Source organism: Oryzias latipes, chromosome 16, assembly GCF_053564925.1.
Source record: "Oryzias latipes strain Hd-rR chromosome 16, Olatipes_Hd-rR_3.1".
In the NCBI taxonomy this organism is placed as follows: domain Eukaryota; kingdom Metazoa; phylum Chordata; class Actinopteri; order Beloniformes; family Adrianichthyidae; genus Oryzias; species Oryzias latipes.
In genome coordinates, this window is record NC_136252.1 from 15,010,799 (window position 1) to 15,082,887 (window position 72,089).

At 37.9% G+C, this 72,089-nt stretch overlaps 1 protein-coding gene across 2 annotated transcripts; it reads right to left on the reverse strand.

Moving 5' to 3' along the window:
• Positions 1-29,900: 29,900 nt before the first annotated feature.
• Positions 29,901-34,932, reverse strand: irx2a (iroquois homeobox 2a). 2 transcript variants are annotated; one of them, XM_011485025.4, is made up of 3 exons: positions 34,352-34,932; positions 32,931-33,336; positions 29,901-32,359 (listed from the first exon to the last, which is right to left on the reverse strand). In XM_011485025.4, exons 1-3 carry the CDS (start codon positions 34,589-34,591, stop codon positions 31,497-31,499), a joined length of 1,509 nt encoding a protein of 502 aa, XP_011483327.2. In that variant the 5' UTR covers positions 34,592-34,932; the 3' UTR covers positions 29,901-31,496. The 2 variants fall into 2 exon arrangements, with proteins under 2 accessions (XP_011483327.2, XP_020565686.1); XM_020710027.3 differs by having other exon boundaries at positions 34,271-34,885.
• Between the last annotated feature and the right edge of the window lie 37,157 nt (positions 34,933-72,089).

Below are 72,089 nucleotides of genomic sequence, written 5' to 3' on the forward strand. Positions count from 1 at the left end.
ATCGTGAATATGTTAACATGGCTAATATCGCTGTCGGACTGTTTTATTTTTACGTGTTACTTATGCTGCATTTACACCAGTCGCGATCTGCACTTCATATTTGCGCCTGACCCCTCTCTTTTGATGCATGTCAAATTTACTGTTCGATGTCTGTCCAGAAATGAGCGGTGTCTGTGTATATCTCATGGAAGGCATGGAGGATGTTTAAAGATCAGATTTATTGTCTTTAATAAGCTCTCCAAATCATCTGTAATCATGTTTCCATGTTGGGGGAATGACATCATTCAGAGTCTTGTCAATGCGGTGTACTTCCTGAGGCTGCGCCTGAATGACTTCCGTTTGAAACTTTGCTTCCGTCTCTCTGTGGCCCAGATTAAAGAACGCATTGAAAAGTAAAAGTAAAACTTTTTATAATTTAAGCGATCACACGCGCGAATCGCGTCCGGCGTGAATGTAGTTTAGCAATGTTTGGAGTAAGTGTAACCTAATGTGAAGTTTTTGTTTTAATGACACAAAATGTTGTTTCTCCCCATAAGTCTCTTTCCCCTCTGTTCGGTGTTGGGCTTGTAGCCCCTCCTCAAGTTTTTCTTCTTCTTGGGTTCCCCCTTTAAATGTTTGGTGCTTGCTTTCCCTCTCTTCCACTTGTGTCATTGTCATTTTCATTGGTGGGGGAGGTGGATGTCCTGTAACATTAACAATATATTATCTCAGTTACGCCCAATTTCCTGTTAAGGTTTTCTATGTAGAAAAAAAATTATCAAGATTTTTTATTTTAATTCAGGGATTATCTCTCTCTTTATTTGTTATCTTTAGACAGGAGCTGGAACGGATAGCCAACACTATGATATCTGTTTCTTTTTCTTTTCAGAAAATTGCCAGATCTGCAAAAAATGCAGGTGGTCTCTAAAGGTGGTGCTGTGTAATTTTCATAAAGAAAAACGCAGACGCAAACCAATTACACTAGTACAGTCTCAATAATGTTTAATTTAACAACAGTCTGTTTTTTAACGTGTTGCAAACAAGGTTGGGCGTTACAGTTCTAGAAAATTCAGTAATGCTTTACCAGACTACTAAATCTTCCTTCATAAAAAAAAAAATAAGAATTAACAAATCAAAGATGATCATATCTCCAGATATTCCTTTGGTTCATCCCCTGTAACAGTTTTTATCTTTCCTATTTCAAATAGAAAGCATTAGAGACAAAGTGCAAAGCCTTTTTCCATCTTCCCAAAAAGGGCCCCCTACCAGGTAATGACCCATAAACAAAAACACTTCACATTAAACTGCTTTCCACTTCCTGACCTGTCACCCTCCTTTGCAAAAGGGCATCTCAAGAGCCAGGACAATGTGCCTCAACAGCAATGACAAAGGCTATTCCACAGCCATGACCTGTTTGTTAATACGTGTGTCAGTGCATGTGTGTGTGTGCGTCCTGCTGGTTTTATCCACCTCGTCACACTACACTTGGCTTCTGGTGTTGCTAGTAATCAATACAAGTCTACAATCACCTACCTGCCTTCCATATTGCCTGTTTTGTCCCTTAATTAATAATGAATTAGATCCCCTTTCAAAAGCTCTGTTGGCTCTTTGTGAAACCTTTAATGACACCCATAAGCCTTCTTAAACTGTAGATGTCCAGCTTTTCATAAATAGATCAAGTTGAAGTGACGCACTTTACATTAGCATTCCTAAATGTTTCATGCATTTCAAAATGTCTACTTTAAAAAAACCTTGCCACACAATGAGTAAGTGATGAAAAGGCGCACCACTCTGCCAGCCAACATCAAGGCTAACATTTCTATTGCACTGGTTAATCATTGATCAATAATTCATAGCCTCCATCTAATCTTGAAGGGTTTCTGGCTTCCTGAAACATATGGCAGCTGCATGTGTGTCTTTTGTGTGAGGGCACTGTCTGACATCTTGTTTTTTTTATTTTTCATCTATTGTTTAGATCGTCCTTATCACTGAGGCTCATGTGGCGTCAACCAGAAAAAGGAAAGAACAGTTGAAGTTGTTTTTCAGGACTTGATTTTGTTTTCCCTCTTCTTCTCTGAGCTGCGTTACACGTGTGGATGCCCCGTCCCCAGCCGGTTATAGCAGCCAGCCAGTAATTTGCAGCGTAAGGCGACACGATGGTTATCTCTGTACAGGGCAGCTTTCATTTCCTTCTTACCACGCTTAGCGTCAACTCTTGCCATCGTTATCTTTTGCTCCGGGTCTTCCAGTAATTTGTCCAGCAGGTTTAGACTCACTAAAGGTCTCCTTCATCACCTTCATCAACTCAATTCTGGTTAAAAGATCCTTCTACATTTTACTATAATTTTCTATCCCAAAAGTCCAATTCTTGTCTTTCTTTTGATGATTGCTTTGTCTGTTTACCTAACTTCTGTTATTGGGTTAAAAAGGGCTCATTAGTTGCAAAAAGAAATAAATGAACAACTAATAAAAGAAAATAAAAATAGAAAAAGAAATACAAAAAAAAACAGTAATAGCTACAAATTCCAATTCAACCCTGTCTTTTTGAAAGTTTACTCAACTCCGAAGTACTTCGCTCATGCTGGATCCATGATGAAAAGGAAAAGCTGGTATCAGGGGGGTTAACGGGGTATTTGAATGTGACCCTCCTGCTCTGCTGTGCTTCTGAAGGGGCAGAGTTTGTCCTTACAAATGACACCCAACAATGTGCAACAAACTTTTCATGAGAAGCAACAAGGGAGCAGCAGATTGAAATGAGAAGAAGGAACACAGATGTCTTCATTCTCGACATTTTGAACTCACGATCAGTCGGGAAATTTGAGCGGAGAATTTTTCAATGAAGGATTATGAACCTTCTGTTGATCTCACAGCCTAAAACCACTGCAGGAAAGACGAGTAGGACAGACAGAAGGAGTGGGAAATGTGTAGATTATATATTAGATTCCATCCTTTATTTATAATTGTTTTCCTCACTTTGTTTCTCCCTGACTTCTTTAAGTAACTAATTAAGAGGTCTCAAATGACTCCATTTAGCAAGAAGTTAATTGGTTTGCTGCTACACAGCTGAACTTCCTGCTGAAAATGTCCCATGCTTCCAGTCAGATTTCAACACAGCAGAAGGAAGTACAGAAAAAAAAGGAAACACAAAATGAGGTACATAAATAATGATAATATTAATAGTAAACAAAACATTGAAACATAAGGGAAGAAAGTTAAAGTGGACCAGAGAGAAAGAGAGGAAGCGACAAACACAGACATGTGTAAGGGGCTGGGGGCGCTCATATCAGACCCGTCACCCCGTTAGCTCACGACTGTAATTAGATTTGGCAGCCACCCCATAATGATAAATGCCGGGATGATGAATGGAAATGCAAATGTGTGTGAAGTAGCCCCAGCCATAAAGGGGGGGAATATCATTAACACTGTCCTCTTGTCAAATTCATCATTGTCAGTGGTGCCTCCATGCATCCACCATGTCCCACCAGCTTTGGAGGTGAAGGGGGGGCTCAGAGACAAGAAAGAGTCAGTTGTTAAAAAAAACATATATATACATATATATATATATATGTATATATATATATATATATATATATATATATATATATATATATATATATATATATATATATATATATATATATATATATATATATATATATATATATATATATATATATATATCGAGATGGATGGAATAACTATAATAATTAGTGGTTTCTAATAATGATTAAAACCTTACAGTTTTGGGTTAAACATTGATAAAAAGGAGTGGACAAAAAGTGGTTACTAGAGAAAATAAAGTTCAGATCATTTTGCATCAGAAAGACGTTAAAGTAAATTTAAAAGAAAACTTCTTGCTTTTGACATTTCTTTTTAGAGCTCAAGTAAAGAACTTGCAATGTAGCAACTGTAAACTGTTTTAAAATTCAGTTGAGTTTCATTTTTTCGCTGCTTCTTGGGGAAAAAAAGTTTTTGAAACCAGTTCAAGCTAAAAACGTACTAAAAGTCAGCTCAGAGTTAAGAATTTTTTATTTTTAATATGAAAACTTAAAAAAGAAGTAAAACAAGTGATAGACCACACACACACACCTATGTATATATATATATATTTTTTTTTTTAATTGAATTTTTTAGCTCAATTCATGGACTCACTTTGATCATCTTTTAAGCTTTTTAAAAGCATGTAAAGTAGTATTTTAATATTTCTTAGGCTGCTTTTAGCCAAAATAAGTGAGTGTGTGGAACTGTTGGCGCAATGCAGCCCCACTGCCCCTTCCCATCACCCAGAAGGGAGAATTCTGTTTTTACACTTTCTCTCTCGCTAGCTTACAGCCCCTCACAACCCCAACCTAACATTACCACTGCAACAAAAATGTGAGCAGTATTGGAGCTATCCAGCTGTGCAGTTTTGAAGCAGATGCCAGCTCAGTCGAGGAAACCCAAGACGTTTACGGATCTATTTGTCTTCAAGTGGATGCATCAGAACGGAGTGAAGCAGAGAGTTTATGGCCCGCCCCGAGTATTTTCTACTTCCTAAATATGATTCACACCTATTTAAACAAAGAAAAACTCAGAAATTTAATATGAAGCTTCATTTTTTTTCATATACTATGTCCTCCATCATCAGAAAAATTCCACAAGAATGTTAAAAACATTAAAAAATGAATCAATGAATATCTCCAAGGATAGAAAGTTTTTCAAACTCTAAGTAATCCTATAATTTAAAAATGTGTAATAACATCATCAAGTAGGTTGCTTTGATTAAATAAATTTACATTTATTTTACAACAAATGAATGGAATGCTTCAGGTGGGCAAGTTGTATATAAGTCTTTTGTTAGTTTTGATGAATTGTAACTTTAAATGAGAAACACAAATGAATCAATAAATAACATCAGAAAAACTATACAAAGACAAAACTATAGCATGAAATTGATGGGAAGTTGATAAATCTGTCAAATTATCTGACTATATTATTCAGTTTAGTCTGATTTTGCAAATGCCTCAGAATAAAAGACTTTAAAGCTATAAAGTCCAAATGTCAAGCTAGCTTGATTGCTGTCTTGACCACTACTGTCATGCAATCACTTCCAAATTCTGGTACAAATGTTTGATTGAGACAAGAAGGTGGAGGTGAAAATGTAAATCACTGGAGCAAACAGAAGTGTCCTTTACATGTGCTGCATGAGCCAGAGCAGCTTTGTCTGACACCTTAAAATTAATTATTAAGTAAAGGGAGAAAGAAGCAAAGAGGGGGACACTACAACATTTCTATTATTTGTTTAAGGTGCTGCAAACTCTATATCTAAACACATGTTTGTGAAGACATAGCAGTGCTCTGAGCATTGTGAACTTACCTTTTGTGGAATTAATAAGGTTAAATTCTTATTTTAAAAAAAAATGGAAGCTCTGCCAAAAACGTCAGGTTTTTGGGTAAAAATCAGAGGTTTTTATACATAACAAAACAATTGTCCAAGTTCTATTTTGGTATTTCTAGAAAAGGTATGGATCATATTCCAAATTGATGCTTTTCAAAGCATTAACACTTATTTATTGCTGTTCATTCTATTATTTAAAATTAACATGACAGCACCCCATTACCATGAGCACTTGGAAAAATCAAGAATGAGCTTGTTGCACTTTGAGATGCTGTAAAAGTACAGCTTACTGTCAGTCATTATAGTATCCATTTTCTTCTTTGACTCAGACACTGATCTCATCAGCAGTAAAAAGGGACCTCTTGGTCCTAATCAAATCGCTCATTAACTATTTAGCTTACCAAAAGTTTGGTCGGCCATCGATGCCTCATCAAGTTCATCTTTAACAGCTGAGAGGCATGAATTAAACACTAAGCCAATTGTGCAAATACCATCTTGCTCAAGAAAACTCATGTAGCTTGGAGCCAGAGACGCACATAAAGTATGTCCTCTCACACACACACACATAGTCTCCGATGGAGCCAAATTGGAGTACAAGCGTGGGCTGGACGGACAGTGAGCTGCTTATAAATAATTTGGTGTTCAGGCGACTCCACTTACAGCCATCTGTCAACAACTGAAAGGTCATCCGGGCAACCTGCATCAGGGCAGGTCTCCAAAATACAAGCTGAACCTTCACCTGAAAATGGAACTTAATTGTTGTCTACTCTGAAATATTTTCAAATACTACATTAAATTTGACGATTCTGTAAATACCACATGTACACAAATATATATATATAAATGTGTTTTTTTAAGTATCGAAACCTGTAATACTAAAATATCGTCAGGATTGTTATTTTAATTGCACCTGTCCATTTCAAAAATAAAAGCTGGCTAAAAACAAATAAAGCCATGTCCTTCACTGCCTCCGCTAGAGTGTAACGAATTGTCTCTGGACACTGGGCTGTATGTATCTCACTGTCAGGTATAATATGAACCAAACTGACAGGGACCAAAGTACAGTCCCTCACTCACCTGTCGAGTTTAATGCGTGTTTGTGGTGCGTTTCTGCATGTCCCAAGTGCAAGGTGAAACATTTCTGACACAGCAGAGGTTTAAGAAAACATTTGCACACTCTGTTCTTTCTATCCTAGTCCCCCCCCCCCAAAATAAAATAAAAAATCTTCCAAGACAGGACATCTTGGGAAGAGTTTCTGATGGAACTATACTCTGTTTAAATCTTTTATGGACAGACGTCCACTGAGGTTTGATGCACTGTGTCCTTAGGACATAGCCTGCAGCTAAACACTCTCTTACTGTCGGTGGCCAGAGCTGCATTACAATGCTTTTTCTTGTTAGTCCACCCCATCAGCCCCAGAAGAATGTCCTGTAATGGAAAGGACTCACACCTGAAAGGCTCCAGAGCAAAAGTGAACAAGCATCAAAGGAAGTTAAGAAGACATGAAAGACCATTTGTCATTTCCAGTAACAGACCATGTAGCAACAACAATGACTAGTGTTTTTTTGTCTTTACTCATCTATTATTCAAAGGTGTTGCTATGTGCTTCTGACCCTTTAAGGAAATTTTACCTAAGCCTTCCGAACGTTCTAAGGCACATAATCGATGTATTAAAACCCCCTTAAACGGGACAGCTAACATCATCTGGCCAAATCTAAAACTCTATTATTTAATTTTAACAGATTTGTTTTTATAGTAGCACTATTTTATATTGAAGTCTTCTATTTTAAATTGAGTTGCACCGGAACAATAAAATGCATTTCCACAGTACTTGTTACATGCGTTCATTATCTCCATAAGAAAGTATATTGTTTTGACCTTTCGATGCCTAGTGATGCAAATCAAACCACTTCTGCTCAAAATGTAATTTAGGTTAGCATCTACTTGAAAGCAAAAACATAAAGTTTTTTTTTTCATAGTTGTGAATAAATTCAAGTGTCACCATCACTCCAGGGAGACTTTTTTTGACTTTTGTCAACTATCATGTCGATTCTCTAATTCCGTTTACACAAACACCCAGTTTCTGATTGTCATCTAATTTCTCAAATTGTACATTATTAAAGTAACACGTAGACAGGGTAATCCTTTACTTACCAGCCATCCAGTAATGAGATATCCACTTTATATCTCCCTTAAAAGCCGACAATTCCCCACTATGTCTCCATCTTTATTTGAAATATTTGTAGTTTTACATCTGCACATGTGTAAACAAAGCAAGACACAAACAAGTATTGTCAAAACAAAAATGCCGCTAGTCAGATCCTGGATGAGCCCCCAAATATGTCACAGCCCACCAGTCTTGGTCTAAGGGGTTGTAACAGATGTTAAATGAACACCTGAAGAATGAGGAATGTAGCTTATTGAAAAATGAGAAGTTGGGGTCCTGTAAAGCAAAAGGAAATATTTAGTGTGCTGGTTTAAACATAAACAATAATTGTCTTACACACGGCAGGTGAACAGATTGATAGAGGGCAGGAAAGGGGTGCTGCACAACAGAAAGACATACAGTAACAGACCCCAAACAACAATATATATATATATATATATATATATATATATATATATATATATATATATATATATATATATATATATATATATATATATATATATATATATATATATATATATATAAATATATATATATATATATATATTTTTTTTAAGTATTGCTTTAAAAAAAATTAAAAAGATTACCCTTAATAGAATTTTTACTGTTACTGGCTGTAGATAACTTGTACCATTAAAAAATAATAATAAAAGTCAAAGTCAGGTTTATTTGTCAGTTTCTTCACATGTGCTTGACATACAAAGGAATCGAAATTAGGTTTCTCACTGTCCCGTGCGTAGACATAAACAACAGTACAGTGCAGATGCACTACAAAGAAACACGCCTAATCTCTAAGTAATGCTAAATAATAAAATGTGAAAACAATAAATATGTGAAAAAAAGGTGCAGGTTGTTTAATAATAATAATAATGAAAATATATATATACATTTTTTTACATATGTGGAGCTTAGCTGTGAAATGACCCATTCCATATGACCCAGTCCAAATGACCCAGTCCAAAGAACAATAGAAACAAAACAATCAGTAGAAGGACAGATGTATGATTAAAAAAATCATGTTAGCTTTCAAATAAGAATATCAGGTTGGTTGGACTTTCTTCAAATACATTAGTAACACAAAAATTAAAAAATTTCCTATGACGAATCAAAGGTGTCTGGGTGGAATTTTTCGGGTAAATGTTTTGCTTAATTAGAGGCCTTACGCACAGATCAATGCTCATATTGATTCATTGACAATTCAGCGTTAAGCCAAAGCCAAGGAAAAGTTATTTCTACCTAAACAAAAGCACGCTGATCCTCTTTTTTTAAAATGTGTAATACCACATGGACTAAAACTGGAGGTCTACCACAATCCAAACCAAAAGCAACAGCAGCTGTTGGTGCTAAATTATCCTAACATGCCACGTTTTTATGAATATGAGATGATCATCATCGTACAACCGTGCAAGCAGCTCCCAATGCCTCCAATGAAAATATTTAACTTGGCACCTTTTCTTCAGTCTGCCTCTTTGCTTTATTTGCATATTAGTTGGAAAGTAGTTGAGAAAGAAAACATCTGACAAGATTTAAGGCAGCTCAGGTACATTAGGTGATCAATCGAACTGTCGGAGCGGGAATAAACAGAGACTGCAAATGTGGCAGACTGCTTCAGAGTGCAGGTGTTTCTCCGCCTGATCCTTATCACTTTAATTTGTCACAGCTTTCTTATTCCTCCTTTTCACCTTCGTGCATCTCTTTCATGTTTGTGTCTTGCTGCCTGTCATATATGCTGTTTGAAACAGAACTCAGGGACACGTTCACTCTCAAGTTAGACAGCAAGTTGAAAGACTATAAATTGATTACTTCATCTTTTACAAAAAGGTGTTTTGATCAAAAATCAACAGATGCCAGTTGATAATTTTTTTTTATACTTTTGCATTATGAGCCAAAGAAATTAAATAAAGTGGATATGTATTGTAATCGTTAGTCTCTACAGACAAGACGATGACTTATAAGGTAATAAACAGCTCATGGATGCATAAAAAAAAAAAAAAAATTGCAACATGTTAATACCGTACTTAAAAAATTGCAGTTTATTTAATATACATAAAGGGTTTTTGATTGTGCAACTAACCAATCACACTTCTTTTATTTATCATTCCTTTAACCGTTACATAATGAATATTCCAAAAAAGTGAGACAAAAGAAAGATTTTATTTCTCTTTTCATGGTTAAAAGTGTCAAAGGCAGGTAAACAAACACTCACCAGCCTTTCACCTTTGCGTTTTCACGCTCCAGTAAGTTTCCTGCATAGGTCATTGCAAAGGCAGAGCCACTCACTCTGCACAGTGTTCTGACTGCAGGGAGCATCGCTGCATATGTGTGCGTGAGGAGGATGCTTGGAAGGAAGGAAGGAAGAAAAGAAAAAGGTTGCGAATGCACATACATTTGGTGTGTCTGAGGTGTGTGTGAGAGAGCGCGCCTTCCCCCGCACCACACTCAGTTGGGCTGGCTGACTGCTGGGAGTCTCATAAAGCTCTCAGTTTGATGACCAACTGAGCAGTAAATTAATTAATCATCATTTTATGCCTCATCAAGCGCTTTGCCCGCACTTCGCCACAGGAACCAGTCCCAATTAGCCAACAGTGGAGCCAATTGTTTTGTTAGGCTTATTGTAGATGGAAGTGGGAAAAGACATGGGGATACAGATAAAAAAGAAAACGCTAGTATCAGTGAATAAAGAGTAACCGCTGCACCGATGAGCAGAAAATCGGTCACGCCTTTCACCTGTGCATGCGCACACATTTGCGTGCAGAAAGAGACAGAGCCTGTGTTTGTGTGTGGAAGAGAGTGGGAGGGAGGCGATCTGACAACCTAATAAATATGTCATCTGTCTGTGTCAGGAGACTGCAGGCCCACTGAGTGGTGAGCACCAAAGATCGGCTGGTCCAGACACCTAAAGAGCGGGAGCAAGAGGAAATGTGCTTCTGCAGCAACATCCTCAGTGACCTACCCCCTACATGACAGAAGTTTCTTTACAAACCAGGACTGTGTATGTAAAAAAAAAATAAATAAATAAAAAAGATTGTCACTACACATTTCAGTAAAGGGTGACAGAGAGCAGACAAGATGACATTGTGGCAGCGCAGCCAGAAGCAAGCCAACAGCCACGCCAGGGGCAGGGACAGAGGGACGGATAAGCAGATGTTGTTCATCACCCGGGGATGGTGGGGGTGAGATGTGTGTGGGCTTGCATGGACGAAGCGTTGGAGTGTATGCGTGAACTGGCGTGCAGCCACGTGTTTGTGCACACGTGATCCGCGTGCATCCCGATCCTGTATATGTATTCGCACGCGCATCTGTGTTTGAGCGCCCACAAAGTGCTGGAGGGGGGAAGCACCTACAAAAGGCATCTGGCAAGGAGAGCCAAAACAACAAAGGTAACCTTGCCTCTAGTGATGTAGGGAGTATACAGCTATTGTAGTGGTGATAAGTACATCGCCCTGTGTGCAGATGTGAGAGTTTTGAGGGTGGTACAGTAGATTCTTTCTCGCCCTTTGTTTGTCTGCAGCTCATAAAATGATGCACAGATGTATAGATAAAGATGAAAGCTACTGCATTCATTTAACATGTTCATGTGCAAATTCCCATATGGCACTGCTGCTCGGGTCAAAGAAGGTTCAATTTCTGATTGTTTTGTTGCCTTGTTTGTTACATATTTTAAGTTAAGGAGCCATGTAAATGGAAAAATTGCATATACTTATAAAGTGCTTTACTATCTTCCTTGAATGACCAAGGCCTTCACAACACGCATTCACATAATGATTGCTGGACACTGGCGCCAACTTGTATCCACCAGAAGCAATGTGAGGTTCAGTGTCTTGCCCAAGGATGCTTCTGCACATGGTCAAAGCGGGAAAATAGATGGGTCCAGAGCATCTTTCTTCTCTCTGATTCCTTCTGTAACAAATGTAAAGTGGATGTTTAACAAAGTACTGGTAAACATACGACTTCCATTGCATGAAGAGAAGTCACAAAGCACATCTGACCCAGATCTGTGTTTTGGAACCAATGGGATGCAAAAAAAAAAAAAAAAGTTCCACAGTTTTCAAATAAAAAATTGCTAAGAAATAAAAATAAACAAATTACTTGATCAGACTGATCAAATTAAGGGAAGTAAATCCTGTCATGTGAGGTTAACAAAACCTGTGCGTTGAGTTTAGTCCTTGTGTTTTTATGTTCTTTGGCTCTAATTCAAATAGACACTTAGCTGATTTTGGCCTGATGATCATGAAAATGAATCATTCATTGATTTGGCAGCCTTTGAATTGATAGTTCAACATCTAAGAGGAGCCAATTTTTCTGTGTTTTTTTTTTATGTGATCAACACTTAACAAGAAAATGTTACACTTTTTTTAATGAGCCCAGTGACAAAACATGTGTGTGTATGTGAAAAAATGGATGACTGGAAGATTACTTGTAACTAATTTGAACAACTTTGAATGGCATTTATGACAGATGATGGGGGATATGGGATTGTTTCAAAAGAAATAGCAGTTCTTTACTTTTTGAGCTGGCAAAGTCATAAAAAAAGGAAAAACTTTAAAGGTTCTTTACTTACATGCAGTGCTACACACACCTAAAATTGTAATGGAAAAAAAAAACTGAATAATCAATCTGTCAGTTTATGATTATGACTCATCTTCCACCTAAAGCAGTTTCTAAATTTTTTGCTTGTCTTTTCCTGTATGTTCCAGTGGCAGAAGGATGGAGATAAATCTCCACCATCTGAGCATGTCTTTTCAAATATCCTGAAGGAGGAGAGCTTGTGTTTACAGTATATGCAGGTTAAGAGGTTATCAAAATGTTCCCATGTGGCGGAGTCTGATACAGACTACTCTGATGCCCTCTATAGTGATTTGTCCAACTGAACTGGGGTTAGGAATCTTGTTAACAACTTCAAAGGTAGGAAAGAAGTCAACGAGGTGTCTCTGCTCTTTTTTCTCCTCCTTTCGGATGTTTCACATCAGTTGTTTTCCCTGGCCTGTGAGCAAAGTGTGAAAACTTGGAGCCAGTTTAAAATGAAGCTTTCATCTATAGCCTCAGTCATTGTTATTCATATCAGAACTATGCGCTACTCTTTGCTTTTCAGCTCTTTAGCCTGTTAAACACCTTTTAAATTTATTCAGTCCATAAACCACATCTGTCCCACTGGTTTCCTCTTCCCTTGCTTCTGTGTCTCTCTTTTCTACAGTCACTAGACTTCTGTAGAGATTTTAAAACACCCATCATTGAAATGTATTGAAATTTGTTCCCTCACAGGCAAAAAAAAAAGCCATCTCAGCTGTGGGGCTTTGATAAATCGCTGTCCAGGTGCTGCTCCAATTTGTCTTCATCATTAATTTTTACTGGGCTGTAACCTATCTGTCATTGAGCAGAACCCCTAAGCAGAGGTTTTGATGTGTTCACATATCTGAATACTCAAACAGCTTGGACTTGCTTAAACCCTTCATTAATGGAAAAGGCCCGGGGCAGTAGGAAGAAAAGTGAACTAAAAACACTTTATTTTTCCATTTAACTTCCCTTTGTGAGCAATTTTGGTGTTAATCATTGAGGCTTACACCTGTACAACAGGATTTAGTCACCTTGAGTCCTGTCATTTTCAGAGGACAACGGAGGAAAGCCTCAGTGCTTTTATGGTCAGGTTTGATCATCTGTAAAGACATTTATCAGAGTTGATTTTCTTGAATAAAGAATCTTTGGCAGATTTGTTTGTGTGTGTGTGTCTTTTTCAAATTTAACTTGTCACTTTGGTTATTTTAAATCATAGTGAAGCTGGACTCAAGTCAACTGTATTTTGTATTGTGCTACATGCGTTCAAAAAGAGGTTTTGTACGAAAAGTATAACTATACCAGAATATTAAGTTATTGTAAATTATTTATGTTTGCAGGCACCTGAAGAAAAATATTAAATGTACTGTATATTAACTGGCAAAGTAACTGAAATAGTTACCTTGCTAAGTAACTACCTTTGTTTAAGATTCAGTAATTAGTTGCTAACTAAATTACTTTTTGGACAATGTAACTAGTAACTGGTAAACATGTGGTTGAACTGTAAAATACAGTTGGTGGTTGTGTTTAGAACAAAGTTAAAGACTCACTCTAACTTTAGATGTTAAAAAAGCATTGCCAGTGGTCTTTTGATGATGATCATCCCGTATTTAGCCAAAATTAAGAAAACCTGTATCCTAATCTAAATTAGAACCTAGTTTCTGCAGAGCGGCAGTAGTTCATTTGAAATTTGGGAACATCAGAAGGACCAATACTGTCCCCTCTTGTCCTCCCCGTTGCTGAGATTTTTCTGTTTAGTTACATATTTTCCCACTAGCTTACATTCCCATCACACCCCCCTACCTAACATTAGCAGTGCAACAAAAATGGCGAGCAACGTTGGAGCTATCCAGCTGTACTGGTTAGGATGGCCAGATGCCAGGTCAGACGAGGAAGATGAAGACGTACATGCATCTAGTCTTCTAAAGTGGAGGCATTTGAATGGAGTGGAGCTGGCAGGCTTGTAGCTCTTATATCACAGCTACAACCTTTTTCAAACTGCATTTTGTTCCCAATTCACAACAATTGGAAGTAAAGAAATACTCAAAAATGCAAATTTCAGCTTATATTTCTTTAAATGTGTCCTCCATCATCAGAAAAATGCCAACAGAACATGTAAAAACATCATTTTTATTGGAGTGGGTCTTTAATTAGTGCTGCATTGTCAACTGCTTAAACCATTAGGTTTAAGGAGCTGTCGGGAAATCTTAGTCATTCAAAAGCTTTAAAAGATAACAAGAAGGTAAAAACTGAGAAGCACAATAGGATGGTAAACAATTAATATCTTTTTTTCGAAGCACACACACACACAGCTCTGCATAAAGGCATTTACTCCACTTAATCCGTGCCTGCAGACACACTTCTGGTTAGCTGGGACTCTGTGTTATCTGCCCCAGACTGAAGATTCTTAGAAAAACATAATTCTCTGGCTTGCAAATCATCGCACTCGCATGAATGTGTGTGCGTGCATGCTCATTTGTGCCAAGCAAAGAGCAGGAGGATTTGCGGAACATCCTGCTCCATCTGCACGGCAAAAGCACATAGTAAATAACCTTAGGAAACAGCAGGCGAAAAAAAGGGTTGGAAGGGAACAGGAATGCTCTTTTGAGTACACAATAGATGCGTCATTGTTTAAGCCTTTACATCTTTACATTACCAATGAACTTACTATTTCTCTCTGCTCTCCTGCAGACTAACCATCAGGCAGAAGGAGGAGTACACTCTGAGAAAGGCTTCCAGCCATCACAATTTTTACATGCTGAAACATGCTTTTTAGGGATTTCAGAGAGACATCACGCTGTATAAAAGAGAAGAGCATTAGTCTTTTGCAGACCTTTAAAGTCCAGATCTGATCTTCTTTGGATCTATTTGGAAAGCCTCCCCAGTGGTCTTTCGATTATGATTATACAGATTTTATCCAAAATTTTAAAAACCCGTCATTTTCTACAACAAATTTTCTACAGGACATTAGTAATTCACCTCTGAGTTGTGGGCAGGACTGTTGGTGCGGAGTAAGCATGTCCTAAACTCCCATCATCCCTTTGTTTATACGCTCTCCTGCTAGCTTACAGCCCCTCACTCCCCCCAACCCAACGTTATAACAAAATTGTCCAACAATATTGGAGCGATCCAGCCGTACAGTTTTGAGCCAGATACCAGCTTGGGTGAGGAAAGCAAAGATGTTTATGGATCTGTTTGTCTGCAAGTCGATGCATTGCAATGAGCTGATTGTAGCACCTCCAAGCTTTTTTCCAACAGCATTTTTTCGGCTGCTCCTGATTTACAGCGATTTGAACATAGAAATACCCAGAAATTCAATTTTAAGCTTAATTTTCTTTATAGATGTCTTTCATCATCAGAATAATGCCCAGGAACATATTAAAAACACCCAAAACACAATTTTCATTGGTATGGATCTTTAACTTCCTAGATGTGTCTTAATTTTTGTAAACTAAACACATTTGAAAGGAAACGCACAACAACGCAGAGAACATCGATGATCAAAGCTGAATCCAGAAGGCAAATGCGAACCACTTCTATGTATTATACATGCAAACATTATCATAGAAGATACCTCATAATGTATAATGAACTTAAACAAAAGCGTTCTTCCACCATTCTGTTAATCACTCCTGACAGTTAATGAAGTTTTAATTTCGAACTAATCAGATCTTGTAAGGCATGCCCAGTTGCCTGGGACTGCACTGGGAGATACAGGAGCCAAAACACCGACTCCTCAGAGAATAGCACTCCACTCTCATTAATGTTTAGAGATCCCTGGTCCTGGTTGTTGGCATGAAGAATTTTGAGACGTATGCTCTGGGCAAGTCAGCGTGTATTATCTTTTTGTCAGATGGTCTTTGTTAGATGGTTAATAAATGAGTTTGATGCACTAAATTAGGAAAAGAGACATCATCCCCCCCAACTGAAAGTCCAATAAAACTAGAGGATGTTGCACAATCAACTTTTCCAATTCAAATCGCTGCATTTGAATAAAAAGTTTGTAAAATCGGAAAATAGTTTAAGAAAAATGTGCATCAACTAACTGGCAACAGACTGTCTGCAACAACTTTGAAACAATTAAAATCTTCTGAGTTTGGAATTGGAAATGATTTATTTCAAGCAATCAAAGCAGAAATTATACAAAAATCTAAATAAATTAGAATCTAAACAAAGATACATCAAATATAGGATAATTAGTCATAAATTGATATTTTTGAATATGGATATCAACTGAACTTTTATAATGCTACTTGTGTTAACTTATCTATATTTAAATACTTTTTGGAATATATTTTTGTAAATAAGAATAAACATTGTCCTGTGGTGTTTTACAGCAATTAACCATACATTCTCATGTCAATTTTAAAAACATTTTCTCTCAGAGGCCTTTTTGCTTACTTAAAATGTTGCATTGTAAAGGGCAACTTTCTTTTCTGCCACCAACAAAGACTTGTTTTCATTTCAAACCCCTAGTAGTTCTTCCGAACTGTCAAACTGGCATCCTAAAAACAAAGACTGAGTGAGAAGACTGATGTCAAATGCAGTTATTTTACTTCAGGGTTAAGCTTTTAATTAAAGTTTCTGCAACATATCTGTGTTCCAAAAGCCCTTCAGGTGAGAGAAACCATTGAAACTCAAATGCAAAGTTTGCACTAAACGTCTAAAAGGGAGTAGCTGCCCTAGGGTTTTTCATGTTTTAAAAAATACATTTGAAAGTAAAGATTTACTTTTTTTTTTAAACCAAACTTTTACTTTTAGTTCTATTTTTAAGTGAATATTTGTTTACAAAATATTGGTTTTCTAAAAAAAAGAACAGAATTTCTAAAATGGAGAATAAGAGACATTAGATTCAGAGATTTTAAAACCTGTAATGAAAATCTGTAATGAAAAAGTGTTGCTTGTGTTTGCTGTATTCACATGTGTGAATAAATCTGTTTCTCTGAGTTTGGCCTGGACAGAGAATTGTGGATCATGCTTCTGATTTAATGAGTCATTCTGCATTGCTAAACAAGAAGCTTCAGAAAACACAGATGGATTACTCCACATCTGTCTGGATTATTGACTACCTGACAGAAAGGCCACAGATGGCGAGGCTGTGTTTCTGAGCAGGTGGTCAGCACCAGAGGAACGCTGCGGGGAGTAATACTTTCACTGTTTATCTTTTAAGACAACTCGTGATTCTACAGTTGTGAGAGGAGATTGAGCACATGGGACAGGGGAAAACTGTTTGTCACATGATATGGGAACAGTCACCATGAATCGCATGCAAACAAGACGAGAAAGAAAGCACAGATCGAATTTCTTTGTCTACTAATACAACAAACTGTTTTTGTTTGCTTTTTCTTTCTTTTCCATCAAATTAATTTGGGTGTCTGTGTCAATGCCTTTGCTTCTGCCACAGGTGATAATTGCATACCATTAAATGAAGCATTTAACTTTTGCCGTCACATTGATCCAAACAAAAACAAAGTGTGATCCTTCAACTAACCTTTCCTATGAAGCACCAGCGCACAACCACGATCAGCTAAAGACACTAGCGCACAACCACGATCAGCTAAAGACACTAGCAAGGTGCGATTCCCAAGAAGCTGCAGCCTCAGTCAACTCTGAACTGTATGTGTGTATTTGTTGCATGTCTGATTTTGTTTCGGGTTGTACTGAAACACATTCTGTATGTCAGTGTAAAAGCTGTACATATGACAGTAAAAGGATTCTGATTCTGCTTCTGACACAACACAAAAAGTAAAAAAAAGAAAAAAAACACCAATCTAAGATGGATTCATTACAACTGATCTTGACATATTTGATTTTTTTTAATGTAGTGTTTTTCTAGACATTGTTTTGTCAGTGACAATGTAATCAAGCTGTTATTGAAATAAGCACTAGTGAGAACCAAGAATGATTTTTTTATGTTTATTCATTGATTGTAAGTGGACTGAGTGAATGTGACATGACCCATAGAAAATGACTTACTTTTAGTTCCAACAAAATAAAGTCACTTCATTTGCCATTTTTTAGCAATATGGCCGTCGCCATGTTGGACACCATTAGTAAGCAGTGATTGGTCTAAATTGGTCTGGGGCAACATTTCTATGGCAACCACTCTTGCCAATCAGAAGTGAGCTTGTTGGAAGACCAAGCCCTTTCTACTGAAAGCAGGCTCAGGAGAATTTGTCAATCAAACACTTAAAATATTCTACATGAGGGATCAACCGATTGGCCAGTTTACAGCAAAAATATAGACAAAAAAAAAGAATTATCAAGAACATGTTAAAAAAAAGGTAGCAAAGAAAGAATGGCTATTCTGACAAATAAAATAACTGAGAAATAGGTGTTTATTTCTCAATAAAAGTCTGTTGGATCTCAGCTTTTTTAGGTACTTCCAATTTGGAGCGATAGAGGGGCGGGGTTAACCGGTCCAGTTCTCTTATACAGTCAATGTGTTTAACTAACAGGTCAAGTTGGAACCTTTTACAGTATTTCTATAAAGTTTGATTATCTGACAAACATAAATCTCAATGTTGGAGGGTAAACCTTTGAAAGCATGAAGAATAAGAGTTTACCCTTTTGGCCCTTAGCCATAGTGTAATAGAAAAAAATGTGCTGCTTAAAGGAAAATGTGACAAAGTGGAGCACCATTGAGTTTAGCATAAGCTCCAGATCAGTCAAGTACAGTTATGCTCTCTCTCTGTTTGTGTGACTCTTTTTTTTTTTTCTCTCTCGGCTTTCTCTCAATTTCTGCTCATTCAAACAGAAGTAACAGCAAGTGCCAGCAACACATTTTGACATCTGCTGTTGGTGGCAGTATTTCATGACAAATATCCCCACTGCCTGTCTACATCCGCGTTTAACACAAACGCGTAGCCGTCATCACTGCTTCCACAAAACAGATGCAGGTCTGTAAGCCGCAAATCCTATTTTTTGACCACAGTCGATAATTCTCGTAAAAACCAGAGTGTCAATATTTTATCACAGGGGAAGAGCAAACACATGCAGATGCTTTGTTGGGATGTTTTCTCCTTAAATATTGATTTCAAAGCCACTCTGCAGCCATCTGGTTTGTGGGACATTTTCTGTGAAAAACAAAAAAAAAAAAAACACACAGATCCTCGTTCACTTTTTTTGAGAAGCCCTCTTCCACACAAAACCCTCAGTTGTGTGTCCATGATGCACAGTATATCTTCAAATTTGTCCTTGCATGGGGTGAAATGGCTTTGGTCCACAAATTAGCAATGCAAAAGGACAAAAAAAAATGTTTTTTTCTCCTAAACCCCAAATGCAATTCATATTTATGCTCTCACTCGCACCGCTAGAATAGCCTTGTTCCACTCATTTTTCTCTTCCTCTATGAAATTAATTTGGACAGTATCAAGCAGTCCAATGCTGCTCCAGCACCTCCTTTCGTCTTATACAAACATTGTATCCGTCAGCGTAATTGTATTAGAATGCACCTTCCAATCCTGTGTAACCGAAAGATGTAAGCTGCTTCGCTTGCTTGCGGAGGGATCAACCGTCTGTCCTTTGAAAGGCCTGCAAAGCCGCGTGTGTCTGCAAATGCATGTGTGTGCATATACGCAGTTGTACAGATATATCTGCACCTTGCATGCACGTAGTTATACGGCATAAGCAGAACCGCCTCTGTGTGGTTTGATTAGGTATAGCTGTCGCCGAATTGTGCTGAGCACAGCCAGGGCATTGCTGAGGATTGGGTTGCCATGTCTCCACAGACAGAGCAAGAACACACACAGACACACACACTCAGATTCTGTCTGTCTCCACCTTGTCTTTAGCCAGTTGCCAGGAAGCAGCTGGCCAGAATATCTGAGTGCCTTTAATGAATTGAAATCTTCAGGGTGCGAGAATTTGGTGATTAAATGCGATAAGACTAATATTCCTGGGTGAGTTGGGAGTCAAAGGAGGATTGCCCTTTGAGATCCAGAAAGATGGAGGAAAGCAGAAAGACCTGTGTGTTTGGCAAAGTGCAGACCTCCCACCAACCCTATCCAACCATACCTCACCTCATGGGGAATAAAAACCCTATTTAGAAAAGAGGAGGAGAAGAGGCTGAGTTTTTTCAGAGGGGAGGGAAGTAGGAAGAGCTGCTGGGGGGCATTAATGCATATGACTTGGATATTTGGTTTCATGTAGATCTCAACGGAGACTCTGTCAATTTTGAAAAAAAAAGGATGTAAGAAACTGTAACACTGGAAATCCTTTTTTTCTATAACACCTGGCTTTACACGAAGATTATTTATTAAAAATAATTGCAAATTTTTAAAATTCACAGGAACGAAATGTAAACAGATATTAAACGTGGACATTGCTTTAAAAAAGGAAACCTTTCAATTGTCAGATCATCATTTACTAGTATTGATTGCCAGGTAATTAAAATAAGACATTCACAGGAAACCAGAATGATTGTCTGGATTGCACCAGTCATGGAAAAATAAAAGGTCACTGGAAGATGTCAGACTTAAAGACTTTTATGTAGTTTAAGCTTATGTAAAACAAAAATTTACAATAAAAAAATTTCATGATGACTACAAACCTCTTGAATCTTGAAATGAAAAAATCCATTCTGACTCTAGCTTCAGAGGCCCCATTCTTCCTAAATGCAGATACTTGGCAAGATTCATTTACTGTATTTTTTAGCATTGCTGATGCACAGTCTAAATGATCCAAAAAAAGCAAAATCAATACACTCTGCTACAACAGGCCCCCTTAAAAAAGTTTAAAGGTCTTAACATTGGTAAGATTTTGATTAAATAAGTAAAAAAATTATATATCTGCCCGTGCGGTTAGAAAAATGGCCTTACTAAGACTTCTTGTAAAGGAAGTAAGACATAGCTGCATGGGTGTTCCTATAGAACAGTGTTCCCCAACCTTTTTTCATGCCACGGACCAGTATAATGTCAGACAATAGTTTCACAGACTGAAAGGTGCGTCCAATTTTTATTTTTGTATTTTTTTGTTTAACCTCTAGTTTCCCTTAACTTTTGAGGGTAACGTTTATCTACATTCTCTGTAAAATATCTGCAGCTGGTTTAAACTTTATTTGTACACTAGATTGTGTGTAGGAACAATTATGTCCCCAAACTGTCAACATAGAAGCTAGAAAATTGGACGCCAGCGTCAGCCTTGTCCAACTTTTGCAGCTTTCTTTTATTTCAAAGTCAAAAGCTCTTCTTCTGTTTCCTCACTAACTCATTTCTGTGAAAAAAAAAAAAAAAAACTTTCCAAATATTTTTACTTTTTGCCAATTTTGCTCGCTTGGGGATTTCAATTTAGCCGTCGTGCAGCCGCTGTAAGAAAGAAACAAATTTATTTTAAACATGTGCATCAAGAATGAGTTAGATGTGGTGGAGAAATTCCCGTAGTTTTTCAAAATAAAAGGTCCTTCAGAGTTATATTATAAATAAAACCGGAAGAATGAAAATGTAGGTCATGTTTTTTTGTTATTTTTTCCTTGTGGCCCAATTCCAACTGTCCCACAGGGCCCTGGTACTGGTCCGGGCCCTGGGGATGGGGACCACTGCTATAGAGGATGAACCCAAAGGGTGAGGTTTGTAGTGTGGAAGCAATTTCAAAGCCAGATAACTCTGCTGAAATGTTCAGACTTGTTGTCCACTGTGGTGAAGACAAACTGGGTCGAAGCAAATTTCTGGATTCAAAATTGATGCAGGTTTTGTGGTAGAGATTGTGTAGGAGGGACGTCACAAGAAACCCTTGTTTCTCTAAAGATAACACGAGAACACAGCTGAAGTTTGCAAAACTATATTTGAACTGCCGCAAGAGACTTCTACAACTATGCATTTTGGATAGACAAGAATAAAGTGGTGATGAGTGGCTGCATGGCACGGTGCCACATTTAGCACAATCCTAATGCAGCACATCAGCAAAGGCACCTCTTACAACTTCACTGTGGCGGAGAGGTGATGACTGGAGCTTGTTCTGTAGCTTCTCGCGCTTCGTGCAGCACTAAAATAAAGTCGCCTGAATTACATTGCTGTAAAGTCAAACCATAAAGCTAAAGAACAGACGAAACAGGTTCGTGGAACAGAACATGATAATGATTCCAAGCATGGGAGCAAATTTCACACAGAAAGGAGAAAAAAGGTGATGCAATGATCTTGTCAAAGTACAAACTTCAATCTGACTGAAATGCTGAGGCAAGGCCTTGGGAGTACTGTGCAGAGCAAATGACTCAAAGTGTCAATCATTTAAAAAGTAGATGAATTTTTAAAAATGTTTTAAAATAGTAAGAATAAAAAAGTAAGCCATGAAGGGTTCTTCTGAGAGTCGGTTTTTGCTTTCATAATTGTCCACACAGGCCTATACATCCGGATAGAATCTGTTGGTCATGAAATACAGAAGAGACAATTTGGAAAAATCTTAAAGTAATGACTTCAAAACGACCAGGAATGTTTGAAATGAAACAGATCATAGTTATAAATTATTTTGTTCAATTAAATGTTTATTTTTTGAAAATTTCTGTATGCTGTAGAACCTTGAAAAAACTTGGATTATCTGCTTCATATGCGAGCAAATTAAAATTATGGCCAAAAATGTTCTAAAAAGACAAATGTTTGTCAAACAGAAAACAAATGCTTTCTATTGCTCAGTGAAGTTACAAACATTGGAAAGTTTTGATCACATTTATACGTTAGCCCTAACCTTATTTTTATTAAAAGGACACAGATATTTTGATCTGTTGTTTTATTTGGATGATAGATTTTAAGATTTTTTCTTCTTGTGCTGACACTGAACAACTTACAGTCAAATCAGGACACGACTGTTCAAATGACATTTTTTTTTACCTAGTTTCCTATGTGGAATAATTTTGCCACTTCTATTAAGTTTTAGTCAATAACATTTTGATTTTTGTTTTCTGAGCAATGTTAGGAGTTTCCTGATTTACATTTTCCCAGTCAACAAGGAGAGTGGGCACTGAGGTGTGAAATGCACTGCAGTGTATTTAGCTCGCTTCTGTACAACTGGATGCTCTTTTATCAACATATGTTCAATATTTGGAATTCTTTCTTATCTGTGCAGTAGAAACTGACAGTGCCGCTATATGACTGGTCATCAGTAGCCCCATTTAAAAATTAAAACACCATTTGGATGTTAAATCAGATAACAATGCACATTTTTATATCCTACAGTAGTTTTTCTGTAGCCATCAGAAAGTATACATTTGATTGAAGTATAGGAAAGTGTACTTTTTCTTTGTCAAATATCCTATTGTTAGCTCTTAAGTCTTTGATTGTGTTTTTTTTCTTTTCTTAGTTTTTTCTTTTGGCAAATACTATGCCTGTTTTCTAAAGGTAAGAAACCTGGTTTGGAATTGCTTTCTATTCCCAAGTACTTGGAGCTTCCAGGGATCTTTTAGTTACGATTATGCTGATTTGAATACAGAGAAACTCAGAAATGCAATTTGAAGCTTAACATTCTTTATTTATGTCCTTTATCATCAGAAAAATGCCACAAGAATAAGTTAAAAACACCAAATACACAGTTTTCATCGATTGGAAACACATGAGAAGACAGGATTTTGTGTTTACCACAAGAAAAGTTGTTTAAAAATACATCATTTAACAGACTTTTAGTTCTTCTGGTTTAATTATACAGTGACACTACATAATTTTGAGTGATGCAACAGGCTTACAACACATTCTTTAAATGAGCCTTTTTGGCAGCCAGGAATTTTTCCCTCAAGTTATGCCTTAAGGCATGTCTTCAAGATTACACCAAAAGTGCTGGTCTCTGTTTTTCTACAGTATGTTTATATTTAATACTCATTTTCATCCACGCTTTGAAAGACATTGAGACTAATGTCTTAAGTCAAAGTCAGAAGAGCAGAGCACATTTTTAAGAACAGGTTTTTGTTCAATTTACCCAGCTGACATTTAGACTTTACAATATAACACGAATCCTTTCACTGTTGAATATTTGATAGGAATCAAAAAAAGATTTAGCACAAACACACTGACCTCATTTATTAAACACTTGAACAGGAAAGAGGAAGAAAAGCATCTGTTCTCCTGTGTACCTCATCACTATGTTGGATTCACTGGTTTTAAAAGCTCACATTTGGAAATCCAGCCTGAAGATGTAACCGAGAATTAAAAACACATCCATTATTAAGGTATTTGCACAGCCTCCATGCTCAAAGCACATAGAAACACAAACACACAAGTGATGATTAAAAGTTGTAAACCACACATGAGGTATTACTGGGGTTATAATGTAGTTATTCCTTTTTTCTGCTTTGTTGTGATGTTTTAAGGCAACTATTTATGTTCAAATTAATGTCATGTTTCCTTTCCCGTGCTAGTATTAAAAATGTCTTCTTGAGTTTTTGTACATTTGATATCTGTGTTTAACATGCATGCTTAACACACCTAATAGTAAAAATGATGAGCCTGAAACAAAAAACAAAGGATTGAAGTGAAACTGTCAAAGCAAAACATTTCTTGTTATATGTCAGGATTTACCGTGTTTTCCTCACTAAGACGCATCAGATTGTAAATCACACTGTCAAGGAATGGTCTATTTTTTAAATGTCAAGTAAGAAGCATTAAACGAGACAAAGGTGATAAGTCCGTCAGTCAGAGTTTATTAACTGTGTTCATGGTAACTTAGGTAACGTTATGAGCGTTTGCCGCGTTAGGAGCAAGTTTAGGAAGCTCATAATTCACGATTTATTGATGGGTGGCTTTCAGGATCTCTGCAACCCGTTGATGAAGCCGTCGGTATCCCTGCAGCTGTCCACTTCAATCCATTCTTCCACCTCAAAAGACAAGATCTCTAAGTCTGTGTGACGCTTTTGTCTGAGGAGGAGCACTTTTTTGTATTTTCAACGTTCTATAATATAACAGACTATTTTCATTCATCTTTGTTGTTATGTGTTTAAATGAGATGATTCATTCGGAGGAGGGGGCGTATGTAACACGGTTTACCTTCCGCTTTAGTGTTCTGTACATGACAGGTTAATGACGTAAGGTGACAAATGGACTTCTGGGTATGAGAATGAAAAGAAAAATAGAGTTGCGGTCTGATTTTGAGTTACCAAAAAGTTCCGAATTTCTTTTTGTTTTTGAAACCTATCCGGACATAAAGCTTCACAAAATGCTCCACATCTCTCAACTTCAAGCAAGGTTCCTACAAACAGACAACTTTGGTGTTTTTCTTTGTTAATCCTAACGATTTTTCTTAAAATTACGACTTAAAATCTCGTAATTTAACAGTTGTGACTTTTTTTGTCGTAAATTTACGACTTAAAAGTTGTAATTTAGAAAAAATAGCTCTTAAACTCCGTGCACAGCTGACAATAGAAATATTGGTATTTTCCTAAAGTAGGTAATAGAAAATGAGCAAAGATGTTAACTTAAACATGACAATAAACTGAAAACGTTTCAGGATTTGTAGTGGTTTGTAGTGAGCCCTAATGTTGTTAAACTTCTGGAAAAAGTTTTAAGCCATAAATTGATGTTTGATTTAAGGCAGGATTACAAAAGGAAGTACAGTAGGGGTGTTAGTTAAGTAGTGAGCAATGAACGGAAATCACTGTAATACCTTCATAAGGGATTGCTAAGATGACTGTGTGTGTCTGTGTGTCATTGTGGTAAAGTGTGAGCTTTGCAAACTACCACAAAGGAGGCTTTGAGTTCTGCGGCAGGTGTTAGTATGTCTGTCTGTGGACAGATTTTGTCAGTATGATGGCGTCACAGCTGTCCTGGATACACTCACACTTCTTCACAGATGTACAGTTGAGGTCAAAGCAAAGGCTGAGGTCAAAAAAGAGTGTGATCAATCCCATGAGTAGGAGAGTATGCAGACATGCTCTCATGTAGTAAAGACTACTGCGCACTCAGGGGTATGAAGTTCAACAAACAGGCTGGCAGGAGCGAGGCTGTTAAGTCACTACGGTGTTCTGTTGAATGTGTTAATTGTGGAGCGTGTGAAGTTCTATAGCATCATAAAATTACAGTGGCCCTAAAGTGCAACACACCAACAAATCAAAATGTATGACAAATCACGACAATAAGATTTTTTTTTTTTTTTTTTAAACTGAAAAGTTAGGTAATCTGTACTAATCATAAAACTTTTAGAATTATGTGGACATTGAAGACAATTTGAAAACACTTAAATGTCAAAAACCAAACATCCTCATCCAATCCGTGATGCCCTAGTACCTAACTTAATGTTTTTTTAACATTTTATTTTGGTTTATGGAAATTACTTTTCTTTTACCCAAACGTTTTGTTTTAATTATTTTCAATTTATTAGAATTTAGTTCTGGTTTCAGGAACTTTGTTTTGATTACCAAAATGTTTATTTATTTATTTTTTTGTCTTGCTTTTTTAACTGTGGTTGGGATCTTTAATATGTTTCTGTATTGAGTGAGTTGTTGGTGTGATTTGGACTTCAGAGCCACTGCATGAAGTACTTAGAATACTGAAAGATCTTAACAAACTAAAGCAAATCCTAAACATTTGGACATGTTGCGTTGTTTTTCTTTAATGTCCCATCTAATGGACAGCCCAAACCTGGGATACTGTACTAAGTTTTTACTCACCACAGGCAATAGACTTAACTGTCAATTAGAAGTGGAAGTTGGTGCTCCTAATGGCCTTGCTCAGACTCCTGCATGGGCACGTATTAGCGTCTCACAGTCTGAGATTGTGTACACACTCAGTGTGGTATACGGAGTGACACGTGTGCGAGGAAGAGCACGGCCATGTGTGTGCATGTGCGCACTAAAACCCTGCTCGGCTTAGCCCCCTTGATCATCTGGAGTAGTGAACATTTCACCTGACACCTTTACGAGAGGACGGGACCCCGTACTCGTTTTTAACGTCTCCTATCCACTTTGATGTGTTTTATTAAACACAACTGTACCTGATTTGTAACCTCTTTGGTCTCCACATCACCCCCTGAAAATCAGTTCTGTTTATGGTAAAAGTCTGCTGTTCAGCAGTATTTACGATCAAGCTCTTAATAGGTAGTTTTTTTTTTAATGAAAGATAGAAAAAAGCGTGATTGATGGCTGATGCTGCTTTCTGATGTTTTTTTGGCCATATTTCAACAGAATTGTGAAATGTGAGGAAATTATGAAATTCGTGGTTCAACGTTTAAAGAAAGTCTAATCAAGTTACGTCTAAGCTTCATAAATGCACAAAACATGTTCTTGAACATATGTTTCTCCCATGGTGTTCACACTGGATAAGCAGGGAGGGGCTTCTTTTTCTACTGTTTACCAACATATGTCCATCACCTACAGTTGGAAGAGGCCTGGTGCAAAATTTTCACAAATTTTGCTCCAGGCTTTTTCTTTATTTCAATATATAAAATACTTATTGTCATATAATTAATTTCCCCTTCCTGATCAATGATTGGCATTGTTCAGTGACCACGCGCTTAAAAATTGTCTTGAAAGTGTGCATAGCTGGGCATGAATGCGGGAGATTTGATCGCAGAAACCTGAAACGCGCATTTACATTGACTTTTCATCGGAAGTCGTCACTTAAATGCATGTTGCAGAGGATCAGGTATTTTGTTTGACAAAAGAATCCAGAAAACCCGGTTTTTCATGAGCGTAAATAATGTTTTAAACATTCTGGTTTGCCACTAACAGAACACACAGACTGTTGCCCACAAACATTTTGTCCGTCTTAGCAATGTCTTAATTTGTGGTATTTCATCTCATCATCTTTCCTCACCTAACACGTTTTAACCTTTCCTAAATTAACCACTGAAACTAATGATTGAAAGCCACCACAAAACCTTTATTTTTCTGATAAAAATCAGGCTCCTGCATGTGTGCAGCAGAGATTAACGTCTGAAGTATTTTTGGAGGAGAGCATGTTGATGGATGGATAAAAGATACAAAGAGCTCGTGCATTATCTGCATACACTCCATGCTTATTTGATCAGTGATAAGGTGATCCAGTCCACTTGTTTTCTAGTCTGTGCCCCATTGAAGCTTATGATCACAGTGATACCATCAGTTTAGTTGTCAATGACAGCTCATGCTTATTGGAAGCCTGTTAGATAAGTTATAGGATTAAACTGATATGTTGAATTTCTTAATTGTCTAAAACACCGTTTTGATTACAGAAATAGGACTGTCTGTGGCTCTGTTTCTCCTTTGAGGATCAATATCCAGGTCATGCCAAGGGCACCCAGGTTTGGTCTGCAAGTCATTTAATGAACATGAGCCAGAGAGAAGGTTCTTCCAAAGGAAAGGAAATTCCCAATTGTGACTAATTGTGCCATAAATTCACAAATGTTTTGCAACAAGCTTCACAGCTTGAGGTTTATCATGTGCAATCGCCACCTTGTTCTTATTTTCACCTCTGTTGCTCTCAATCAAACCAAGACGTGAGGTGGAAGTTTCTTTTCATGTCTTCAAAGGTGACCGGTTACAGAGCATTTTATTTCCTTTTCTGTGTTTTTCTTTTTTGTGGACTAGAAACAATTACTCTTTTTATTGAGAACAAATGTTGACATTTGGATGGAGCAGCAGCAGGTGAGCGAATGAGAAACTGAAAGAGAGGCCGGCCCTGCTGTGTGCTTCGGAGACTGCCTCTGGTGCTATTTGACAACAGTGCCAAGTCCCTGAGGGAGCCCACCTGAGAATAAAGCCAGCATTTCAATAAATCAGCGTCTAATGAAAGCACTTGGAATGAGGAAGAAGCTTGCCAGGGGCTATAACGTCCACGAGACTTCCAAAGACAGCAGATTGGTGTCTGACAGGTGATAGTAGGGATCATATTAAGGAAAATAACACACCACTCCAATAGTCATATGTGCTTTATGGTCCTTTTTTTTTCCTTCACTGCGTTTATTCCAGTTAAACTAAGTGCAGCTCTTTGGGATATAAAAGTGGGGTTTTCTGCCACAGAGTCTTATGACAGCCTAAGAGAGGGGTGAGCTGAGTTTACTCCTCTGTGTTTCCCTGGTGGAGGCTAAATATTGCGTCCTTGAAGTGGGTGGAGGTCCCATGACATTTGGACAACACTCAAGCTCAAATTCAACTGGAAAATGAAGGATTTAGCTTTTAGTCTGGCTGCAAGCTACAGCAGTAGTAGGGGGAGAAGGTGTGTGAGGGGAATCTCTGAATAATATGTATTTCATCACAACAATAATGAAAACAATAATACTAATAAAGCTGTGTGTAAATGTGCCTGATTGGCGCTGTTGCGCAGTACCTGCATGCACCACCACGAGAATCATGGGGAAGTCTGTCCAGTTAGGGCCCATCACACAGGCCATTGGAGCTGGCAGATGCTTAGATAGACTTTTATGGATCGCTCGATGCCGCGCCGTAATGAAGCAGGCAGGGCTGACCCATCTTGAACCAGGCTAAAAAAGCTCCAGGGACGGCCCCGCTGGGAGCCCATAATGCCCCGTGCGTCTCCCGGTTGGATTAATCACACTGAAGAAATAAATAAATAAATAAATAAATAAATGTGCGGCAGGGAGAGAGGAGAGAAGAGAAGGGGGGGGGGGAAGGGGAGGGGGGGGGGTGCAATAAGTGTGTCGTTTATCCCCATCAAGGTCGTGAATGTGCGACCGAGGGAGATTCCCCTAACCAGAATGAGGCTCTAAAGGAAAATGATTGTCCATTTAGAAAGAATGGATCGTGCAATCTGTGAAAACTCATAATGGTTATGAATAGTGAGATTCATAAAGCATTCCCCATCTGCGCTTTGTAGGCAAAATAAAAGAACAATGAACTGAGAGTGTCAAAAAAAGAAAGAAATCTCCCATGTTAACTACAAATCTGTTCTGAATGAAATAAGGAGGATCCAAGATTTATGTCATAGTAGGTAAAACAGTTTAATATTTTCTCATTTGAATAATGGATATAATACTCCACCAGTATATCAATACCAGTGTGTTTCCTTTTATGTACATTCAAAGATATAAATTACTAAAAGTACTCCTGATAACAAGATTGTGTAACTTTTTTTTCAAATGCAAATAAAAACTGTCTGTAATATATATGTCAGATATTTACAAAACAAACAGAAAATGTCAGTTTTACTTTTTTTCTTCCTTTTTTTGCAATACAACTTGCATAAATCATAGGCATCCTTCAGCCGTCGTTTAAAAAAATAAATATCAAATGTAGGCTATTCCACTTCGAAGTCCTCAAGTTCACTCCACTTCAGCTTGCTCCATGCGCGTCCCAGAAAAAAAGTCTTTTTTTTTTTTTTTAAAGAGGCCAGATGTTTTCCACACCAAGATGTTTTGCAAAAGATTACACCGTGGCAAATAAGCAAACAACCTGAGAAATAACATGTACATCACATATCATGGGAGTCCTAAAAATCAGCTCATAAAATCATCATAAATTAGGGGAAACAGCGGAGAGAAGACACACAAGTTAGACTAACTCGGTGTGTTGAGGAGGTGGTGTAGCAGCTTTATTCCCGGCAATATGGTGGCACTGGATGCGGTTTGGAGTAAAGGTTATAAGGGTTAAAACGTGAGGCTAAAAGGTTGAGTCCTTCCTCGTTTTGTAGTCAAAGCAATTGTGACACCTACCTGCAGAGCGGGGGAAAAAAATCCATACGCACCATGATGAATTCCATCCCCAACCCCGCAAACCACAGAAGGTTGTCAGACCGGCTCCAACTAACTAAACTGCAAGTGCTCATTAAAATCCCTGCTGCTTAACTGCAGCTGAAAACGTCTCCAGGCCATCTAGCGCGCAGGGAAAGATTTTAATGCGCCACCTAGAAGTGACATTTCAAGATGTGGAGTTGCAAGATTGCGCACAGCAAACTAATTTGTTTGCTTTTGGCTGACCCCGTGTAATTATAATTATCCTAAGCTGGAATATAAGGTCTGGTGCCCACTGTGCGCGCTCGCTTACGCACGCACTTAACACAAAAGGGGGACATGAAAGACCGGAATCCTGCTCAAAGCTATGGCAACATTTCTCTGGATTCTCAAGCTGTCACCTTGCGCGTGCGTTAGTAAGCTCCAGTTCTTGCCTTCATAGTTTTCTATACATGAAATGTACGTGCAACCTTTTTTTTTCTTATATATCCCGCAACTCCACAGACATATTTCTTATGAAAGAATACATTACTGCACTTGAAAATTTGTGTTTGCATTTGTCAGGAAGAGGCTGAGAGTTGTAATTCTTTCGAAAGAAAAAAAAGAAAAAAAAAACATCATTCACTTAAGAAAAAGTATGTCTTTTAAATGAAGATTGCTAGGGGGAAAAAACCAGAGATCCAAACGAAACCAGTGGATTTGCATTAAAGTAACGTAATTTCCCCCCCTCGCCACTTAAGTAAAGACGCAGCAAGAATAAACACTATTAAATAACATGTTTTATAACTTATACTTTTGGTTTCAGGTGTATTTGTCCTTTTTTTCTTACGTGCGTTGCGTAATTACGTACCTTTCTTAGCTTCTAAATTAGTGGGTCTAAAATGCTGCTGCTCGACAACACCAATCTGGTTTGAGTTATTTTTGACAAGGGGGGAGTCTGGCCTGTGCTTTGGGTTTGTGCTGGCCTCTGCAGCCTGCTGCGAGGAGCTCAGACTCTCGTTTGCGGCGGCAGCAGCGGCGGCTGCGGCGGCGGCAGCGAGGCTCACTCCGGATGAATTTGTGTAGCGCAGGATGCCTTGACCCTGCAGGGGGCTGAAGTTGCCATAGTTTGTGTAATTGCTATAAAAGGGAGACGTGTAATAAATAGGTCTTCCAAGGATGGAGGGGGCAGAGTAAAGGGAGGGGGAGGTGGCAGCAGGGGAGGTGGTGGAAGGCGTTGGGGGACTCAGTCCTCCGCTGGAGGAGGGGCAATTTGGTTGCCCAGACTGCCCCGGTTGCTGATGTTGCTCCTTTTGGTCCGACGTAGCAATTTCCACCAAAGACCACAATTTGGGTTTGGTTGCAGCGTTCTGAGGCGCCCCGGAAGAGGGCCTGCTGTCAAGACACGGAGCCAGTTTGTTGCTGCTGCCACTGACGAGGCTCCGGGCCAAATCCTCGCGCTGGCTGTGGAGGTGCTGGAGATGCCGGAGGTGGTGGTGGTGGTGATAGTGGAGATGGCTGAGAACGGGGGCTTCCACGCCCGTCAGAGGCGACGACGTGACGGGCTTGGGGGAAAGCGGAGGCCGGTGGCTCTGCTCCTCGCCGTCATCGTCGCATTTGTCGGCCACCTGGTCTGAGCTGAGTTTACGCACGCAGCTGACCTTCTCCCCGTCGGACTCAGCCGAGCACGAGTGGTCCGTGAGCGTGTCCACGTGCAAACTGATGCCTGAAAAAAATAATAAAAAAACGCTATAAATACATAAATAAACAAGAAGAAGAAATTTGGCACAAAAGAGCTCACAAACTTCTAAAATGGATTGTGAATTTATGGCACAACTTACAAAACTTTTATCCATTTTGACATCAATTCCTAGAACATCTCTTTTTTATTACTCAAATTAACTCATGCTTCCCTTTTTTCACAATCATAGACAGTTATCATCATGGGAATGCCATTAACAGGCTCCTTTTATTGAGGCCACTCGTGCTGAGAGCTGCTCGCGTGTCTGCTTTGCCTCTGACCTGTCATCAATCACGCTAAAGATAATAAAATGTTCCTCTAACAGGTCATTTATTGTAGCATTGCTGAGGACTGAAGCCTCACCTTCATTAAAAATTCATACAAATCAGCGTGGTTACACGGAGCCAGCTTTCTTGCGTAAAGACGATTAATTATTCAAAGGGGGTTATTTGTTTTTAATGTTTAAACTTTAAAGTTTGATCTCTCTTTTTCTTTTAGTTAAAATTGTGTTAAATGTTAGGAACTTCAGCTGTTCAAGCCTGATCACGACCCCCACCTTCGTCCTCCGCCGACGCCTCGCTGTTATCCAGGGTCTTGTCAGAGCGCTCCGCGTCCTTCCTCTCTCCGTCCCCGTCCTCCTCGTCCTCATCCTCGCTCTTATTCCGGGGCGCCCACGTCATCTTGTTCTCCTTCTTGAGTCTCCTCCTGGCGTTGGCGAACCAGGTGGAGACCTGCGTCAAGGTCATCTTCGTGATAATGGCCAGCATGATCTTCTCCCCCTTCGTGGGGTAGGGGTTCTTCCTGTGCTCCTGCAGCCAGGCCTTCAAAGTGGCCGTGGCGTCCCTTGTGGCGTTTTTGCGGTAAGCAGGGTCGTTGAGCTGATAGGGGTACCCCGGACTCCCATATGGATGATAACTTAAAGCCCCGGCCATCCCAGCAGTGTGCGCGTCATATGGAGAAGACTAAAAAAAAGATTAAAGAAAAGTCAAGATGGATAAAAGTGACTTATTAATTTAAAAAAAAATATATATATAAATATAATATTTTTGTGGTAAAAATGTTTCAAATTAAGTTCTTGTGAATTTTAGTTGAGGTGGGTCAGAAGAGTTAAAGTCGGTTGTCACTTTGAAAACCAGTCGGATAAGTGAAAGAATTGCGCAGCCAAATTTCATCTGCGTGCTCTGTAAATCATTTAACACCTACTTTAAATGCAAGGGCGCATGCTCCAGAGCTCACAATGTTTTGTTAAAAATAACAAAAGTTTCTTTCTTGAACATATTTGCAGGTCAATCTCTGATTAAGGAAAAAATGTGGAATGTAAACACACTTTGGAATAAACAAAAGGCCGCAAAACAAACTCAATGTAGTTATGGTTTATAATAACTCTTGGTGTGATTATAAATGCAGCAACTTTATTTTATGTATTTTTTATTTCATTTTATTTTAACCTAGTTTTTTTGCCCTGCCTGTATAAGGTTTACACTTTCTTTCTTTCTTCTTCTTAATTTTGCAGCTTTACAACTCCAATTATTGATGTGCTCCTTTTCAATGACATGTAGTATTCAGGGTCAAGCGGTTTATTATACAATAAATATTTATTTTATGCCTCTGATTTTTGATCCTGTGGCGGTTTTAATGACGACCTTGTGTGTTTTTAGTTCTCATGTGGGTCTAAGTGCGCGCTGATAGAAATCTTAAGTATCTGGTTTTGCGCAATTAGCTGCGCATTGAGTGTTAAGCGGCGGTCAAGCCTTTTGCAATTTGCAGCTCATTCAAAAAAATAAATAAATAAATAAAACTCATTTAAGCCAAACAAGACATGGATAACTCTGAATAGCATTTGAAGTTAAACATCTAAAATAAAATAAAATTTTAAAAAAAAAGTTTCGCACTCACTCATTAGAGAACCAGATCAGTGTAGACGCCCTTGAGGATTTTACAAAAACGCCTGCTTTGAATCAATAGTATTTATTTTACCATGTATGATGGGAATCCCGTCGTTGGATCGGTGGAGTACGACAGCGGACTCGAAAAGCCTGCGCCAGCCGAGGCGGAGAAAGCAGCCGATCCAGGGTAAGGACTGAAGGCTGAGCCAGAGGAAGACCGCGCCAAGTCCTCATTGCGCGGAGCAGCCAGAGCAGAGGCCCCATAAGCTGGACACGAATAAAGAGCCAGTGAGCCCGGGGGCTGGTAGAGGTAACCCTGAGGATAGGACATTGGTGAGCGAGCGACAGGTCGCTGATCCAAAAAAAAAAAGGGTGGTGGAAAAAGCGCACGAGGCAGCGGACAACAACGACCGAAATAATAAACAATCGGTTCAATAATCAGCCGTGCAAACAGTCATCAAACAGAGAAATTAAAAAAAAAATCCTCCCTCCACAGCCCCCTTACTGGGAAAACACCCCAAAAGATCTGTTAAAGTGCCCACATAGAGGTAATGTGGCATGCGTCTTGATCCCCTAGCGTCCGATGTTTTTAATGCGCGGCACTATGAAGTGAGGAGTTTGCAGAGAAGGAGCCAGTGGAGTTTCAGACGCACAGAGCATTGGGGGAAACTGGAGCTGTCACTCTGACTCATCTGAATATCCCATCCCCGCCCCCTTTCTGCTTGATAGAAATGGAGACTCGGAACAAACCAACACTTCACACCGCGCAAAAGAACCTTCTATCCATGTCGGGAGGACGTGTTTTATTTTGAGTTTATATGTGGGAAATGTATACTTAAAATCCCATTTAATCAATTGGCGGCGCATGCCAATAACTTGGTTTATCAAGTGTTATTTATTTTATGGATTCACCTTAAAAAATTGTTTTATCTCTCTGCGTAAATATGATCTAAATTGTCTGGAGCGTTTTACCAGTCGAGCTTTCGTTCTTTCTTTTTTTTTTCCTATTCAGACTCATGGCTCTCAGTTTTTAACTTCCTTCTAAATTCCCAAATCAGAGGGGCACTGGAGACGGCAAAAAAAAAGGAAATATCCTGCTTCCAACTTTATTTCGTCAGTCCGTTACGCGCAGACACACACGCAGAACGTCTGTGGTCGAGCGATCATTGCGCGCGCTTTTGGCAGTGCCTAGTCCAGCCTGTGGGCGGCGTACGTTGCTCCTCAAGAATAAACAATTAGAGGAACCCTTTATTATCACAATCCAATTCATCACCCGTAATAAAGCTGTTGGTGGTGGGTAATTATCTCCTTAAGTGAAGCTGTTCTTCCCCTATAGACCCGAGTTAACCAAAAACACTGAGCGTGTGCTCATGGGAGCGCGTGCGCGCTCCCGAGGTCCAGTTAACATCTTACATTTTCACCCCAGTGTTTGAGCATACTTGTTGGTAGTCAATTTTCCAAACTATTTTTTACCGTACAACAATTGCAATAAAGGGTATTTATAATAAGCTGTTGCTGCACTGCTATCCAGTATAGCTAAATAAACACTTACAATTTAAATTATTTCAGCAATTAAATAAGTAACTTATTTTCATGTGTATATAATTTAAGAAATGCATACAATAATCCATGTATCATATCACAGGTATTAGAGCAAATATATTTGCTAAAATGCAGAAAACTGTGACATGAAAAAAATAAAGAGTTTACATACTACTTAACATGTGATTCCTCCATTTGTCACAACGTGGATTATTAAGATGCTTACTTAAAAATACATTTATTTGCTAAAAGCATTACAAGTTCTATTTTAAATAGATTTAACACAATAAAATATAACTCAATTGATCCACATGTGCTTGCTCGTTTGCTCTAGTACTTTTTTTTTCTTTTCTGCACAATCATTTATGGTTTTCAGCTACATAAGTGCTGTCTTTGTTAACAAAGATCTATAATTAGACCCAGAAGAGTAAACGAGCAGTAGATAGGGTCAAGATGTGGCTGAGTGGGAGTACTATTTGGTCCACACCAGGGGGCACTGTCTCCTCTAGCCAAGGCCATCAGTTAATACTGTGCTGTAACAGTAAGTGAGTCAAAGTCCTTCTGCATGGCCTGCAATCGTATACATAATATTGCCATTGTAACAGTGCAACCATTGCTTGTTAGAGGCTATAACTTTGAGAGCATGGAAGTGTCGGTTTTTACTCCCCACAGTTGCGTTCCAGTTTCTCGGTTTCAGACAGACTGCTCCTCCAGAAACATTTTATCCCGTTGGAGATACAGGAGATGGAGAAAGAGACTGACAGAGAGACAGACAGAGGGAGCTGACAGAGGGAGTGACACCAAAACACAGTGTAGATAGCACAGACAGTAATGTAGGCAGATGCACATGCAGAAAAATATCAGGTCAGACAGCCACACAGGAAAAACATCAACCTTTCAGGAAGAAGTTATCACCAGTTGAGATTACTCCAAATTAGCAACAAGAAGTAACTATAGATAGATTTAAGTTTATAAGTAGCCTTTAATAAATTAAAAAGACCACACCAAACCTTATTAACATTATTTATTTTTTATGATTTTCACAGTTTATGGTGAAAACCGTTTACAATTATTAGATTTCTGGGCATTGAAGCTACTAAAATGCTTTGAGTTATATATATATATATATATATATATATATATATATATATATATATATATATATATATATATATATATATATATATATATATATATATTCTTTTTTCATATATATTTTTATTTTATTTTAAAGTTAATAAAAAAATGAAAAGCAGCAGAAAAAATAAAAATACTCCTGTTTACTTTGAAAAGCAAAAGTTTTTCATATTTCTCAGCTCACTTACTTCATACATGATAGAGTTGCATATAGAAAAGGGAGGAAAAAAAATCATCTTTCATGAATGACTGCACTTTGTGCTGATTTCCCCTTTCCCCAGCAAATGACACATATAGGGGCTGACAGTCACAGTTTAGGGAACTGTGGATCAACTAGAACTCAGAGTAAACAAAACATGATTAATTTTTGGTTTATTTGTGTGTAGATGTGTGTGTATATATATATATATATATATATATATATATATATATATATATATATATATATATATATATATACACACACATCTACACACAAATAAATATATATATATATATATATACATATACATATACATATATATATATATATATATATATATATATATATATATATATATATATATATATATATAAGATTTAGATTTAACTTGGCTATTTGTTCCTTTTAAGTCAATAAATCAATGCATGCAATAGTTGAAGTTACAACTTTATCTAGTTTAGCTGTAAAATATAATGCATTAAGATCATATTTTTAAAGTTGGAAAAAAAACTACTAAAGCCTTTTCACTTATCCAAAGGTTTTATACGTGAAAAAAGTCTTTTGCTTTACTCCACACCTAAAAGTTGCATCATTTGCGAGTGTGTAACGCACTCCAACCGCATTGACTCTCATAAATTATGAAACTCCCAAAGGGTTCGAAATGTTCTATTCCCTGCGGGCTGGAGAAAGAATGTTCAGTATCTCAAACTTGCACAAAGTACTGCACACGTGTGTTTGCGTGTGAGTGTGAATAAAAAAGTAAGAATATGTGAAGATTTTTGGTTGTGCAGTAAAATGATATGTTTCTGAGCATGAAGTCGTTTATGTTGAAGGACTTCCCACATGCTGCATTTTGATACTGCAGCTCATCTACATCCCCTCTTTGGGCTACAGAAATGTCTTTGGTCTTATTTCTTTGTATGTTGGAGCATCAGGGGAGGGGGTGAGGGGTGGGGGGTAAAGGGTTAGGTGGCAGACTGGTGACAGGCCGTCATCTCTCTCCTCGCTTGGCATCTGCCCACTGCTGCCAACTCTCCTCTAATCAGCAGCCGTCCATGTGCTTGGCAGTGAAAGGGTTTGAAATCAGCCCCTCGCCCCGAGTTAAAAACCCTAAGCCCTATCACTTTGTAACCGGTACCTTTAGGGCGACTGAGGCAGGGGTCCCTCTGATGTGTTAGAGTAGGGAACATCGGTTGCTTCAAATACATTACGCTGGCAGCGCTGTTGTTCTTGTTTCTATGAATTTTGTTTTGTTTTGTTTTGTTTTTTTAACATCACAAGACAGCGCTCTCTCTTTAGGTTTGATTTGTTTAACATGCTGCTAACTGACATGGATATTGCGAAAATGGTTCTAAGGGAGGAAAAGCGAAGCAGCGAACGGATGGGTTTGTAGAGTAGCTCCTCTGGAAGGAAGCTGGAAAATGACAGACGCCCTTGTAGTGAAACACAAGTCCTTTTTGCTCTGCTTTATGCTGACATGATGTCTGAATTGCAGAGACAAGGGGAAGCGAAGAGCCTTTGTCCTGATTTGAAGTGGAAAACCTTTCTTCTACTATCAGGAAGTACAAATATACAGTTTTCATCAAATTAAAGGTGAAAGAAAAAAACAAAAAATAAGCAGAGGAATGATTTAGGAAGGTAAACAACGATGTATACCATCATTAGATAGTGCTTACTGTTTATTTTTTCAGATGTCAGTTTAAGAAAGAAAAAAAGTGGTGCACAGCAGTAAGCTACAGAGCTCATTTATCTGTAGGGTGGAGGGTGGGGGATTGAGGTGGGATGGCTGTTGGCCTCAGAAGTAACAAATACAAAGAACAGACTATGGGGAAAGGGAGAAAAAAAATCCACAAATTATAGGAATGATGCGTTTCAAACGCAGCCAGACAGGCTGATTGATGAACGAAATGAGTTGCAGGAAATCAAACGGGGAAAATAAAGGGAGACACAAAGGGGGAAAATTTTGAAATGGACTAACCCTCTCCGGTGGCTATGTAGCCAAGGGTCGGGCAGATAGGGTTGCCTTGAAAGAGTCTGCTGACAGCCAGTGTCACTGGGCTTTGTAATCATTGTGCTGGACCTGATAGGGTTACTAACGGCTAATCCAGGCTGACCTTGCTTAGGTGCCCCGAATGAGGTTGGCTTTGTACAGTTGGGACAGCTAACAGTATGGCAGTGATGCTGACACATAATGTCTGTGTGGGGACTTGCCACCACAGCTCTTTTGTTGTGCTATCAAGTTGCAAGTCCCAGCCATCCACAAACAAAATGTTTTTTTTTTCTTTCGCTCCAAGTGGGAGAAAGGTGGTATTTAAATTGTCACAGGGGAGAAGGTAAGGTTGTATCTGCCGGTTCAAGAGGTCAGCTCTTGTGTTAGTGTCTGGATGGCTTCAAAACAAATCCTATCATGATGAAATTTCATGTTGCTGCCCTGTAATGCGCATGAAAGTGTGTGTGTGTGTTTGTGTGTGTAGCAGGAATGTCACCACAAGTCCACAGCATGTGTCTACAAGAGCATCTCATAGACAAGGGCAAATTGAGCTGCTTTTCTTTTTCTGCTGACAAGTTCATTTTTTCCCCATTTTTATACAAAAACATTGTTTTAAAGTATTTTAAAGGGGTTAAAGCTCACTTTATCAGCTTATATGGTAAAGCAAATCTTAAAACTACTTAAAAAACACATTTATCACTGTTCTCTTAAATTTGGGGTAATTCTAGGAAAATATATTTAAACAGAAATAATAGCAAGTAATAGTTATGCTCACCTTAATTTATCAAAGAGAAACACCCAGGTGTGTCCAAATTCCCTCAGTACTTAGTACATTATACTATGTTTGCCATTTTTTGAAGGTTTCCGAAACCCAGAAATCTAACAGAAGTGTCTGCAAAAAAACAAGAGTGCATCAATGCTCACTAGAGTGGCAAATAAAGACCACAATGCATTGCTTTTGAATGATTTCCATGTGAAAAAAATATCTGAATTTGTTTTTAATTACGCATCTAGGTTTTCGTCATCAGGACACATTGGATTGATAAAAAGTCTTCATTGTGAGCATGGTGTTAGAATTGCTTCTTTCCTCTTCTGCTTTTCCGTCCGGTCCAACAAAAAAGAGGACACAAATGTAATCAATATAAATAGGTTTAGCCTAAATTACAAAAGGGGTTTATACAAATATACACTGTTTGTCTGAAGATCCATAAACCCTTATTGTAACAGTAAAATATGTCCAACAAAGAGGCCTTCAGCTCTGCTTGCTTGCTCAGCTGTTGGACAGGACAAGTTAAAAAAACAAAAACAAAAGATTTGCTTTTAAAATCGTGGGCACTAGATAGATCTGCACTATAATGGATTGGAATTGAAAATAGTTTTTTGAAGCAATCAAAACAAAAACTTGGAATTAGATCGGACATGGTTTATTTCAAGCAGTCAATATTAAAATGTACTTTCTATTGGAAATTGTTCATTTTAGGCAATCAAAACGAAAATGTCAAAATTGGATTGAGAATTGTTTAATTCAAGAAATCAAAGCAAAAAGTTGGAAATTCTGTTGTATTTTTTTAAGCAATCAAAACCGAAAAAATTAAATTGGATTGGAAATGGTTTATATCAAAAAATCAAAACTAACCTTTTTGAAATTTCATTGTAAATGTTAAACTTCAAGCAATCAAAACAAAAATATAATTCTATAGTAGTTAAGGAGGGAATTTGGACGCAGCCCTCGCTATTTTGGAATCAACTAATCAACACACATATTTTCAGGCTCCAATCGGTGCGACAGTTGGGGAAGGCATCTATTCTTTCTTGCTGCCAGGCAGAGCTGTAAAGTGGATTGGGATTCCCATGCCCTGGAGCCCACTACTAATCCACAACGGGCCCACTACTGGATTTCCGTGGACATCAGCTGACATGCCAAGTAGTGCACAGACTGGTGATTTGGCAAACATTCAAGGTCACAAACACGTGTGCATTCATATATGCTCACACACACAACAAAAGGCCTTACCCACTGCAACATTCAGATGTTCCACCACTCACCTGCATCCACACAGAGATATTTTAAAGACAACATGGAAGACGGTGGATTTCTACAACCAAAGCATGGCAGTGATGTCTGTCTACTATTTTCCTTCTGGTCATGATGATGCATGCACTCCTCTGGCATTGACATAGAAATTTTACTTTGACAATCACCACCAAACACTTTCAAAATCGAGTTACACCCCTTACATGGTGACTCCATGCAGATAACATCCCATAAATCTGCAGGGGCCAAATGGTCCACTAATGTCTGCTTATCAGACACTCCAGCGTAACATCTTTGTTTGATGTCTTTTCTTTCACACATTTATCACTAGACAGGTAATCTTATTCATGTAAAAAATCTAATTTTAGTAAAATTGTGGAGTTCCACCATCCAATACGTCAACAATCTTTTTTTACAGATGAAAAGCAGAAGATTTGAATTTTTTAACATTGAAATTTACATGTAATTTGGGTTTTTGCTGTCAATGAAAACAATTGTCGCCTCAGACATTTATTTAGGCATATGAATGCAAGTCATTTTGGTTTGATGTGTACCTAAATACTTTTTGTGATACTAGAACTGAGTGAAATTAATAAAAACAAGTAAACCCTATACTACCATTTTTTATTTTTTCATTTAGATTTCACTCATTTCTTAATTTATGTTGTCGTTTATTGTAGGGAAATTGAACGGATACACTTTATGCTGTGTGTGTTGCTTGAAAATAACAAATCCAGCATAAATATGGGTTGTAAAGGATTTCAGATGCAGTCAAATCTCGGCCCATGATTAGGTCAAGCATGGTGGCAGTGTTTGTTGTGAACGCTGTTCCGCTCTGCGGGCTAAATGTTTGTGTCAGTAAAGAATAATTACACCTTTCGACATTGTATCTAACATGTTAATCTCTGTCCACAGCCGCCACTTTACTTTCCCGTTTGTTTAATAGCTCACAAGCTGCTTTATTGTTTCAAAGTGCTCAATGGCAAACCTGTAAATTCTCAGTTGAACATTTTGCCCCCATGGCGTTGTGGTTCACCGGCGCTGAATAATGAAATAAAGCAAACAGTCATTGATCTGCAATCAAAAGATCCAGGACAGGAGGTCATTTACATGCAGGGAAGGAGCCATTTGGAAGAGCGCTGTGAGGCATGTTTGAAGTTAAAATCATTTAGCACTGATTTACTTGCACTGTTGCCTCACAAATGTTTTGCTCATGATTTATCAAAAAAATAGAAAAAAACTACAGGAGTGCAGTTGTAGCGAACAACTGTAAATGTAAGTTGACCATAAGTAAATTATCAAGAGAGAAAGAGGCATTAAAAAAAGCTAGTTTTACTCTGTGACCCTGATTTCAGGCAAAGGAAAGAGATAAGTGGTAAATGGCTCTTGAAAATTAATCAGAGTCACTTATTGGCAATCGGTCAAGTTGTTTTCTGTCCCAGGAGTCCAGAGTGCTTAAGCAGTGTGTTGCAGCTTCTTTTAAAATTTGATGATTAAATAGGAAAATGCATCCAAGATTTGTAGACTGGGAAAAGAGCCTGTTTGTTTTATTTATTCATTGTGTGCATATGAATAATTTACCCATCAGCAGTTTTTGTTGTTGGTGTAGGGGGTTGGGGGTCAGGGTGGTGGTACTGTTGTGGAGACTTATTTTGGGTGGCAGACTAAGGGTTGCTTTTTGTTTTTTTGTTTTATATTTGGCACTGTTCCACTATATTTTCTGCTGCCAGCATCTGTCAGAGTGATTTCTCTCTGTCTCTTGTGTCAGTCACTCCCCAAACTGTCAGCACAGTGTATAATATAATGTCTTATAAAAAAATCAAATTCAGATATGCTGTACTTACCTGTTTATTCACTTGTAACTCTTTCAATTCTTTACATTCCCTATTACATGAAACAACATAAGGTAAAAAGGAAATACAAAAAAAGAGAAAAATTAACATATTTGTTGTCACCACCAAAATTTGAAACAAATATAATTGGAAAAAAAATTGTCATGGAAGAAGTAGCTTAAAGGTTTTGCATTTTGAAACATTTTTCATCCATATACGCACATGTTTACACTCTGATGGTGGCTCCACTCCCAAACACCAGGAGCAATGTGGGGTTCCATATCTTGTCCAAGGACACTTAGGTGGGCGAGGTGGGAGCCGAACCTGCCATATATTAATCAGAGGACGACCGCTACCCCCCTGGACCATAGTTGCCCCCCCACCCCCCCAAAAAAAGTTATTATTTGTCCAAACCTTAGGTTCTTCTACTAGATGTTTTGTTTTTGTTTGTCAACAATTGTCTATTAATGCAGCCAGTTTTTACCCAAAATAAAAAAAAACGTGTTGTTTTCTCTGACATAGTTTCTGCAGAATGGCAGTAGTTTATCAGAAATTCACCTCTGAGTAGTGGGCGGGACTGTTGGCATAGGGCAATTCCAACCCTTTTTCCCGTTATCCAACTGTTGACACGCTCTCCTGCTGGCTTAAAGTGTCCACCATACAGTTTTGAGCCAGATGCCAGCTCAGAAATGCAGCTTTAGGCTTAAATTCTTTATATATCAATTAATTATTTTCCTAGAACATATTAAAAATGTATTTATCCTTGGATGTCTAGCATGCAACATCCATTTAAATCTTAGAGAGGGAAGTTTTTAGATCATTCTTATTTTTAATCTTTGTAATCAGAGAAAAATATCTTCAATTAAAATGTTCATATGTTTGTTTTCTTTTTGGTTTTCCAAATTTTAACATTTTAAGAACTCTTGACCCAACGACAGCTGAGCAAAAAATGAATTACAAAAAACATTAATAGTAGTTTAAATAAATATGTATTTTTATTTTGGTTAAAACAGGCATTGATACCCTCCACCACCCCCCCACCCCCCCTTTCAACAGTTTATTAACTGTCTACTCCCAGCCTCTCAGTCAAGGTCAAATGCGTTCTCCAGTCTGTTATCAGAGTGGTTTTTGATGAAATAGAGCAGATAACAGGGTCTTCTGAATAGATGGAAGGCAACAGGAGATCAAAAAGCTGCTTCTTAAATAATTATTGCATGAAGCAACAGATTTTTTTTATTTTTCACCTTTACATTTCAAATCTTTCAAGTGAATTTAAAGCTGCTGGCAGATGGATGAATTTATTGATGTATTGGTTTGGAAACAGCTTAAAGAGTTTCACTAATTATACAGAAAATTGAATATAGATCTTAAATACTTTTGTCCTTTTCTGCTTTGATTTTCCTCAGAGGGCTAATTTTTATGCTCCATTCAAACACATGATAATTTTTTTCCCCCTCTAAGAAGTTGCTGGACTAAGTTCGGTCATGATATCAATTCTTAGTCACCACAGAGAAAAATGTAAAGTTCTATGAGATTTGCATGATTTGGATCACCTATTTTGTATTTGATACAACCTACACCACCTTCAAGATAGCATAGTATCTCCAAAAGCTATACGTTCAGAACGGGAATGTGGCGCACTTTTAAGAACACGCTTAACACAGGTTCCTGAATGTGCTTTTTGCCCATGGTCTTCACACCGGATGAGCAGGGGCAGCCTTCCTCTTCTTTTTTTATGTTTTCTAGGGCATGTACACCAACTGGAGTTGGCAGAGGCTTGGCGTAAAATTCAAAGCAGAGAAAACTTCTCAAATCTTGCTACGGGCTTTTAATTCCACAACTCTATTCTGATATGTGAAAGACTTGGTGTCAAAGAATACCAGCTGGGCATGAACTGGAATTATTAATTTCCTCTTCATGATCAATTTTCAAATTCAAATTCATCACTGCTAAATCTGACGGCCTGATTAGTCAAGCTGTCAGATTTGGTAGGGAAAAGGCTTAACAATAAATCTCTGAGATATTTTCCCTTTTTTTTTTTTTTTTTTTTTGTCTATTTTAATTTTTTTATGAAGATCTAATCAAGCAAAGTCAAAATCAGAAAGTTTCAAAACCCTAAATCTAAAGGTGATACAAAAAAAAAAAAAAACTACTACATACATTTTTGCATAAAAAAAATCCTTGTCTACCTATTGTTTATTCACTTGTGGTTATACAAAAAAGAACAAAATGAAAATATATACATTGACTGCTCATAAAATATTTGAGCAGAAAAAAACACATTTAAACGTGTTCAAGGACAAGGTTACTTTTATGTGTATCAAAATACATTTTACCAACCAAAATGAAGTACAATCCAATATTAAAGGGCCTTTATCATGCAAAATCCTTTTGAGGTTTTATCTCTAATATACTGTTGATTCCTGAAAAAACAACACAAAAGTGGTATTTTGATCCGTTCACTCATTTTTGAGTATTCCGCTTTGAGCGCCAGCCCCTCCCAATCCCGATTGTTCTCCCATTGTGACATAGATTAGTAAGCAACAGCCCCTTCCAGGAAGAGTCTGCACTACCAGCATCACCCCCAGACTAACACACCCATTTTCTCCACTGAGATAGCCACGGAGATAGCGGTGATTGGCAAGATTGGCTTTCCTTTTATACGAAAAATAAAAGTTCAGATGTTGTTTGTTTTCGTGGGCAAAACGCAGAAATGCTGCAGAGGCCGGCTCTAGGTTGACGTCATGAAATGGGTCTCACCTACAAGGAGGAAAATTAGCTGCAACAATAACTAATATTTCAGAAAATAATTGTTCTTTATTGTGCCAAAGGTAACATCTGTTATCATATATGGATATAGTTTATCCCGAAAGACTTAAGAAAAGCATATAGCCCCTTAAAATTATGAAGGAAATGTGGAAAAAAAACGTGTCTTTTATACCAGAGATAAAATGAATAACAAAAACATACATTTGCATGTTGTACAAAATATCTGTTATTATTAATATGACCTTTATCTTTTTTTCCCCCATATGCAAACATGCATCAATAGGCGGATCAAAGTTGTTGTTTTTTTCCAATTTGGGAAAATAGCCGTGGTGCAAAAGAAAAAAAAAAGTTACATTTTTGCTTTGAGTTAATGAAATTAAGAAAAAAAGCATGCAAAGCAAACATGTAATAAAAATTCCTATCTAACAGAAATACTACTACTACTGCTACTTGACGTATTATAAAGTTAATGTAACATAATAACAGGAAAATACAAATTCGCAATCTCTATGGGTCATCACTAAAAAGTAGCAGCAACACTTTGACAGACCTCAATTAAACCAGGTCTTTTTCCCGTCGAGGCGAGATTACGTGACTTGCCTCAAGTTACAACCAGAAAGAGAAATGTCTCTCTTTTTTATTACATCTCCCAGTCTTGAACAATGGAACGTTTGCCTCTGAGCCATTTATTCAACTCTGATGTATGATTAGCGCAGGGCAAATCAATACCATGTTGGATGATCTAAACGGAAAAGTGCTGCGATATCCCCCCCGTCACAGGGCCAAGCGCTGATATTTGTCTGTCAGCAGTGACATGCTATCTCAGGCAGGGGTGCTGGGGCCAAAACACAGGTATTGATCCTGTCAACATTGATGGCCTTAATGGTAAGGAGGATGAGGGAAAGTGCCTGCCACTGGAGATGTAATGCACTGCATGAAACAGCTCCCTGCACAAGGCAAAGGAACACGATGTTTATCTGATTTATAGGGAATTATACTAGTGAACAGTGGGCATTATCAACAGACTAACAAGAATTAACCTGAATGGGGCATATGTCTTTCTCTAATGAAAACTAAAACCTGCTTTTTCATTGCGAGGCTTCAAAAGACATTTAGGCCAGGTTAGTTTTAATGGCCAAAGAGTAAAAGTTTGTCTTTTTTTCTGCAATAATTCAACATCATCTTGTGTTGTCCTTCTACTTCTCTTTCAAACCATAATGTGATAGATCGCCCAAAAATAGATCATATGTAAAATGTGTTAATTATAGATCTGTAAGACTTTGATGAGAACAAAGTTGTTGTTTTGTGACTATAAGTCAAAAATCTCTCTGCATTTTAAAAGACAAACAAGGTCTGTTTTTTTTCTGGCTTTTTTTTTGAAGGGTACATAGTTTTACTGGATTTAAAACAACCTCTGAGGAGAGATTTTCTTTTCCAAGTCAACGAGTGCATGATTGGACAATTATAAATAACTGATTAAAGGGTCCAATCCTGGAGTAGACAACTGTGAATTTACAAACATGGCACAAACCAAAGGGGTCATGGAAGGTAATATTTAGTCCTCTTTGCTGACGTACAGTTTTCCAACTGTTCACGCTATCCCAGCCGTCATTGGACAACAGGCATGGCACACCCTAAACCGGGCATCGGCATATCACTATACCACAAAGAAAAAAAAGAAATGATAGCACACACTTCTGTTTTCCGTACTGCAAACACAGAAAATAGAGTCATAAACTCAGAACAACACCACTGAATTAGATAGTCACTAAGGCTATATGAGTAAAGGCCCAGGTTAAAACAGAGAGGAGAATTGTTTGTTTCACACTTCACTTTCCTTTATATAAAGTGGAGAAAACTTGTCCATTCATCACACAACTATTCTGCCATCCATCCATCCATCCATCCATCCATCCATCCATCCATCCATCCATCCATCCATCCATCCATCCATCCATCCATCCATCCATCCATCCATCCACCCATCCATTCACCCATCCATCCATCCCTCCATCCATCCATCCATCTTCTTCCGCTAATCCGGGAGTGGGTCACGGCGGCAGTAGTTTAAGCATAGATGCCCGGACTTTCCTCACCCCGGCCACTTCCTCCAGCTCTTCTGGGGGGAGCCCGAGACGTTCCCAGGGCCAGTGGAGAGACATAGTCTCTTCAGCGTGTCCTGGCTCTTCCCCAGGGCCTCCGCCCAGTGGGACATGCACAGGGAGGCATCAAGGAGGCATCCGACTAAGATGCCCAAGCCACTTTAACTAGATCCTCTCGATGTGGGGGAGCAACAGCTCCACTCTTAGCTCTCTCTGGGTGACCAAGCCTTTCACCCTATCTTTAAGGAGCGCCCAACCATCCTACGTAGGAAAGTCATTTGGATTTGGGACCTCATTCTTTCGGTCATGACCATAGGTGAGTACTGAAACGAAGATCGACAGGTAAATTGAGAGCTTTGCTTTCTGGCAATGGATAACAATGGACGCCTCTCCAATCCACCTGTCGATCTAGATATTTAAACCCTTCCACCTGGGACAGGAGCAGTCCACCCACCCAAAGGAAAAAATAATATAAACCTTGAGTTTTTGTTGATAACAGTTTATTTCAAGTCAGAGCTTGGTAAAAAAAAAAAAAATACTTAAATTCCTTCTAGAATGTTTCTTAATTTGGTAAATCTTCAAGTTTTATGACTTCATTTGACTTGATTCATGCCTGATTTTCCAAGATCAACATGGTCAAACCACCCACTAGAGCAAAGGCGAGGAACTCCAGGCCTCGAGGGCGGATGTATCTGTATGTGTATGGCGTGTTTTGGTAATCCACATCATAAGAAAAAGAAATAACATGAAATCTGAAAGATTCTGCTTTAATTTAGATTGAAAATCAACATATATCTTTAAAACAGAACATTTGAGAGTTATTATCTCAAACATGTGGCATTTGTTCTAATTTCAGGGCCAATTGCACCAAATGGTTGGTGTCCCTCAAGTAAAAATGCTAATTTAGAGAAATGCTGTGTTCACGTGGTGTTGGAATTATTTGAAAAATGACTCAGAAAACACACGTGGACCATATGAAGGCAGCATAACTTTTTGGACTTAAACAAAGGTCAATTTACTTGTATTGCACCATCTATGGGGACACACCAGATTACAGGGGAAATAGACCATTATAAAGGATTGGGATAGCGAAGTGAACATGTATCCGTGTTTGACTTTTCATGAAGCACATCTGTGGTCTGTCTGTGTACGGGCTGCATACGTTAACGTGAGGCCGTTTTTGCTTGTGTGTTGGTGGGAGAGCGCTTGTGTGAAGTCAGAGCCTCTAGCTAGGTCTCTTTAGATCTTTTCTTTCTTTCTTTTTTTAAAGCATTTCTCCTCCCAGACTAAGGCTCAAGGAATATGCTGGGGGCTATACAGATACAGAAGTCTAAGGAACATTTTACTTATTCATTGTCAGGAATTATCACTCAGCAGAAATATAAATACAGCAGAAGGATGTGGAGGTTGGACTTCTAATAGCATGGAAAATTATGGCGGATCAAAAGATGACAGGCTTAGAGTTTGATGTGGGATACTTGGTTGAAATACCCATATGCAAAAACAAATCTGTTTCTTGCAGTGTTAAGCTAAGATGTATCTGTTTATTTTTCTAAGGTTAGGAAGAAACCCAAACATGGTTGGGAAATATTGTCTGGACCAGGGGTGTCAAGCTCATTTTCACAGAGGGCGACATCAGCATAGTGGTTGTCCTCAAAGAGCCAGATATAACTTATACATGTAACTAAATTTAATGACAAATAAATGTAACTACTCCTTAATGTTAAATAAATCATTCATTTATTTATTATGACTTTTTAAAGTGACTATTACAGTTGCATAGAAAACATATGTTTGCTTGTTACTCTAGCATAAATCCTTTTAAATGGGATTCTGTCAGGTTAGATTATATGGACAGTCTTTTAGTCCTAATGTATAGTTGCCAAATCCGATATTTCAAGTCCAATCCCCCCTAGATATGTACTATATTTATTTTGAGAAATTAAAAACCTTTATGCTCTAGCGGGCCACATAAAATAACATGTGGTCTAGAATGTTTGACTTAAAATGTAACTGGTCTTAGTTCAGTGCCCATCTACCTTGACACATTCTTGCTTGTCATCTTGCCTCCTATTGAAGCTCTTTGCATTTTCAATCAAATTAATTGTATTAGTCAATCTGCAAAACAATAAACATGCTCGCATGACATCAGATAACTTCTTAGTCACGGACGGCGGAAAAAGGCATGGCCTTAAATACAGTCGTTGTGCCAGCACATCGTCTGAGTGCTCCTGGATAGAAACAGAGAGTGACAGTGATAGAATTTACTGTGATGGTATCAGCAAAGCAGCCATCACAGCTTTGGCAGATTAGAAGGCCACCAGGACCCATCTCCCCGGCTCTGATCAGTGTTCATACCCTGACATCGGCCCCTGATGTTAACTCCAGGCCCTGAAAGGGGGCTATGAACCATGATCAGCGATATCAAGCCACCAGAAATAGAAATCCATTTTCCTGCCTCGAGGTGGAAGGGGAGGGCTGAGGGAAGATCTGTGGCCTCCTGGTCTGGTCTTAGTTGGTTGTCTATATTGCTCCCTTTGCTGCACCACGTGGGGCCCTTCAGCTGTTTTTTCCTTCTCTCTTGTTCTGAAGGTTAAAGGATTAGGAGCTGTGTTTTCAAACCGGATTGCTGTCCTGGCATGGATTTAGATTTTGGCCACACACATTAGAAACTGGAGCCCCCAACACACATGCAGGTGCACATGTGTACATGCAAGCACACATACACAGACCACCAGCCCCACCGCTGAGCAGGAGGTTATGGGGATTAGCAGGAAATACCATAAGATGGTGGACGAAGCATTTTTTTCCCCCTCTTTCTTTATGGGGCTTAATAACAATATGAGTACAAACCAGAGGTGCTTGTGCAAAGTTGTTTTTCACTTTCTCGCCCCACACTCAACTCTTGTTCCTTTCCCCTGGTCTTGTCGAAACATGCTGACCAAGTGCGTTCTGACATTTCCAAAAGCAAAGAAGTCATTAAATATAAACACGATGTGTGATTCTGTTTTCAAAGCTTTCCAGTTTCATTTGATTCTCCTTTCTTGTGAATAAACCAAGATGCCTGTATAGCCAAGCAAAGTTGTGATGAATTATTGATTGATGACAGCTTCATCAAACTGCTGTGTTGTACACCTACTTGGCATTTCTTGATGGTGAATATACAGAGAACCGACACTAATGCTCTCATATCGTCCAAACTTGTTTACAAATTGATGCAAGTTGGTGGACCTTTTGCTTAAAGAAAATAAATGTCCAGGTACTGACAGAACTGCTCTGAAAGCACCCTACATGTGCAGGGGAGAAAGTGTGGATGACTGTATGTGTTTGGGTTTGCATGAAGGAACATACAGCAGACTTTAAAAAATGGATGAAGAACACAGCCTCTGTCTTTTTCAACACAGAAAAAGAGAGAGCAAACGGTTCCCCAGATTGCCAGGGGAAAACACAGTTCAAATAGTGTGAGGGCGAAGGCAGCAGATCAGAGAGAAAGCTGTTTGCAGTTCAGGCCTACAAGGCAATTCTTCCCCCGAGTCCCAGGTGAAAGAGCTCAAAGAGAAATAAACCTGAGGTACCAATTTGCTGAGTTTTGTTCAATAGATGGGAGAGGGCCTAGAGATTTTACCCCGAGCACACAGGAGCCACAGCCAGTAAACAACATTACTTAAGGATGGTTACATATTCTTTGTCCGTCTTCCGTCATGCTTGGAGGAGACAGGCTCTTTGTTTTGGCTTTGGCCAACTTGTGTTTCATGTGAATGGAAGCAGATAGAGCACAGGAGACACACACTCTATCCTTTCAATCTTGACAACTTTTGGATTGTTTTCCTTGTCTCTTTTACTTTTCACTTAGAAGACTTGAAAGCTGGGAGAAAAACTTTATCAAAGCAGAGTCAACTTTAGAGGGGATTTATTTACTGCTCATCTCAAACCTTCTTCCAGGTGATGTCGCTCATCAGCAAGAGGTTTGTGTACTTGTGTGCTGAATTTCATAATGGGAGCCTGATAAATGTATTCACAAATGTGAATAATTGCTCCTGCGCCATATCTTCCCTCGGGTGTGCATCGACACAGAGGAATTTTGTGGCTTTGGGTGAATTCAGCAATGAATATTCCACCGCAAAGATAACCAACAGTTTTATTTTAAAGCCAAATGACAGAAGTTTCATCATGTTTGTGATAAAAGTGACTGTGACATACATCACAGGACAGCATTTTCCCATTTTACAGTGTGCCCTTTCATGCAAACCAGTGAAACAGACTCCCACACTTCATTAATGCCAAATGTAGGCCTGCTCTGTTCCCGCTGTTGTCTTGGAATGATCCATTTCTTTGCTCAGATCACTATCTGGATGATTCAATTATTCTTGAAAAAGTATATGGCTACCAAGGAGCATTGTAGTCATAGTACTATTTATTTGGAATAAAGCCAGCAGCCTATTTGTTAAGAGATAGGTGCAAGAGATCTTAAAAAAAATGTTTTAAAAATTTTTTGATCATAAATCACTTTATTTTGACATTAGGCCATGTAAACGTGTTTTTTTACGTGTGGATTCCTGAATTTAAACATATTTTTCATGTTTCACCTTTGGATTATGCATGAACTATGTGGCTTTACTTCACCCTTTGCAAGAAAACAAACAAAGACTTCATTCAGGACAGGATCTTGTTATCACCATAAGTTCCGCACTGTAAGGTGCACTTAAAAGTTTTTTTATTTTTATTGTGCCTTAATTATGGATTCATTTTGGTTGTGTTTATTGATGTCAAAGAGATATAGAGAGATACATGGCGCTGTCACAATGTCTGTATTTGGTTTTTTGTTGGCTTGTTGAAATATGCTAAAATGCAGCATTTCGGACTGTGTTTTTTTTTTTACATGTTACCAACAAAGTTGGGAGCTATCCGCAGTAAAACGTTTCATTTATTTTTTTTAAGATGTTTTTTACATGTTTTAAAAAAGGTTTAGGAACTACCGGCATTGTGAATAGGCTAACACGACTACTGTGGCTAACGCTTTGTAACGTGGCTAACATGTAGTATGTCACAAACAAGTTCCAGAGTAACTGTGAACACAATTAATAAAGTCTGACTGATTGACGGCCTTATCTCTGACTCTTTTCTCACGCTACATTCACACCAGGCATCTGACGGTTTTTGAACCATTTATGGTCTTTACACTGGACTGTTACAAATAGGGATGTGACAATAATCAATTAATCGATAAATCAATTTCTATTTTTTAGGATCAAACCACATCGATATGTCAGAGCCAGAGTCGAATTGAATCGACTGATCCCATAAACAAGATTAATCGATAATCAAATTTAAATTGGAAGATACCATATGGACTGAGACATGGTAAGTTAATCTATTATGACATAAAATCGACCAAGTGCATTAGAGTGGACAACACACATGTAATGTCAGCAAAAAATGATCAAGCCATCATTACAGTCCAATGTGTTGAAACACTTTTAATTTAGCGAAGACGTGACCATGTGGTATCATGTTCTAATATTTTTTGGATGAAAAAGCAAATCAAAACATATTTTTTTGTCTTTTGTCTTTGTGCTATTAGATGCAAATCAAACTCGTGTTAAAAGCGAAGATGGTTTCCAAAACCAACAAAAAACACAACTTAAAGTTTCCATTCCAGCCACCCCCTTTTTTCTTTTTATTTTGGTGAGAATAAGTATTTTAGATTGCTTCACCTGTTTGTGTTCTGCACACTCAATTGTGGGAGCTTGGGAACTACAGGGGAAAAAATTCCAAACAATCATCTGTCAAATGTGAAAAAAGGTCTCGACAAAGCAACCATTGTTTACATCTGACCAACATTACCAAAGCCACATAAGAGAAGAAACAAAGTAAAAAGAAAAGTGAGAGCATAGAGACGAGAACAGAGAACCGGATCATTTCAGCACCATGTTGTTTTCCTGCGTGCTCGATCCTGATTGCAGGACATCCTAAAATCCAGGTCCAAGTGGCAAGTAGTTTTCCAAGTGAGCAAATTAATTTTTATTGTATGGCAGTTGTAATGTCACAGATGAGCACAGCCATGACCCGAGCTTGAACTCATCAGTTGAAATGAAGTTGTTCACTCAGCTGTAGAAGACAAACCATAGTTGCAACAAATTAATCAACCCCATCGGACCGCGGCGCAGGGCGCTTCCTCCTGCCTGCTTCCACGCAGTTTCACTTTGACCCCCAAAAATATTAGATTAAAGGCACTTCATAGCAGGAAATGTCCTTACAGTATGTGATACAAAAATATTTAGGTTTAAATTCATTTGTTTTCCTGTTGGATGGTTTTGGGTAATTGAGATCTTGTGCACAAATCGTCCCATCATTGTTTTCGTACATATGACAAAGTGCACAGGTGTGGAATATTTCTTTACAGTGGTCTGTGTAAAGCCGCTGTTAAAAAAAAAAAAAAAAGGAAAGCACTTTAAGAGAGCTGCTTTCCAGATGCTTTCCTGAGAAGTGAAAACAAGGAGACAAGACAAGTTAGTTTTGGAAAAGGCTGCCATTTCTGCTGGAGTTGGAGCCTGGATTCGATCAGTCAGCACGAAAGCTTTGAGACTGGATTTGAATGCTTATAGTGGAGCCAAGTGGTTTTATTTTTGGATAGAGATATCAAGAATAAATTGTAAACATTTGGAAAACACTCAAGACTTTTTGACAAGTTAGATAAACAATGCTTGTGATTCATCAAGCTGTTATGTATCTGAATCTCTAATGACACTATTCTGAATTTTCATGAGGCGGCTTTCTGTGCTCATTACTACAGCGCACACACACAAAAAGAAACTTGCACATACACAAATCTGAATAAATAAATCCTCGATTGTGAAAGTCTACAAGTCCATCAAAAGCTTGCACAGCAGATGTCCTCAACTTCGGTTTTATTCTTCATACATCACAAGAAAAAAAACGTCTTTGCTTTCATTTCGGTGTTGAGTAGTGGCAGCATGAGTGGGTAACTCACCGTAGCTACCACTGGCTCCATCAGGGCTTCACAGGCTAAATAACAAAAGCCATATAATATATAGCTGTCAGGGGATGTTGATTTGTAAAAGACTTTAGAATTTCCTGGGTGTTGAAAGTAGAGGCTTTCTGCTATTGTATGAAACTCTGATAGGCAGAAAAGAATGGAATATGATCCCATTATTTTCTGGCTTTGCACAAGCCTGACCATATGATTTTCTCACCGCCTTCTAAACACAGGAGAAGGAAGGGTTGAGAGATAGAGCAGAGAGGAGGGAAAGAACAAGAGAGAGGGAGAGACGAGCAGCTTGCATGAGTTATTGCATTTGCACGCATTAGAGTTTGCAAGACGAATGTTTTGGAGAAGAAGAAAAAGAAAAAAATGAATGCAGCAAATGACTGTCTGAGTGGATTTGGTTATGTTCTGCAAAGACACTCCTCACATAGTTTGGTGGAATCTTAAAAGCCATAAGTAAGCTGCTTTTCACTTTGACTCGTAATATGACTTTAATAATTGATTCCTCCTTTGATGTGAGCTGCTCGTGTCTGTGCTTTTGTGATAATATTTCAGTAAAAAAGTGTATCAAATCTTCGCAAGTTTTTTTTTTTTTTTTATCGATTCCCACATAAAGTTACATAGACTTGACGTTTGTGTTTTGTTTTCTACAAGCTTCTGTGATACAGGATTTTCCTATTACATGAAACAAAACATTGGCTAAGGATACGTGCAGTTGCTCTGGGAGATGTAACAATAGAGAGTACTCCACGTCTACTTCCAGCACCAAATCTCTTCCAGTGTTTGTCATACACCCGATTGTTGAAGTACTTACAAAGATTGAAGATAATCTCCTCCTCAGTGGGCAAAGCATGTTTGCAGCAGAGTCTCACATGTATAATTCATCGGGAAAATAAATTGTCATGACTTTAAAGAACACAATGCATTTTGTACTGGGCAAGACTTTGCTTTTTACCCTTCAAATTATTTATTGTTTCCTCAAGTCCCGCGGGCCTTGGCCTGACCTTAAGAAACTTCTAATTGGCTGTGCTGCCACACTCCACTGTGTATTTACCCGCCCCTCAGGTGTTTAGTGCAGCACTGCAGCTTTGTCTGTGAATGTTTAACGTCGGAGTCCACTAAATCCACGACAAAGATACTTTTCTCTTTGCCCTATAATTATTTAATAAATTAGTCATTATTGATAAAAGGCTCAATATGCGTTATGCACATATAAACAAATTGAATTGGTGAATTAGCCTAAACAAGGCCTAATGCAAACTGTAGCAGGCTGTCTGGAATAAAAAAAGAAAAAAGGTGATTCTGAATACTGCTGCTAGCAAAAAAAGCAAATGCTCCGACACTGCAGTACTTTTTGTTTCCTCTTTGATTTGAACAAACTTCAATTTTACCAAAAGGCAGAAATTGAATCCACAAATATATTAAAGTAGCAAGGTTTTGTCTTTGTAGACGGAAAGTGACTCTACATTTTCACTAAAAAAACATATTCATGAGAACATTTTGTTGTAGTATTTAATTATTCAAAAAAAAGCAAAACAAAAGAAAACTTCAGTCTTTTACATTTATAATATTCCTTCTAATTGTTGTTCACAAAGATGATGGCAGGTCACTGTCCAGCTGATATAATAGGCAAAATGCTAAAAAAAAGCAACTTGGGATTCTTAGAAATAGGATTCTATCTATTTATCTGTCTATCCATCCATCCATCCATGCATCCATGCATCCATCCATCCATCCATCCATCCATCCATCCATCCATCCATCCATCCATTCATCCATCCATCCATCCATCCATCCATGCATCCATCCAATTAGAATTTGAATGAAAAGGTGTGTCCAAACATTTGGTCTGTACTATATATATATATATCTATATATATCTATATATATCTATATATATATATATATATATATATATATATATAGATATATATAGATATATATATATATATATATATATATATAGATATATATAGATATATATATATATATATAGATATATATAGATATATAGATATGTATATTTTTTATAACATAATTTATTTATTTATTTTTTTCCGGCTGATTAAAGTTGGATTTTCCAGAGTACATTAACAAAAGAGTAGTACTTTGGTTTGCGGCTAGCTGAATAGAAAAAAAGTTAGCGAAACGTTTCAAGAAAGGCTCCTTGGTCAGATTCCGTCCCATATAGTGTTTTGTATCCACGTTGTGGTTCTTGACATTTGGCCAGTGACATGTGTCAATCAAAATATTGTACCCTAATTTCTGCACATTTTTTAAACCACCTTAATAAAATAACGAGATTAGTGAAATGGGTCCAAATGGAGCTGCCATGAATACACAAACTAGTTACAGAGGACAAGACTTTAGCAATAAGCCACTTTGCAATGACGTTGTGCTTTTTTTAAAAAAAATGTTTTATTTCAAATCAAAGCAACAGTTACATAAAATACAGTAAGTCAATACAAGATTTTGAAGATTAGATTTGAAATCTGGATTTCAAAAGGTTCCCCCATTCTTCTTTCTCTTTCGGCTTTTCCCATCAGGGGTTGCCACAGCGAAACAACCTCCCTTTCGAGGATGAGTCGCATGGTTAACTTGGCAATGTTTTACGCCGGATGCCCTTCCTGACGCAACCCTCTCAATTTATCCGGGCTTGGGACCAGCACAGAAGCAGAGAAGGGAATAGGGAGCAGCCCGGATTCGAACACAGGTTTCACGGATGGAAGGCGCCGCAAACCAGCACGAGCTAATCTGGCTCCAAAAGGTTCCCCCATTGATTGAATTAAATATTTTTTTCAACCTCAACCAGACTTTCACACACCATGACAACTAAAAATACCAGCTTTTGCATCAGTTACTGTTATGAAAAATATAAATATGTTGATGATATGTCGATGTGTTTCACACATTAGTCAAAACTCAATTAAAGAACTTAAACGCCTTAAAGAATTATCCATTCTTTTGTTGGTAGTGAAAACGCATTAGTCACACTGTTTTCATTTTATTTTGAGCACAAGATGAGCCCGGGGAGATGGGCGGGCCGAAGCCACTGCATCTCATACTGTGTAATTACATAGACAATAGTATGTGATGTGTTATTAGGATATAGAACAGCAGTTTGGGGAGAATACACTGAGTTCTTTGTAATTCCCTACTTGATAGTGGGGCTTACAGCAATTAAGATGTTTAATTTAAGGATTTAAGCACCAAGGATCCAGACCACAAGAAAAAAAAAATCATGGGTGGTGGTTGAAATTATGGGTGGATCAGTCTGCATTTAAATGTTGATAATTCTTTTTTTTTTTTTTTTTTTGCTTCTTCATCTCACTGTTTCATTCAGCCATTAAACCCCACTCTCCCTCCCCTATAATATCGTCTGTTTCTCTGTCGCCCCCTCCCCTTTCAGTCCTTCTTGAAGTCTCTAAGGGACTGAGAGGATGTGAGGAGAGTTGATCATTGCATTGCACTGATAAGCAAAAATGTTTCCAGAGCGTAAAAGAACTCTGTGGTGTGTGAGAGGGATAAACTATAATCTGCAACCGCACACTGAACTTGACTGCTAATATTTGCATTGGAAATCAGACGGAAGTTATGCTAAGCTTTCCCCATTATAGCCTGGCGTGCGTGTGAAAGGTCTTCCTCTCCTTCATTTGAATATGGCCTCTCATGCATTAGAAAAATACACATTGGGGCAAGTGGAGGATGGGAGAACAATTTATGAAGATGCTTTTTTGAAATGATCTCTTCAAGGGGTTATACCCCCCCTCCCATACACAAAACAGACTCACATCCCCAAGTGTAAACCCAAATACATTGTTTTTTTATGTCATTTTAAAAATATTGCATCAGATGCATTTCTTTTTCACTTTTAACTTTAAAAGCGTCTTTAAATAACAATAATTAAAAAAAAAACCCACTGTATTCACATACAAAACAAACTCTGATGATTTTTTGTTTGTTCTTACAACAGATTGAAAGGGCCACAAAAAAGCAATCTAATGTAAACTAAAATGCTTCACACTGATTTGTTTTCTTAAACCAAAGAGTTGCTTTCTTATCCTTAGTAACGTTCATATTTTGCTAAATTGCCTTATAATAATATTAATCGTTTAATTATTTTTCCTCTTTTCACTCCAGACCCACCACAGGAAATGTGTTCATTTGATTAACCCTGTTTTGTCCAGGACTGATAAGATTAGCTATCAGAAGCGTTAGTCTTTCAAAGGGCTACAAATGAACGTCCTCATTATTAAAAACCGCTAAATTAAAGGGGGTGTTTCTACACAGAGAATCACACTTCCACCGTCACGCATATCTGGTAACATGAAGGGGCTCACAACAGACAGTGAGGGTGAGAAATATGGAATTTATCAGTGTAAAAAAGAGTAAGAAAAAAAAAAAGTACATAAAATAAATTAGGTGTGTAGCAATTAATCAACTTAATTGGTTTATATTCGTTTGATTCAATCAGATCGATCTGTATGAGGCAAGTTGTTAACTGAGTCGACCTATACCATTATAAAACTGTTTCAAAACAAAATAAATTGATTATATATCTATACTGGAAAATACCATTTGGATTGAGGCGCGGAAAGTTTATTTTGCCATAACGTAAAAATGACCATCACAGCGGACAACACACATGTGATGTCAGCAAAAAATGATCAAGCCACCATTATGGTCCAATGTGTAGAAACACTTTGAATTTAGCAAAGACATGTGACTATACAGTGTGGTTTCATATTCCAACAATGTAATATTTTGATGTGGAAAAACTATAGTAGACTTATCTTTATGTGAATGGATATTACATTAATTCTTGTTTTTTTGTAAATTTGTTTAATTTTCATTTGATTATCTTCCAAGTAAATGAAGGAATCTGGAAAACTTCACCTGCACTGTTCAGTACCCAGGTATTTATCTCGGACTCACACTGTTAACATTTTTGACTTAAGATGTCCTGGATCGATCTTAGATCAGTGAATTGGATCTTTCAAAATGAACTAATATCAACTATGAATTGTTTTGGCAACTGCAAATTATGACATGAATCATAATTTTTGCTGAATAACATTTGTGATCAAAGTTTCTATCTGTCTTTTAGACCGGATCTGTTCTATTTAACATCATGGTTCAAATATGACACTTGTTGCAGTAACTTTAGACCACACAAGATGCTTCCTATATGCTACTGTCTGTCTCTTCTACCTTATAATGACTGTTTTTCAGCCCGTCGTCTGCAGGATGTTCAGCACTTTTTCTACATTGATCCTAATTATACCATTTGGCCACCCTTCATGCTTGAATATACCATGCTGCATGGTATATCATGCTGTCTAGTACCTAACTATACAGAATGTTTAATATTAGTGCATTACTCCAGGGCCAAAGCAACTATTTCCGTCATCCTTGTTTGTGCTTGTTCCTTTGTAACATTTCCTGTAAAACACTGGCCATACTCCTAACCTTATCCCCTATATGCTTCATTTATTTAAATACTACAGCATTACACAGCCAGGTGTACTTAAGTTGACAGGCATTTAGTACAATTCCACTTGACCAGGCACTAAGAGTGATACCACATAAACGGCCTTGAAAAGTGATTAAAAAAATTCCTCTGGAATGTAATATCATTTAGAATCACGCAGGGAAAAACTGTGTGAAATTGTGCAGATAATCAGCTAAATCTCTCAACATGAAAAGCTAATTGCTCCAGAAATTAGCTGTACCTGAGGTCCATTTGTTTGGTCATGGCTAGTTTCATACACCGCAATGAGTGGATATTAGAGCCAATTAGAGGCGGGTCAGAGTTCTTGAAGGTCGCACTGTAATGTGTAAGACCATTGAAAAGCTAATTATAAATAGATTATAAAGTTACGGTTCTTTATAGGGAGCTATTTGGTAATCTGGGCACTGGTTTTTGTATAATAAAGGATTATCCTCACATGTGATTTTTTTTCCACCTTACTTCCTAATTGATTAATTTCATTTGCCTTTTTATTTACAACTTTCTCTCTATTTTTGCAGACACATTTTACTAACTCACTGTATTTTCCACACTATAAGGTGCACTTAAAACTCTTGTTTTATTTTGTTGTTTGTTTTTAAAAAATAACTGTGTGCCTTACAATCAGGACCGCCTTATACAGTGATCCCTTGCTATAACGCGGTTTACTTTTCACGGTTTCGCTACTTCACGGATTTGCATCGTGCATTCTGATTGGCTAAAAAGTCACTCCGCTTCTTCTTTACCTGTACGTCAATAAGGTTGCAGTTTAATATGTACACGTACGTAAAACAGCTTGCCAAATTTAAATTACATACGTACAAATTCTCTAGCAATTTTGAGTTTCTCTAAAACCCATAGAAAAAAGAGCAACAACAACTGCCTATCACTATGTTCTTCTCCCGAACAAACACAGCTGCACCGCGGGCTTCAAAAGAAGAAAACACTGCAGAGTGGAGTCAGGATGCAGCGGCTCAGACTGAAGAGCAGTGAAATACACCTGAGTCACTATTTGTCCCACTGTACTTTGTATTTTTTTCATAATCATTTTAAATTATCTGCCGTTTAATCCAATTCTTCGGGTCGCGGTGGGCGGGGCTAATCTCCGCAATTTGAAGCCTTTCTGTTCACATTAATGATTAAAACTATTATTTGACAGTACAGTACAGAAGTTATTTGTTGAAAAAAACGTTTTTAAATACTTTGATTAGTGAAACAAATGCTTGAGCCTGTAAAGTGGTTTGTTCTTTCTTTTCAATGTATAATAGAGTATTTAATTGTATAATAATTGTAAAAAAAAAAGGATTCTACTTCACGGATTTTGCCTATCACGGGTTCTTTTTGGAACGTAACCCCCGCGAAAAACAAGGGTTTACTGTATATGGATTTATTCAGGTTGTGTTTATGATGTCCAAGCGATTCTGACTTTTATTTTATTTTATTGCGATTTGCAAACAAGGTTGGGTGTCAATGGAAAAATACCCTAATGTGGCTAAAATGTAACGGTTTCAGACTGTTTTTGTATGTGTTACTTAAAAAGTTGGGCATTTAACGTAGTCACAATTATATTTTTTCTAGGGGTATCAGTCTGACTTGTTACAAGTTGCAAACAAGGTTGAGTGTTGTTGCAAAACGCAGCTAACGTGTAGCAGTGTCCAACCGTGTTTTATTTTATACGCTAACAAGGTTAGGAGTTAGCATAGTTACTGTAACATTTGTTCTAGCGGTGTCAGTCTGTTACGAGTTGCAGAACAGACTGAGGTTGTGTCCGAATTCCCACCCTAACCCATAACTACTAAAAAAGTTCATAGTGCGGCTCTTTGTAGTGCCATGAATTTTAAAAGCAATTCGGACACCATGATCACTACTTTTTTTTTTTTTTTTTAAACGCTGGATATGACGTCATCGATTTCACGAAGTTAAAATCTGATTGATATGAGCGTTTTGCGATGATTATTTATGAGTCCACTGTCTTCTGAAGATAAAAACGTTGATGGTGTTTCAAAAAAATACATTTAAATACATTTTTTGGTAAAAACTGTTCAGACGCAATGCATTTTGGTCTTTATTTGCCCATCTAGTGAGCATCGATGCACACTGGTTTTTCGCAGAGACTTCTGGAAAATTTCCACGGAACTGGATTTGGGTATTGTAGATTCGGACAGCACTACAGAATGGCGAACGCACTTTAAATATAGTGCACTATATAGGGGTTAGTGTGGGAATTCAAACACAACCTCAGTGTTGTTGGGAATGCGCTAACGCGGCTAATATGTAATGTTGCTGAACTTTGTTTTTACGTGTTACTAACAAGGTTGGGAGTTAGCGTAGTCCCAGTAAAAATTTTTTTAGCTGGATCATTTTGTTTTATATTGGTTCCAAACATGCAGCTAACATGTGGCGATGTTGGAATGTCGGTTCCTAACAAGGTTAGAAGCTAGTGTAATCAGCATTTGTTTTAGTGGTATCAGTCTGTTTTATATTAGTTCCAAACAAGGTTGGATGTTATTTTAAATACACTAACATGTGCCAATACCCAATAATAATCCTAAACAAGGTATTGTGAATACTTTAATGCGGCTAACGTGTAGCGTGTTACAAACAATTTCTAGAGTCAACCAAGTTAATTAAGTCTGACTGATTGGCGGACTTATCTCTGACTTTTTTGCCCTTCTTATTCCGCCTTATATTTTGGTGCATTTAATATAAAATAAATCCAAAAAGTAGACCAGTCATTGATCGTGCATCCACCAATCCGGTGCACCTTATATTACAGAAAATACAGTACTTTTGTTTACTTTACTCCTACTTCTTTGGTATTTAAGCAAGTAAAAGTCAATGCGTTAACAACAAAAGGTAGATACTACCAGACAACACTGAAGACTTGTATATTTTTTCCAAGCTATCTAAAATCTGAAACACTTTTCTGACCTGATTTCCACTAGTGGTGTTAGTAATTTCTGTAATAGCAACACTGGTGTTACTCAACTGCCAACTTGGTGGGGAACCCACATTGGCCCCTCCAGCTCACTTGTGTCTCTTTAACCTGCCTTCCTTGTCAGCTCTCTGCCTTCTCTTATCAGTATAGGAACTTCCCATTTGGGGCTAACTGAAAACCGTTTATTCACTGCTGCACCCAAAGCCCTGCTTTTAGAGCAGAGGAAACCACTATTTGGCTGTGTTCTTATGTCTAGTGTGCACGTATACACGCGCAACCACACAGTCTCACGATGGAGAGCCGCAAAAGCTTCAATTTACTTTACTGTTCTCCTGAGCAGCCTCTGATCTCAATCTAAATGGGATGTTCTCTCAACGCAAAGACAGAGGGATAACATTTTGATTCAGTTTAAAGACACATATCCATTTTTAAGCTTTTTTTGTAAAATTAAGAGAGTTGCACTTAAGATCAAAAGAAGCTGTTTTTAAAAATAAATGCAAACTAAATGCACACTCAAAATGTTTGGCAAAAGCTATGCCATAAAGCAAAATATTTCTAAATAAATGTATGTGCTGTGTAAAAAATAAACAAGTCGTCAGCGATAGTTTTAGATTGCCACTACATCAGGAGCAAGACCACATCCACAGGCCTGTGTGAATTTGTAGGTTTCTACTTGTGAGTGTCCATGTAAGCTGTTCTAAAATTTGATGTACTTGCCATGTACTCGCCAAAGAAAATGTTAGGCCTCTAAGCATGTAATCGATTCGGAAAATGTTGAACCGTCAGGAAACGGAGATCCATATTATCGAAATTAGCAGCAAAGTTCCAGAAATAATTGTCCATGCATTAAGTTTGGATTTACAGCTTCATATAAACATGACTGTCTTGGCAGATGTTTTTAAATGAAGACATTTTTATGACATGAACAGAAAGTAAGTGACAACGTTGTTGCCATTTGTCTCTTTCTGTGTCCATATCTGTCAGTCATTGCCAACCTGCACTGTAGGCTGCTTGTCTTCATCCCTGACTTTCCTGCCTATCTTTTGGTACCTGTGCCCCCCCCCATTTCTCTGCTCATATATGGGCCCATTAGTCTGCCCGTCGCTCCATCTACAACAAAAGATAGACAAGTCCGTGCATCTCTGATCGCACCCCGCCCACACACACACCCACCGGCTAAACTACCCACCCAACCACTAGTCCTGCCGGGAGGAGATTAAACAACAAAGTGCCTCGATTAATCCGTTTGAAGTGATGTGGCATTAGGGCTTGGAGAGAAGATGGGCGAAAACACACAGTGCCGCAGCTGTGTGGGCTGCAGATAGAGATGGGGAGGGTAGTGAAATTAATTGACCTCCATGGTAGCAATTAAAAACAAAGAGAGGAGAAAACAAAACAAAACATGCACTTGTGCCAGTGAGACAACATGCTGCTGCTCGGATGAGAGATGTCTGCCTGCAAGAGGAAAGAAAATACATATGCATAAACACATGCATGTTTTCTTTTACTAAATGGATGTGTTTTGGAGACATTGCAGTATAAAAATGACATTTCCACAGTCCCATTATCTTTTTTGTACCAGGTTTGAGCAAAACTGACTAAAAACACTGATCGACCAAAAAAAGGCCTAAAGTGGCCCTATAGGGTCTTAGTAGTCATCAAAACCTTCACTGTGCTCCAAGTCCCAAAAATTAGCTTTAATATTTTGATTATGAAATTTAGTTTTCTTTTTTTTTTCCTTTGCAGCCAGCATTGCCATCCAACGGAGCATTCAAACCACACTGCAAAAGGCCTCCCACATCTCCTACTTGTTGTTTCTTGTGTAAATGATGCTGTGAGTTCAAGCATTTGTTTTTTCTTAATCCGTGCTTTATCCTCCCTGTTATAAAGCTAGAATTTTTTTTTATTTTTTTTTGGTAGCAGGGCTGGCAGTGAAGCAGAGGCATGCCAGTGGTGGAGTCTGCCTTTGATCCTTCATCTCAACCACACACCTGAGTGATGATGGCTGCGCTTGTAGCGTTATCTCTCTGTACTCCAAGCCTTTCATTACTTTACTCAATGAATGCTGTCATTGACGAGCAGTGGAGACACCCATGTTTAATGTGCTTATAGGCATTTGGAGGAGATCTTTTCTTTGGTTGTTGTTTCGTCTTGAAAAGCCACGCAGTGATGAGAGCTTGAGCAGCTTTTTAGCTCTTTAATAGCTGCTGTTTGGTAAACAAATGTCATGTTTGCTTACGATATACGCAAATGCTTCGACTGGTTTGCATTTTCGCACTAAATATGGAGTTTCTGTCAAAAAATAAAATAAAAAAATGGACAAATCGGCAAGAAAATGTTTTACTTCGCTCCGGATAAAACAACAGCATTGATTATAGTGGCGTATTGGATGGGAAGATCCTTTCACTCTTGATACAAACAGTGAGCAGCTGTACGGTGGCCCTGAAGTCCAAATCATACCAACAAATCACTAAATGCAAAAACCTTTTAAATATGACCGCAATAGAAAAAGAAACATATAAAAAACAATATGAAATTTTATTTATTTATTTATTTATTTATTTATTTATTTATTTATTTATTTATTTATTTATTTATTTATTTATTTATTTATTTATTTATTTATTTATTTATTATTTTTTATTATAAAAAAGAGACAATATGAGATTTTAGAAATCAAAACAAAATTATAGAAAACAATACACAATTGTAAAAAAAAAGGAAAATATCAACATAAAAAGAGTTTGGAGAACTAAAGTAATTTCCAGAAATCTAAATTAAATGTTAAAAAATAAAACAAAAGAAGAAACTGGAAGAGGTACATTTTATGGGGCATAAATGATTGGATGATGACGTTTGTTTATCATTTCAACAAAAAGGGATTTAAACAAAGCAATACTGGATCTGCTTCAGATTAATCAGAAAACTTTTATTAGTATGGAGGCTTTAGAGACGCATTTGGAAAATAATAATATCTCCCTTTTCTTGTTTCTTACTGTTTCCAACATTTCATTTTGATTTCTGGAAATGACTTTTGTTTTACAAAACATTTCATTTTAATTTTTATTCTCTTTTTTTTTCTTGAATTGTTTGGCTGCTGGGAATTTGTATTGATTCCTAAAATGTAATGTTTTTCTTTTTTATTATTTGTTTTGCTTTTTAAGTGTGGTTGTGATCTTTATAATATTTTTGCGTTGAGTGATTTGTTGGTGTGATTTGCACTTTAACGCCACCGTTCAGCTGGGCTAGGCCCCAGCATCATCAGTGCCTCTTATCAGGACTCAGTGGATCGACAATAGATGATGGCTTTATATTAATTCCATTGATTAAAGTTTTTTAATTGATACCAGAAACAATAGAATAGAAATAAAATAATATTTATTTTGTATTTTCAATTTATTTTTCTAATTCAAGTTAAAGTCCCATTAGTTTTCCAGCACCTATGCGTGTGAAATATGTTCTCTCTACATTTGACCCATCCCCAGGGGATCCGCCATCCCCAGCATCTCCTGGGGATGGGGGATCCTGGGAGAGCTGTGAGCTGCAGGTTTAACCCCCCCCCCCAATTCAACCCTTAAATGCTGAGTGTCAAGCAGGGAGGCACTGGGTCCCATTTTTTAAGTCTTTGGTATGACTGGATTTGAACTTACAACAATCTAGTCTCAGGGTGGACACTCTACCACGAGGCCACTGAGCTTGTGCTGAACATAAAAAGCTTTATCTCCTCGTCATAAGAAGACCAAACGGCCCACTTACTGTTGAAATGAGCCTTCTATATTTGGAGTTATTGATAGTGTAAAGTTATTTTGTTTGGTAAAGCTAAAGAATCCGATTTACACCTTATAAAAAGATACTTAGGCAAACATTTTAAATCTTTGACACAGGTTATGCCTCTATATAAATGCAATGGACATCAAAACTGTGTTGAAAGAAGGGTTACACTCTTGAAGACAACACAGATTAAGTAGTTTATGCTTTTTTTGTTTGTTTTTTTACTTGCAGACTTCTTACAGGATTGTCATATTTACAACCACTCTAAAGCTCACTTTCAATAATCTTAACTGAAAAGAAAAAGGAAAACATGCATTCAGAGACTATATGAGTCTCTGTAAGGATTCATCTAAAAATCTCATTTATCTTTAAATATTTCTTAGTGGACTTGTCTTATGTGTTTAATAAATTCAGTTTGATTCTATAACTCTCAGATTATTCAGATCCTCAGGTGTTGTTTGTAATAAACAAGTTTATTTGAGAGTAATTTATACAAACTCATACACTTTTTTTTATTGCTTTTCTCGTATATATCGCTTGTTTTGCCCCTTCATGTCACAAAAAATTCAACATTAGATGATAAAAAAATAACAGAACATCTGTTTTATATTCAGATTCCTAGTAAAGTGCAATATTCTGTGTCTTGACTTCTCAGCTGGCTAAAATGAGAAATATAAACTGTGAGTTTCCTCCTGTTTCCTCCTATTTAATATTGTGTCATTTTGAAATGCGCACAGTGAAATATGGAAAATATCAGCTATCTCCCATAACAACTTAAAAACATTTTTCATTTCTATATGTCCCCTAATCCATCTCAATTGGAGCATCAGGTTATTATATTACAGACACATGCCTTTAGTCTTTTCTTTGCTGAGACGGAACAAAATTAGATCTACGATGTGCCACATACTGCAGGGAATTCGACGATCGCCAGAAACTTGTACAGATTTGTTCACTTGTTACTGCATGTCATCCTGTGAGGTTATATATATATGTATATATATATTTGCTCCAAAAGGAATCTCAAATGTATTTCTGTGAGAGGGGCATGTTGTAAGCAGTCACATAAAGAGTTCCTGAGACGTCAAACTCCACTTTGAATCAGATTAGTATATAACAGGAAACTTGATCAAATTAAATTATAAAAAAAAAAGTAATAATCCGACAGTCTTCCCCATAAGAACAGAAAATAATTAGATGAATATGAACATGACCCCAAAAATGGTTTTCTTCTTCATAAAATTATTTAACCCTCACCCTGACCTATTTCACCCCAAAATATTTACTGCCTTAAAGACAAATCTGATTAAAAAAAAAAACGTTCTGACTTTCATCTGAGCAGGCACTAAAACCAAGCAAACTGTCTAGGAGAATGTATTATTTTAACACATAGTAACAGACAGCTCTAATAGGTCCCGGGTGGATGCTATGTATGTGTGAGTGCATGTGTGAGGGTGGGTGGGAATATGGAACGGGTAACCGACAACAGAAAAAAAAAAAAAAAAAAAAGAAGAGAAGAGAAGGAAAAAAAAATAAAAAGGGGTTAATTTGGTTTGGCTCAGGTGAGGTAATTATTCCTTTCCTCCACTTCACTGCACACCCATAATGATTATTAACAAGCTTAAAGTACTTGAGGAGCACTGGGAGCTCATGGATAACAACACAAGGCCCGGGAAAAGAGGGAGGGAGGGCAAGGAAGGGGGTATGGATGGCAGAATGGAGGGAGAGAATAGGGAGAATGGGGAATCATTATGCTAATGAGGCTGGTCTTAATCACACATTGCCCATGATAATCTGCTGGGAGGAACTCAGGTTACGTGGGTCACTGGTTTGTTCCACAACAGATACTCATTTTTCCGCGAGTGTTTTCTTCTCTACTCATTTCCCATTCTTTCTTTGTTCCTCTCAATTTAGCATCTTTTCATTTGAATTCTCGCCTGTTTCATCCCCCATTTTTAAGTGGTTTGGATTAACACTATGTTAAACATAAAGAACATAGTTCTGCCATTTTTCCTGTGTTTTTTTCTTTATTTATAGTGCATCAAATCAAATCATTTTTTCAACTTTATTTTTATATGACTCCAAATATCAGAAAAGTTAAAGAGCCCATAAAATGCTGTTTTTAAGGTTTTCTGAGTAAACTATATCCACTATATCCATGGTAATATATTACAAAAAAGAACACATTTTAAATTAAATAAGTTTTCTTTTTGGCCGTTTTATTCTTCTATCTGGAAGTAAGACGACTCAATCTCTGACGCACCGGCTTTCGCTCCTTGTGGCTGCCGCCCATTTCATGACGTCAATCTAGAGTCAGCCTCTCCAATGTAGACCAGATATTTGAAGGGTATAAGTTACATCTAAATGTTAAATGTGAAAAAAAAGTGAAAAATAAGGTTGTTTGGCCACGCCCCCACAGGAGCACCAAGAGATTTGCCAGTTTCAGATTCAGCTGACCGAAAGTTCCATAATGGCAGGTTGTCGGCTGTATTGCAAGGTGTGTTTCCATCCCTTCATCCCTCCATCCATCCATCCATCCATCTGGCTCATTGGGCGAAAATCTGAGCAAAGATATCCACACTTTGCTCACTTCCAGCTCCTCTAACCCTTGTGCTGTCTAAGGTGACCCCACCCTTACATTGACGTGTTCTTCCTACCATGACAAAGGTGGATAAAAGTAGAAAGATTTCATGTAATCCATGGACACCAGTGAAGATCACAAATCATTGAAGAAAAAAGGTTCAGCGCACTGTCTAGTGGGTCTAGATGACCCAACTCCCAACGTTAAAGTGCCTAGGATAGCGCAAGGGCTAAGGGAACCATGTCTCTCTTGCATGTCCTGGGTCTTCCTTAGGGTGTCTAACTGGTGGGACATGCCCTCATCCCTTTCACAGGGAGACATTCAGGAGATATCCCAATGAGATGTCCAAGTCACCTCAGCCAGCAGCTCTTGATGTAAATGAGTCTAGCGGCTTGGTCCAGGTGAATGAGCTCCTCAACCCTATCTCTGAAGGAGAGGATGGAAGAAACTCAATTCGGCCACTTGTAGAGTTGTAGACCATGACCTTGGTCTTTGGGTCATGACCCAGAGCTCATGACTAAAGATGAGTGTTGTAACAACTATCAACTGGTAACTATCAACTTCTTACCATGATGGAACAATACAACGATTAAATGAGAGTGGACATCGTACCAATTGGCCTGTCTATCATCCCTCATTTGTGAACCAGACCCTAAAATATTTAAAACTTGTCCACCTGGGGCAGGAGCTCTCCACCCACCTACAGAATAATGCCTTTTACTGGAATTCCAGAGGGGGAAAAAAAAAGTCTTTTTTTCTTTTCAATACTCTTATGTCCCAAACTCTGATACATTGCAATCTGATAATCGTTTAGACTAGAGTGTTTCATAGTACATCAATGAGCGTGGCTGATGTTCCAGCTTTATTTTCTTTAAAGGTTTTGTTAAAGAGCTGACAATTTATTCGTAAAATGACATACCAGTTGTGGAGGAAGTTTCTAAGTGCTATCAAAAAAAAAATCAATGACTTGTCTCCAGCACTGAAGCTCTGTTTCAGTGTTTGACAGAACAAACTGTTGACCAGGAGGGGAAAAAAAGAAAAACAAATCTAAACAACACTACTGCTCAAACAATAGGTACAGGCAAAATTCCTTATCGGATATTGATCAACTAATCACATAGGATAGATTGAAAAAGTGAAAATTAATTTAGGTACTTTTTAATGCAAAATCCCTGTATCTTGCTAAAAATGTGGGCAGTATTAAATATTTTTAAATATGTATTCAATGCACTCAGTAACTTTGTTGATTCTTTTTGAAATTATTTTTTCTAATATATTAGGGGGAAAATATTTAAATTGTCCATACCTTGCTAAACCTATTTCTACAATTTCGAAATATAAATAATAATCTGTCATATCAAAAGGTGCAAAAACCAAATGCTCAGCCAGACAGATCTGCAGATCCACCACTGGAATCTCACTGTTTTGTTCTGACAGCACCAGCCGTGGTTCACCTAAACTGTCTCCATGTGCCTCCTCTGTCTTACTCTTTCACTCCTTTTTCTTTCTCTGGACGGGTATTTCTTGAACATCTGTTCTTGGCAAGCAGAGAGGCAGCTTTCCTCCAATCCCTTGAGGACAAGAAAGGATGTGGGCTCTGAAGTTGAAGACAAAAAACAGGGACGCATAAGAAAAAGAAGTAAAATAGTTGGCAAAAAGTAAAATACAATGTTTAAAAAAAAGTAGAGGTAGACAGACAAAACTGGACATAAGTGAAAGATGAAAGAGAGTAATATGGAGGTGGCGGATGTTGTGGGTGAGTATGTTAGCAGTAATTGGGAGACGGGGGATTACCACATGGGACCGGCCCTCCAGGTCACACAGCAGCACCAGGCAAGCTGTCAGGGCTAAGAACAGGGGTTACACAGATCAGAAGGATTGAGAATCATGGAGTTTTCCAGAAAAAAAAATGTTTCAGACGCACAGGAGCTTAACATTCAACCCCTCAGAGATGGTTTTACAAATTAGACAAAAATTTGATGAAAACAGACTTTTTTTTAACCCAAATTTGAAAAAGTTACCTAGATATTAATTTCATCTTGGTTAATTACTTTAACCATTAAGTCTTGTAATCTTTCTTCTTACTTTTCTTTTGTACTTCAACTTCTATTTACCTCACAGATTCCTCCTGAGAAGCAACTTGAACCAAAGTAAAACAGTCAGTAGTCAAGAGGGATGAACCTTAGGAATCTTCAAAGTTCATTTTTTCCTTTTTAAACAATTACAGATGGCAGTTTGGAGTGGGAGGACGGCCATACAACAGAACTAGAGATCGTTGAATCATTGGCACATATTATTGACAGGGAAATCAGGGGTGAGGCAGGGTGAACTGTAACTTGACAGGCTTCAGGTTAAAAATGATTAATTACCTTGAAGCCAACTGTTGGCCTGGCAACTTCCTCTGGTTACTGTGCT

Coding starts and splice junctions, on each gene's coding strand:
- irx2a (XM_011485025.4), bottom strand. CDS start 34,591: ATGTCCTATCCTCAGGGTTACCTCTACCAGCCCCCGGGCTCACTGGCT. Junction 33,337..34,351: donor CGGGATTCCCATCATACATG/GTAAAATAAATA, acceptor TCTTTTTTTTAG/TCTTCTCCATATGACGCGCA. Junction 32,360..32,930: donor GGCGTCGGCGGAGGACGAAG/GTGGGGGTCGTG, acceptor TATTTTTTTCAG/GCATCAGTTTGCACGTGGAC.